The 70,826-nt window shown below is 45.2% G+C and overlaps 2 protein-coding genes across 3 annotated transcripts; one reads left to right on the top strand and one right to left on the bottom strand.

Annotated features, from left to right (window-relative positions):
* Positions 1 to 9,378: 9,378 nt before the first annotated feature.
* On the top strand, positions 9,379 to 30,661 carry MORF4L1 (mortality factor 4 like 1). 2 transcript variants are annotated; one of them, XM_068991542.1, is made up of 13 exons: positions 9,379 to 9,499; positions 13,607 to 13,653; positions 15,427 to 15,494; positions 20,721 to 20,840; positions 22,066 to 22,152; positions 22,516 to 22,596; positions 24,085 to 24,110; positions 24,538 to 24,626; positions 26,560 to 26,661; positions 27,733 to 27,821; positions 28,292 to 28,464; positions 28,743 to 28,827; positions 29,933 to 30,661. In XM_068991542.1, the coding sequence occupies exons 1-13, from the start codon at positions 9,460 to 9,462 to the stop codon at positions 30,015 to 30,017; spliced, it is 1,092 nt and encodes a 363-aa protein (XP_068847643.1). In that variant the 5' UTR covers positions 9,379 to 9,459; the 3' UTR covers positions 30,018 to 30,661. The 2 variants fall into 2 exon arrangements, with proteins under 2 accessions (XP_068847643.1, XP_068847644.1); XM_068991543.1 differs by lacking the exon at positions 20,721 to 20,840.
* Positions 30,662 to 37,851: 7,190 nt separating this feature from the next.
* CTSH (cathepsin H) lies at positions 37,852 to 59,596 on the bottom strand. Its single transcript, XM_068991137.1, has 12 exons — positions 59,474 to 59,596; positions 55,091 to 55,122; positions 54,338 to 54,443; positions 53,023 to 53,093; positions 52,271 to 52,375; positions 49,805 to 49,891; positions 48,959 to 49,014; positions 46,971 to 47,052; positions 45,514 to 45,582; positions 40,994 to 41,100; positions 39,000 to 39,125; positions 37,852 to 38,284 (listed from the first exon to the last, which is right to left on the bottom strand). Exons 1-12 carry the CDS (start codon positions 59,562 to 59,564, stop codon positions 38,209 to 38,211), a joined length of 1,008 nt encoding a protein of 335 aa, XP_068847238.1. The 5' UTR covers positions 59,565 to 59,596; the 3' UTR covers positions 37,852 to 38,208.
* Positions 59,597 to 70,826: the final 11,230 nt, after the last annotated feature.

The raw sequence follows: 70,826 nt of genomic DNA on the forward strand, positions 1-70,826 counted from the left end.
GCATATGTATTTCATATCCTTGAATTCCTCTAAGGTAAATCAATTTACTTTATGCCTTTGGGAAGGGATAGTGACTATTATAGGCTGTTTAAATCACTGTGAGATTATTTCATTGTTTCAGTGATTAACCAGGGACCTATTAAGAGCAGACACAGGGCTTTCTTAATTCTTTTTTTCCCCTAAGTTTTTAACCCAAACTGAACATATTTTCAGCAGCAATACTAGAGTCTCAAAGCATATCTCATTCAATATCCTGTGATGAACCATAATGGAAAAAACATAAGAAAGAATATATATATATATGTATAACTGGATTGCTGTAGAGCAGAAATCAATACATTATAAATCAACTATGCAAATAGATGGGGAAGCATTGGAAATAGTGAGAAACTTTATTTTGGGGGGCTCCAAAATTACTGCAGATGGTGACTGCAGCCATGAAATTAAAAGACGCTTACTCTTTGGAAGGAAAGTTAGGACCAACCTAGACAGCATATCAAAAAGCAGAAACATTACTTTGCCGACTAAGGTCCGTCTAGTCAAGGCTATGGTTTTTCCAGTAGTCATGTATGGATGTGAGAGTTGGACTGTGAAGAAGGCTGAGTGCCGAAGAATTGATGCTTTTGAAGTGTGGTGTTGGAGAAGACTCTTGAGAGTCCCTTGGACTGCAAGCAGATCCAATCAGTCCATCCTAAAGGAGATCAGTCCTGGGTGTTCACTGGAAGGACTGATGTTAAAGCTGAAACTCCAATACTTTGGCCACCTGATGTGAAGAGCTGACTCATTTGAAAAGACCCTGATGCTGGGAAAGATTGAGGGCAGAAGGAGAAGGGGATGACAGAGGATGAGATGGTTGGATGGCATCACCGACTCAATGGACATGAGTTTGGGTAGGCTCCGGGAGTTGGTGTTGGACAGGGAAGCCTGCTGCTGCTGCTAAGTCACTTCAGTTGTGTTCGACTCTGTGCGACCCCACAGACAGCAGCCCACCAGGCTCCCCTGACAGTGGGATTCTCCAGGCAAGAACACTGGAGTCGGTTGCCATTTCCTTCTCCAATGCATGAAAGTGAAAAGTGAAAGTGAAGTTGCTCAGTCATGTCCAGCTCTTAGCCACCCCATGGACTGCAGCCAACCAGGCTCCTCTGTCCATGGGATTTTCCAGGCAAGAGTCCTGGAGTAGGGTGCCATCGCCTTCTCCAGCCTGGTGTGCTGTGATTCATGGGGTTGCAAAGACATAACTGAGCAACTGAACTGAACTGAATTGAGACTTCAATTGAAAAAAAAAAACCCAACATATCTCAAAACATGCTTCCCAGGTGTCTCAGTGGTAAAGAATCTGTCTGCCAATGCAAGAGACCGAAGAGACTTGGGTATTATTCCTGGTTTTATGTTCAGAACTATAAATCCTTTTCTTATCTGAAATATTTTCTGTCATTCCCAGTAATTATCAAACATTCTCCACAATTATCATGTTATTATCAGAAGTTCAAGATACAATTTTAGACTTTGAAAGAAACACATGGGAAAATTTGCAGTTGAAAATGAAGATCCCTAAATACTTCTATTATTACAAAAGAATCCTTCATCTCTAGGTGATGGGAAGTAAGTACAATTTTTCAAAAGGCAAACTGTGTCAGAGAAAAAGCAAACTGGTAAACTGATGAGAAGTCAATGACTATAATATATTACTTTTAAATATACATCTATTTTAAATTGAAGATCAGTGATATGGGTTGAATTTGTGTTCTCCTGATATTCATTCATTGAAGTCCTAACGCCTAATATTTCAGAATGTGACCTCATTTGGCAATAGAGTTGTTGCAGATGTAATAAGATGAAGGCATATCAGAGTAGAATGTACACTTAATCCAATATGACTAGTGTCTTTATAAAAGAGGGGAATGACACAGAAATGCACACTTGGACACACAGGAGAGCGCCATATGAAATGAAGGCAGAGATCAGGGTGATGAGTTTACAAACCAAGACATGATAAAGATTGTTAACAAAAAACCACAAAAGCTGGAACTTCCCTGGTGGCCCAGTAGCTAAGACTTCGAGTTCCCAACTCAGGGGGCCCGGGGTTCCATTCCTGGCTGGGCAACTAAATGCCAAATGCTGCAACTAAGGATTCTTCAAGCCACAACTAAGATCCAGCACAACAAAAATAACTAAATAAATATTTTTTTTAAATAAAAAAGCTGAGGGAAAATGCTGGAACAGAGTCTTCCTCAGGGCCTCCTGAAAGAAGCAACCCTACCAACACCTGGCTCTTGAACTCCTATCCTCCAGAACTGTGAGACAATACATGTGTTGTTTAAGCCATCCAGCGTGTGGTATTTTGTTACGGTAGCCCCAGCAAGAAAATGCAGTCAGTGTTCTACTGGGGAGGTGATTTTTATTTTAAATTCTTTTAGGCTACCTTACATTAAGTAGTTGTCATCAACTTCAGCTTCCCAGGTGGCTCAGTGATAAAGAATTCACCTGCCAAGCAGGAGACTCTGGTTCCATCCCTGGGTCAGGAAGTTCCCCTGGAAGAGGAAAAGGCAACCCACGCCAGTATTCTTGCCTGCAAAATTGCATGGATAGAGGAGCCTGGAGGGCTATAGGGGTTGAAAAGAATTGAACAGGACTCAGTATGCACAGGCAAGATCTAATAACTTTAGTAATTTCAAAACAATGGTGATGGTAAATAATATCTCTGAAACATATGCAAGAACTAAAGTGATAATGAGAAAACCTTATTTTTATTGTGATAAAACCACAGGTGCTGCTGATTTTATCATGGTTTGTTACCTTTATTTATAATGAAAGGAAATGTTAAATTTCACCTTGAATTTGATGACAATAAAATGTAATTTTTTTTCCCATCCAAGTTCATGGAACTTTTGATGGTATCCATGACTCCTACATGAAGAACTTCCTGTCTAGATTAAAAGGTTTAAGAAATTTAACAGCCAAATTCAATACATTGTCATTTAATAGATCCTGTTTTGAAAAAAAAAAACAACAAGCAAAGAAACATAAAAATTTTTAGGAACAGGTGAGGAAATGTGAAAGAGGAATTACCTAATTTTAGGAAATTATGGTTAATTGGGTTGGGTGTAATAATGGTATTGTGGTATGCAGGAGAATGCCTTTCTATTTCAGAAGTACACACTGCAGAAATCAGGCATAATAGGTCCTGATGTCTTTATACACACACACACACACACACACACACACACACACACACATATAAAGCAAATATGGGAAATATGCGCAGTTGTTGAATTAAAATGATATGTAATATCTTGTTCTATTTTTCTGTATGTTTGACATTTTCATAATAAAATCTAAAATAAGGTGATTCTTTAAGGTATTTTTATGGTATAAGATAGGTGTGGTTTTCCTCTATTTCTTTGCATTGATCGCTGAGGAAGGCTTTCTTATCTCTCCTTGCTATTCTTTGGAACTCTGCATTCAGATGCTTATATCTTTCCTTTTCTCCTTTGCTTTCACTTGTCTTTTTTTCACAGCTATTTGTAAGGCCTCCCCAGACAGTCATTTTGCTTTTTTGCATTTCTTTTTCTTGGGGATGGTCTTGATTCCTGTCTCCTGTACAATGTCAGGAACTTCCGTCCATAGTTCATCAGGTGCTCTGTCTATCAGATCTAGGCCCTTAAATCTATTTCTCACTTCTACTGTACAGTCATAAGCAATTTGACTTAGGTCATACCTGAATGGTCTAGTGGTTTTCCCCATTTTCTTCAATTTAAGTCTGAATTTGGCAATAAGCAGTTCATGATCTGAGCCACAGTCAGCTCCTGGTCTTGTTTTTGTTGACTGTATAGAGCTTCTCCATCTTTGGCTGCAAAGAATATAATCAATCTGAATTTGGTGTTGACCATCTGGTGATGTCCATGTGTAGAGTCTTCTCTTGTGTTGTTGGAAGAGGTTGTTTGCTATGACCAGTGCGTTCTCTTGGCGGAACTCTATTAGCCTCTGCCCTGCTTCATTCTGTACTCCAAGGCCAAATTTGCGTGTTACTCCAGGTGTTTCTTGACTTCCTACTTTTGCATTCCAGTCCCTTATAATGAAAAGGACATCTTTTGGGGGTGTTAGTTCTAGAAGGTCTTGTAGGTCTTAATAGAACTGTTCAACTTCAGCTTCTTCAGCATTACTGGTTGGGGCATAGATTTGGATTACTGTGATATTGAATAGTTTGCCTTGGAAACAGAGATCATTCTGTTGTTTTTGAGATTGCAACCAAGTACTGCATTTCGGACTCTTTTGTTGACTGCAATGGCTACTCCATTTCTTCTAAGGGATTCCTGCCCACAGTAGTAGATATAATGGTCATCTGAGTTAAATTCACCCATTCCAGTCCATTTTAGTTCACTGATTCCTAGAATGTCGACGTTCACTCTTGCCATCTCCTGTTTGACCACTTCCAATTTGCCTTGATTCAAGGACCTGACATTCCAGGTTCCTATGCAAGGCAATATTGCTCTTTACAACACTGAACCTTGCTTCTATCACCAGTCCCATCCACAACTGGCTTTGGCTCTATCCCTTCATTCTTTCTGGAGTTATTTCTCCATTGATCTCCAGCAGCATATTGGGCACCTACCGACCTGGGGAGTTCATCTTCCAGTGTCTTATCTTTTTGCCTTTTCATATGGTTCATGAGGTTCTCAAGGCAAGAATACTGAAGTGGTTTGCCATTCCCTTCTCCAGTGGACAACATTATGTCACATACCAAGGGAATATTTCATGCAAAGATGGGCTCAATAAAGGACAGAAATGGTATGGACTTAACAGAAGCAGAAGATATTAAGAAGAGGTGGCAAGAATACACAGAAGAACTGTACAGAAAAGATCTTCATGACCCAGATCATCACAATGGTGTGATCACTCATACTGCCCTAGAGCCAGACATCCTGGAATGTGAAGTCAAGAGGGCCTTAGAAGCATCACTACAAACAAAACTAGTGGAGGTGATGGAATTCCAGTTGAGCTATTTCAAATCCTGAAAGATGATGCTGTGAAAGTGCTGCACTCAATATGCCAGCACATTTGGAAAACTCAGCAGTGGCCACAGGACTGGAAAAGGTCAGTTTTCATTCCAATCCCAAAGAAAGGCAATGCCAAAGAATGCTCAAACTATTGCACAATTGCACTCATTTCACACGCTAGTAAAGTAATGCTCAAAATTCTCCAAGTCAGGCTTCAGCAATATGTGAACCATGAACTTCCTGATGTTCAAGCTGGTTTTAGAAAAGGCAGAGGAACCAGAGATCAAACTGCCAACATCCACTGGATTCTGGAAAAAGCAAGAGAGTTCCAGAAAAACATCTATTTCTGCTTTATTGACTATGCCAAAGCCTTTGACTGTGTGGATCACAATAAACTGTGGAAAATTCTGAGAGAGATGGGAATACCAGACCACCTGACCTGCCTCTTGAGAAATCTGTATGCAGGTCAGGAAGCAACAGTTAGAACTGGACATGGAACAACAGACTGGTTCCAAATAGGAAAAGGAGTACGTCAAGGCTGTCTATTGTCACCCTGCTTATTTAACTTATATGCAGAGTACATCATGAGAAATGCTGGGCTGGAGGAAGCACAAGCTGGAATCAAGATTGCCAAGAGAAATATCAATAACCTCAGATATGCAGATGACACCATCCTTATGGCAGAAAGTGAAGAGGAACTAAAGAGCCTCTTAATGAAAGTGAAAGAGGAAATAAAGAAAAAAAGAAAGTGAAAAAGGAGAGTAAAATAGTTGGCTTAAAGCTCAACATTCAGAAAATTAAGATCATGGCATCTGGTCCTATCACTTCATGGTAAATAGATGAGGAAACAGTGGAAACAGTGGCTGGCTTTTTTTGGGGGGCTCCAAAATCACTGCAGATGGTGATTGCAGCCATGAAATTAAAAGATGTTTACTCCTTTGAAGGAAAGTTATGACCAACCTAGACAGCATATTAAAATGCAGAAACATATGGTTTTTCCTGTGGTCATATATGGATGTGAGAGTTGGACCATAAAGAAAGCTGAGCGCCGATGAATTGATGCTTTTGAACTGTGGTGTTGGAGAAGACTCTTGAGAGTCTCTTGGACTGAAAGGAAATCCAACCAGTCCATCCTAAAGGAGATCAGTCCTGGGTATACATTGGAAGGACTGATTTTGAAGCTGAAACTCCAATACTTTGGCCACCTGATGTGAAGAGCTGACTCATTTGAAAAGACCCTGATGCTGGGAAAGATTGAGTCAGAAGGAGAAGGGGATGACAGAGGATGAGATGGTTGGATGGCATCGCCAACTCAATGGACATGGGTTTGGGTGAACTCTGGGAGTTGGTGATCGACATGGAGGCCTGGCGTACTGCGGTTCACGGGGTTGCAAAGAGACATGACTGAGCGACCAAAGTGAACTGATAGGTGTGGTATTACTCAGTAGCGCATTACTAGTGAGTGTACAACTTGAAAAATTTTACATGTGTGAACACCCATGGAACCACACCCGATTAAGGTCATAGAACATTTCTAGCACCCTGAAGTTCCCTGATGCTCCTTTCTAGTCAGTTCCCCCTTCCAAGCCAGCTAACCACTATCCAGACTTCTAACACCATCACTGAAGTATATTGTCTTTGATGTCTGGCTCCCTGTGCACATGACTTCCTCTTATATTAAAACAAGTTTTGAGAGACAGATAATACCATGTTTGGCAAGGATGTGGGGAATCAGGTCCTCTCTTAAATTGTTGTTTGAAATGTAAGTTGATGAAGACTTTGACAAGTTTAAATTATTTTTTATTATTTATTCATTAAATTTAAGTTTAGAACCCTACATCTAGGGTCCTGAAAGTGTAAAAATAACACGTACAAAGATTTAGGTTGAAAGGCATACATTTCTAACAGTGAAAAAACTAAAAGCAACAGAACCAAGGTTGGATAAATATGGTCTACTTATACTACATCACAATTAAAAATGTGAGATGGATACATGCAATTTCAGTAACTTCTTAGCCATATTATGAAGTTTAAAAAGAAGCAGACAGAGAACTATATATACAGTCCATTTATGGTAAAGAGGAAAAAAAACAGAGAGAAAAATGTCCTTGCAAAATGATGGGGAGGAAAATGAGAAAAAATAAAAGGTTCCTCAAATTTTGCCCTGTATTTTGTCTCTGAATTGTTGCATCGTGAGAGACTCAAATGGTAAATATTATTTGTATAATTAAACATAAACATAAAGGCAAAAAAATTAACTTTAAAAAATATGGAGAAAGAAGGCAATGAGGGTGCTAGGATACTAAAGAACTTTTAATAGCTGTACCTTTGTTGGAGGTAGGAACAGATGAGGGACTGAGGTGGGAAAGTGTCTTTTTTCTGTCTTCACTTTATTTTTTTTAAAGCTTCAAGCATAGTACCTGATTTTTAAGCCAATGAGGTATATTTTGCAGATAAGTAAAGAACATAGGGCTTTCCTGGTGGCTCAGATGGTAAAGAATCTACCTGTAATACAGGAAACTTCAGTTCAGTCCCTGCAAGAGGTAGATCCCTTGGAGCATGGAAGGGCACCCCACTCCAGTATTCCTACCTGGAGAATTCCACGAACAGAAGACCCCGGAGCCTAGAACAATAGCTGACCAGTCCAAAGCCTTGTTTTGTTTTTCTGCTTTTTGTTTGTTTGTTTTTTGGTTACCTAGGGTGGCTTGCAGGATCTTATTTCCTTGACTAGAGATGCAGCCTGGGTCCCTTGTACTGGAAGCAGAAACCCAGGACAAGTCTCACTGTCCTCATTTTTATATTAAACGTGTTTTAAATGTTTGAATAATTAAAAAATATTTTGTATTCGAAACGTTAAAACAAGACGTGTACTTCAGTTTTGGTGTGGTGGTGGGGTCGCCAGGAGGCCCATGCCCCTTTCTTCGATATTTGCAGGAGCAGTGCACAGCAGATGCTATACAGACAAAGAGTGAGGGTTCTTCGTGGGTTTCTGCGGTTAGAGAAGGGGCTGTATTAAGGGAAGGTTGAAGGAGAAACCGGAGTCAGATAAATGGAAAGGGGTCTGGAACTCATGGGGTGCACGTCTGTTCACGCGGGGGGGGGGGGACGGGGCGGGGCGGGGCAGAATTTAGAAAGGCATGGGGACAAGTATAAAGCCTGGAGGGACGGTTGGGGGCTGTTTGCCAAGGTAAGGACTTTGGGATGTATCCTCCTTAACTGTATGTTGAGCACCAGTTCACCATTCACCCTGTCTGTGCAATTCTCACAGGAAACCCATGGGAAGGTGGTCTTATTCTCCCCATTTTGCAGCTAAGCACGCGACAGACTTTTTGAATAGGTGAACCACGGGAGAAAATTCCTTTAAATCCTGTGTATATTCAATAGTTAGTGCTCAATCTCTGTCTTTGGGACCCCATGGTCTGGAGCCTACCAGGCTCCTCTGTCCGTGGAATTCTCCAGGCAAGAATACTGGGGTGGGTTGCTACTTCCTTCTCCAGGGGATCTTCCCGACTCAGGGATCGAACCTGCGCCTTCCGCGTCTCCTGCATTGCAGGCGGACTCGTGTATATTCAGTAACAGCAACTAACTGTGCCCTAACAACAACTAGGTGACAAAAAATTGCACAAGTAGGGCAGGTGCAGAACCCCGACGTCGGTACGGTGTAGGTGTAGTGTTATTCACGGTCGCCTCTTTCGGCGGCAAGCCGAGCTCCAGCATCTCTAAAAGCCAGAGGTCGACCCCTCAGCCTGCCCAGTGTCGCCTGCTTCGTGCCGTTTCCGCAGGTCTCGGGTGGGGAAGGGGAGGCCCAGGACCCAGCTTGCTGAACGAGGAAACATCCAGACGCAGACTCCATGAACTACCCCGTTTCTGGCCAAGATTGCTGGCCGTGAAGCTTCCCTGTGCAGAAACTGCTCAACATGCTACTGAAAAGGGGCTTCAGAGGCCGCCATTTCTCTCTGGCCATTCCCAAGCCCGTATCGTTGCGGCCCTATATTGCCCATGGATCTCCGCAACTGAGTCTTTCCCCTTCTTTTGAGTGGGTTAGGCAAAGCCTTGCTGTCCCTCACTCCAACAACAACTTAAAATCAAATCTAGGAAGTAAAAACGCCGCCACCCCCGGGGATGGGGGTGGGGCAGGGGGTTAGGGGTGGGGGAGGGGAGGAGGCCACCGCCCCGCCCCCGCCCCTCAGCTCCTCCAACGCCTCGGAACTACCAATCCCGGCGTGCCCCGGGGCGGCGCGGGCGCAGGGGCGCGTGCGCGGCGGGCAGCCGTTGGCTGGAGCAGCAGTTGGGCCGGTCCCGGCGCTGGGCGGTCTGCGGGCGCTGGCAAATCGGGCCCAGGATGTAGAGTTGGCGGTGCCTGACGGCGCGTCTGACGCGGAGCTGGGTGGGGTAGAGAGTAGGGGGCGGTAGTCAGGGGTGGTGGGAGAAGGAGGAGGCGGCGGCGGTGAATCTTTTATAAATGGCGCCGAAGCAGGACCCGAAGCCTAAATTCCAGGAGGGTGAGTTTGATCCCCTGGGGACAAAGCATCTAACGGCCCGGAGAGGGAGGCGGTCTCGGGACGGTTGAGATTTGGGGACTGGGGATGGCGAGGGCCGTGCCCCCAAGGCGGCGGCGGGCAGGGCTTTGTGCGGAGAAAGCGCATTGCGACGAGGTTTTTCTGTGCTTCGTGAGGATAAAAACACTTTGGGAGGCGAAAGCGTTAGGCGGGCGTTAGAAGGCGAGAGGGAGCCGTTGCCTCGTGGCACAGCCTTGGTGCTGTGTTTGTTGTCGTTGAGAGGAAGAGGGCGCGGAGAAAGTAGCCTATTGTAGGGAGGCGGCCGGCGCGCCATGGCGGCCGTTAGGGGAAGTGATGTGGCGTGGGGGAGGGGAGGCGGCGGCGGCCGTTTCGGGCTCCCGTCCGCGTGGGCGTCCGAGGGTTGGCGCTCCGCGGCGACCTCCAGCCGCGAGCGGGTAGCTCGCGGTGTAGCCGCGGAGCCGCGGCTGGAGGGGGTTGGCTTCGCGTCTCGGGGCGGGAGAACTGCGTTGTAAGATGGCCGCTGCAAGATGGCGGGGCCATCATGGCCGCCGGCGCCTGGATCCACGGCTCGCGGCCGCAGACGCCGCTTTAGGGCAGAGGAGCGCCCCCTTCTTCCCCCGCCGCCGATCGGGAACCGGTTTTTCGGCGCTGGCCCCGGGGAGGTGGGTGGGGACAGGAGGGAAAAGCGCGAGCGTTCACTCGGCTTTGTGTCGCCCGAAGGCATCCCTTTGCTCTCGGAAGAGCGGAGTGTCGGTGTCCTATGGGAACGTGAACGCGCTCTGGCTGCGCGGTGGCTTGTAAAGCAATAATGAAAAACTGCATTAATGCAGTGTTACGACCTCATTTATGTAAAGTCCCGTTGTCTTGATGTCAGCCTTTTAAGTACGGCAGTGGTTTGGTTAATTGCAATAATTGATTAACAGTGATTTGAAAGTTTTTTTATTGTCTCTGATCAACGTGAAGGCTGACTGTAGAGAGCCTGATTTCCAGAGGAAGACAGCTCTGTAATTTTCACTATTACTGCATCTGTTAATTTATATAGTGGAGGTTTAACAGTAAACTAAAGTGGATATAAAATTATGTAAGGCAAGCAAGAACACTTTAAAATCCTCATTCACATTATTGTGGTTGTACGTGTTAGATACCACGGATGTCGAGACGTCTGCAAAAAATTGTAGGGATGTTCAAACTTTGATGTGCGTTAGAATTACTTTGAGTCATACACACAAAACCCAAGCATATTGTAACAGAATGGAATATTTAAAAGATTGCCGCGGGTGTTTTCCCTGTAACTGGCTCTTAATACCTGCTTTCTCTCACTTTGAGAAGCTACGTGACGACTACTGTGGATTGCTTGGATTGCTTTTTTAAAATCAGATGTTCTAGAGCAAGGATTCTTGATCTAGGGTGTTTATAATTCAGAACACCCCTTGTACTTGGACAGGAAAAAGTGTTTTTCTATTTTCTAACTAAAATTAAATCTACAGTTATGACTGTAGATTTCCTCCCCCACAGAAAAGCAAAACAAGACCCTCCCACAGTAGTATTAGCTGTAATGTTTTCACATCCCAGCATTAAAGTTGTAGAAGATACATTCAGATGTATGCTTTTCGTTGTTTCAGAATTGTGGTAGTTTCCTGGATTAGCAGCTAAATGTTTATTGTATCAATTAAGGAGCTCATATAATACCATAACACATGATGTTTTAAGTGTTTTTATAACTGTCTCAATATAGTTCGTTTCTTTTGTAGTACGGTTTTACATGTTTGTAGAAACATTCTGAGAAAAGGCCCAAAGACTTAACCAGACTGAAGGGTCCACTGCACAAAAAAATTAATCCTCACTGTAGGACATCAAAGGAAAACGACACAGACTTGGAACAGTTAAGGATGGCTTTCTGGAGGAAGTGCTTTAGTTCTAAACTGAAAAGGATGGTAGAGTGAGGGAGGATCCATATGCTGCTGTAGCAGTGAATTGGAGAAGAGGGCGGCAGAGGATGAGTTGGTTAGATAGCATCACAGACGTTAAGTGGACATGAATTTGCGCAAACTCTGGGAGATAGTGAGATAGTGAAGAACAGGGAAGCCTGACGGTGCTGCAGTCCATGGGGTCGCAAAGAGTCAGACACGACCGAGCGACTGAACAGCAAAAGGAGCCGATGTAGCGCTATGGTTTTGAAAACTACCTGAGTCTTTGCACTTTGCAGACGTGTTTTCTACTCCTGTGTCAAAGTTGGTTTGTATAACCATCTTTTAAGAAATTACTATTTTGGGGATTCCCAGGTGACCCTAGTGATAGAGAATCCATCTGCCAGTGGAGGAGAAGGGGAGAGCTGAGGGTTCTCTGCGTGGGTAGAGATGCTCCCCTGGAGAAGGAAAGGCTCCACTCCAGTGTTTTTGTCCGTGGAAAATCTCCATGGACAGAGGAGCCTGGTGGGTTACAGTCCATGGGATTGCAAAGAGTTGGACAGGACTGAGTTATTTAGAAGAGAATATTTTGTAAGGAGAAAGGAATATTCTGTAGGAACTAGCAGAATTATATTAAAACACGGCAGAATAATTGAGCTAATGTGATGGTAAAAATACGAATGATGGGAAAGTTTTTTTCCGATTCTCTTTTAAACTTGAAAATTTCTGTTGTTAAATAATGGTGCAGCATATGTTACAAGCATTTTTTCAGCACAGTGACTGTTGTGCACTGCACTTGGTTCTTCCACTTGAAGTGTTAAAGCAAAAAGTAAACTATTGGGCATCTAACCCATGTGGTGGGGGGGTAGGGTGGGGAGGGGAAGACCTTTTGGCTTGTCAGGAAGGTGGCTGATGCTGGAATTTGAGTAGTGTTCCTAGTAAGAAAACCAATGAGAGGATGAGGAATTGGAATCTCATCACTGTTGAATTTGACAGCATTGGGCAGAATTAGCTTTACATTTTGAATACTATTAAGGATTAAGGATGGAAAAGTTCAGAAAAAGTGAGACAATGGTTTGCTCCTTCCCCAATTAACAGTCTTTCCACTTCCAGGAGAAATTAGGCCCTTGTTTTGCTGGGTCATATTCCTCAACTTAATGTATATTTTTTTCAGCAAGATATTAGGGATAGGTAGCTAGAATGGAGGTCAAAGGGCCTTAGCCTCAGTGTGGTTGTCTTTGGTGGCAGCAACCAAAAGGAGGGAGACACTGGTAAGGCTGTTGTCAGGGTGCCTTTAAAGAAAGACTAAAATTAGGCGCACCGGTCTCCTATCTTTGGTGCTTCGGAGTAGGCTCTATACCTTCTTCCTCTGTCCGTGTGGTCTTATTCTTGTCCACAGTATTCAGCAGTGGCTTTCTCTTGAGCTTTAGATATGTGTACTCAACTGCTTACTAGATGGCTCCAGTTTGGGTGTTCTGTAGCTACTGTAACTTATTCCAGAATTGATCTGAAACCCCCTCTCCATTTCCTTTTCTGGATAATACTTCCACCATGCTGGAAGTCAAGTTTAAACTGTTTATACTTCGGCTTAGTTGTCCTTCTCACGGTCTTTGATTCATACCTATTTCTGTTCTTATTCCTGACTTTGAGAGAAGTCTCTGGTTTCCCTGTTTCTAGTCTCCACTTAAGTTCGGCATAGAGTTAGCATCAGGCAGTGGTTCGTCACAGTGGACCACTGCACAAGAATTTGTTTCATCTGTGCTTTTGTATTAATTGTTTTCCTCAGTTGGGCCCTCTCTTTCTTTGCTGGGTTGGAAGCATAGAATAGGTAGAGCAGAAGGTTCTAAACTTAAAATTTCTTTAAATCTCAGATGTACACTGAAAAATAAATCAACCCTGCCAGTAGATAGCTATAGTAGATTTTACTTGCCTAGCAGGTGATAGATGATTTGATGATTTAAATAGATATATTAATTGTTGTTTCCATCAAATGCTGAGGTGTTTTTTGTCTTGAAATTTGATCTGAAGCGTTGATGTATACATTCCCTTATCCACTTGCTTATTAGTTTTTTGAGGAACACCATAGTACAAGGGTGACGGCTCTCCTAGATGTGAATATTCTTATATATGAAGAGAAATCACAACTAACGCAGTGCTTTTCCCCCGTTTTTTCCTTTTACAGGTGAGAGAGTGCTGTGCTTTCATGGGCCTCTTCTTTATGAAGCAAAGGTACAAAACCCGTTTTATTTAAGAAGTTAGTTGAAACTACTGGTTTGATAGTTGAAACTACTGGTGTGATAATTAGATTTCAGTGATAGGTAGCTTTAGTGAGAGCTACCTTTTTCATAGATTTTCAGGTTCATAGTTTCTCATCTTTTTTATCGTCTCACTGCTTGCTCGGTTCACATAAAGCACCCCAGCATTCGTGTTACCCATCTGCTAAAGGCAAGTAGTTGGAAAATGAACGGAAATGTAGAGGTTTGACTATGGAAGCAAAATAGCATTGTTAGGTAATGACTTATGAGAAAATAATGCCAAAGTCAATTTTATTGGCAAATATAATATGCTGAGTAAGCACTGAGTAAAATTACGTTGAGGGTAAAGCTAACATTTCAAATGAGTACATTTAACTTTTATTTGTTGGATTGGCAAAGTTTGAATCCTGGGGCATTTTCTGTGTATCAGTGTTGCGCGGAAGTTATAAAGACTGATTTTACATTTAACCAAAGATAAATTGGATAATGCATAAATGTTTTTAGTGTTTTGTTTCTGTTAACTTTTAGCACAAATATTTAAGCCATGTCAACTATTTTGACAATTGTTTTTAAGAAAACAAACGGTAAAGGCAATTTCTATATATGTTCTTGGTGAATACTTTTGGTCTGTGAAAAAGTCTTAACAGTTGTGAAGTGTCAGTGTTGCTAACCATTTTACTTATTTTGAATACATAATGGGGTGTATGTTTTCAAAGTTCTAAAATGACTAAAAGTGGATTTATGGGATGGTCAAGAACTACATGTATGTGTACATATATCTTAATGGTATAATACCAATACAGTTTATGAATGCATTTTATGTCCCAGTGATCATTTCTGTCATTGAATGTTGTTTCTGTTGTTAACTAGCTTCTAGCAGGCTCTTCTAAACTGGCAACTTTTTCTGCTCTGGCAGCAGAAACACACTAGTGTACGATTTCAAATGGCAATTGGAGTAACTTAAACTATTGTGGTTCTCTTGGTTTGCCTCTGATAAAAATTTTTAAAATCCAAAACCAGATAGTCATCACTTTTTCATGGTTAATGACTTCACTAATCAGTTTTAATGTGTTTGGCTGCTTTTAAGAAGAACACGGGGCTTCCCAGGTACGACTAGTAGTAAAGAAGCTGCCTGCCAATGCAGGAGACATAAGAGATACAGGTTTGATCCCTGGGTTGAGAAGACCCCCTGGAGAAGGGCATGACAACCCACTCCAGTATTCCTCCATGGAGAATCCCATAGACAGAGGAGCCTGGTGGGCTATGATCCCCAGGGTTTGGTTTTTATCTGTCACTTTGTAAGTTGCTGATAATCAGCAGAATAGCTTATTGCCTTATGTAAACTAGTGAGCTTTTAAAATAATGTGGTGTAAATATTTTTCTTGAGCTTAATTTGTTTCTCCAAATGTAGTTTTTGACTAGCTGGACTTGGAGAAAGCACAACTACAACGTTCATTAGCTGTTCTTGGATAGCTATCTAGCCCACTGATTTAAGGTTTAGGGTAACCTCCAGTGCTTATGGTTGTTTAGATTTGTTGGACTAACTCCCAACAAATGACTTTATGACTGTTTGGCAGTATAACTTTGAATACTAGCCTAAAGGCTTAAATAGTGTTCTTTTCAAGAGTTTCATTAGGTTTATTTTGGCCACCAAAGAGCTTCAGTGTTGGATAGTTCAAAATTACCCAGATAGTCTTTTTCATTTCCTTCATTATTTCTGAATAAATTTTTTTCTTTTTTGTTTCAGTGTGTAAAAGTTGCCATAAAGGATAAACAAGTCAAGTACTTCATCCATTACAGTGGTTGGAATAAAAAGTGAGTATTAGATTTTTTTTTAAGCAATTCTTATTTGTAATTAACAAGTTGGCTTTGTGTCATAAACTGATAGAAGCCTGTGCTTTTAAATTCTTGTACAGTTTTACTGTAAGTACATACTGGGGCAGAGGTGAACTTTGTAGTATGTTGAAATATAATAGAAATTAGGGTTTACTGCCATTTTGTTTTACATTCTGTGGCCTATTTCTTGTGTTCTGGTATAACGTCTAATAGTTATTAGCCTGATTATTTTCTAGTTTTGGTACATTTTAGTACAGCTTGAGTTTTTTTTTTTATTAACAGACTTAGTGACTACAAATGATATTTCAAGCAGTTACACTCTAAACTAATTGGGGTTTTTCTACTAAGGAAGGGGAAAAGATTTAAAAATTGCTTTATTTGGTTGGATGTATTGACCAAATCACGTTTTGAACTTTGAAAGCATAATTAAATACTAACAGTGAATTCATGTGATTCACTTTTAGCATATGGTTTAACACAGGTACAGAAATGTAATTACAGAATCTAGTTTTCCACTCTGAAGAGCTTTTTTTTTTTTTTTTTTCACAAAAAGTGATATATTGATGTTGCTGGGAATGGACAGTGGTTGTAGACTGAAACACATTCTAGAATATTCAGCTTGTGGAGCTCTGTAAGTGATGGATCTTTCTTCTTGGAGCTCGCAAATAGCACATCTGACAATTGACTCATTTTTGGTGCTTGTAATTGAATCAGTTCGGTTCAGTCGCTCAGTCGTGTCTGACTCTTTGTGACCCCATGAATCGCAGAATGCCAGGCCTCCCTGTCCACTACCAACTCCCGGAGTTCACTCAGACTCACGTTTATCGAGTCAGTGATACGATCCAGCCATCTCATCCTCTGTCGTCCCCTTCTCCTCCTGCCCCCAATCCCTCCCAGCATCAGAGTCTTTTCCAATGAGTCAACTCTTCTCATGAGGTGGCCAAAATACTGGAGCTTCAGCTTTAGCATCATTCCTTCCAAAGAAATCCCAAGGCTGATCTTCAGAATGGACTGGTTGGATCTCCTTGCAGTCCAAGGGACTCTCAAGAGTCTTCTCCAACACCACAGTTCAAAAGCATCAATTCTTCAGCGTTCAGCCCTCTTCACAGTCCAACTCTTCACATCCAGACATGACCACTGGAAAAACCTTGACTAGACAGACCTTTGTTGGCAAAGTCATGTCTCTGCTTTTGAATGCTATCTAGGTTGGTCATAACTTTTCTTCCAAAGAGTAAGCGTCTTTTAATTTCATGGCTGCAGTCACCATCTGCAGTGATTCTGGAGCCCCCCAAAATGAAGTGTGACACTGTTTCCACTGTTTCCCCATCTATTTCCCATGAAGTGTTGGGACCAGATGCCATGATCTTAATTTTCTGAATGTTGGGCTTTAAGCCAACATTCCTCTTTCATTTTCATCAAGAGGCTCTTTAGTTCCTCTTCACATTCTGCCATAAGGGTGGTGTCATCTGCATATCTGAGGTTTTTGATATTTCTCCCAGCAATCTTGATTCCAGGCTTGTGCTTCATCCAGCCCGGCATTTCACATGATGTACTCTGCATATAAGTTAAATAAGCAGGGTGACAATAGACAGCCTTGACGTAGTCCTTTTCCTATTTGGAACCAGTCTGTTGTTCCATGTCCAGTTCTAACTGTTGCTTCCTGACCTGCATACAGATTTCTCAAGAGGCAGGTCAGGTGGTCTGGTATTCCCATCTCTCTCAGAATTTTCCACAGTTTATTGTGATCCACACAGTCAAAGGCTTTGGCATAGTCAATAAAGCAGAAATAGATGTTTTTCTGGAACTCTCTTGCTTTTTCCATGATCCAGTGGATGTTGGCAGTTTGATCTCTGGTTCCTCTGCTGTTTCTAAAACCAGCTTGAACATCAGGAAGTTCACAGTTCATGTATTGCTGAAGCCTGACTTGGAGAATTTTGAGCATTACTTCACTAGCATGTGAGATGAGTGCAATTGTGCAGTAGTTTGAGCATTCTTTGGCATTGCCTTTCTTTGGGATTGGAATGAAAACTGACCTTTTCCAGTCCTGTGGCCACTGCTGAGTTTTCCAAATGTGCTGGCATATTGAGTGCAGCACTTTCACAGCATCATCTTTTGGATTTGAAATAGCTCCACTGGAATTCCATCACCTCCACTAGCTTTGTTTGTAATGCTTTCTAAGGCCCACTTGACTTCACATTCCAAGATGTCTGGCTCTAGGTGAGTGATCACACCATCATGATTATCTGGGTCTTGAAGATCTTTTTTGTATAGTTCTTCTGTGTATTCTTGCCACCTTGTCTTAATATCTTCTGCTTCTGTTAGGTCTGTACTATTTCTGTCCTTTATCGAGCCCATCTTTGCATGAAATGTTCCCTTGGCATCTCTAATTTACTTGAAGAGATCTCTAGTCTTTCCCATTCTGTTCTTTTCCTCTATTTCTTTGCATTGATCACTGAGGAAGGCTTTCTTATGTTTTCTTGCTGTTCTTTGGAACTCTACATTCAGATGCTTATATCTTTCCTTTTCTCCTTTGCTTTTCGCCTCTCTTCTCTTCAGTTATTTGTAAGGCCTCCCCAGGCAGCCATTTTGATTTCTTTCATTTCTTTTCCATGGGGGTGGTTTTGATCCCTGTCTCCTGTACAGTGTCACGAACCTCATTCCATAGTTTGTCAGGCACTCTGTCTATCAGATCTAGTCCCTTAAATCTATTTCTCACTTCCACTGTATAATCATAAGGGATTTGATTTAGGTCATACCTGAATGGTCTAGTGGTGTTCCCTACTTTCTTCAATTTAAGTCTGAATTTGGCAATAAGGAGTTCATGATCTGAGCCACAGTCAGCTCCCGGTCTTGTTTTTGTTGACTGTATAGAGCTTCTCCATCTTTGGCTGCAAAGAATATAATCAATTTGATTTTGGTGTTGACCATCTGGTGATGTCCATGTGTAGAGTCTTCTCTTGTGTTGGAAGAGGTTGTTTGCTATGACCAGTGCATTTTCTTGGCAAAGCTCTATTAGTCTTTGCCCTGCTTCATTCTGCATTCCAAGGCCAAATTTGCCTGTTACTCCAGGTGTTTCTTGACTTCCTACTTTTGCATTCCAGTCCCCTATAATGAAAAGGACATCTTTTTTGGGTGTTAGTTCTAAAAGGTCTTGTAGGTCTTCATAGACCCGTTCAACTTCAGCTTCTTCAGCGTTACTGGTTGGGGCATAGACTTGGATTACTGTGGTATTGAATGGGTTTGCCTTGGAAACGAACAGAGATCATTCTGTCATTTTTGAGATTGCATCCAAGTACTGCATTTCGGATTCTTTTGTTGACCATGATGGCTACTCCATTTCTTCTGAGGGATTCCTGCCTGCAGTAGTAGAAATAATGGTCATCTGAAATTGAATAGCTTGTAATATTTACTCTGAGAACCTTTTAATTTTGCTGATGGTGTTTTGTCCTTCGAGGATAGCACTGCCAAAAAGAGTAGTTCTTGAGGGTTTTTTTTAAACTTTACGTCAGCTCAGCCATGCCATCTGATTTGATGTATACTCTTGTTTTGGAAGGTTTTTTTACATTTACTGACTCTGTTTCTGTGATCTTTCACACAGTCCCTTAGCTAGTGACCAACTCAAGTTAATTTTATTAGTTAGAAGATTTTTTCACAAGATAGTTCTAGCTAAGAAATAGTATCAGATTTTTTTGTCTTTTCTTCCATTCGTATAATTGTAGAAAAGTGAAAATCTAAAATGTATAGAAGCCCATTCAATAAGTTGGTTTTTCTTCCAGTTAATAATTAAAATATTCCTCATAATGATAGTAATATAGTAACTTAAAGTGACTCTGAGCTTTTAATCCCTTTGGTCTTACAGAAGTAAACTTGTCTCTGATTTTAAATGGAATTTTAGGATTAATACTAAATTGATTAAAATATCCAGGAACATTTATCTTCTGGAGCTCCATTATTTTACAGTTTGCTCTTCCTTTTAACAAAAATGTTAAAATTGTGTCTTTCATTACACTTATGTTTTATATAAAAATACTCTGGTAAAATTGAGAGTGTATTAGATATCATGAAAATCTTAATTCTGTATAGGAAAGCAAATATTTATGCACGTCATGAATGGGAACTTGAAAGGAAATAAAAGAAAAACAAATAGCAGATTCATGGACTAGGTCTGTGCCCCATCCCCAGGTATTTTTAATCCTAAAAGTAATTTAGGATTACATCTTAATAGCTGTGAACACAACTTTTGTGCTTAACTCTTTCACGTATAGTATTTTCTGTTAAATTCCACGTAGATGTGTACAACTTCAAGACTGGGTTTTAAGTGACATTACCAGCTTATATTGTGGAAGTACATAAAAAGCTTGTATTTTTTGATAGTATTGCCTGAAAATGTTTTTTCCTGTTATAGTATCTAGTAACACAAATAAATGATAGACTGCATAGTTTTTTGTATTTTTGTAGAGGATGTGTTTTTTGTAGTTGTCTTGGTATGTAGATCAATATATGGGATTTGTTATATTGATCCTTAATAACTATTTAGAGGTTGCCTTTAAATCTGTACAGAATGCTTTTATTTAGTGCTGTGTAAGTTAATGCCATGGATCATTGTGACTTTGGGAATTAATGACAAGCTACCTTTAGAAAGTTCTGAAATTCTCTTGTTTGAGCTGTATGGAAAAATTTTTGGATGTTTGGCCTTCAGTTACTACCCCAATAGTGATGTTCCTCAGAGCAAAAGACATCATTTCATTTTCCTGTGGGTCAGCAACTGTTTTCAGCGCCTGGCATTTAAAAGAAACTCTGAAATGGACTTTGGTTTTTAGATCAATGTCCTTATTTAGATGCATTTTTTATGAGAAGAAAGGAATTTTCAAGGTTCTCCTGTGGAACTTCCTCGTAAATAAAAGTTTGCTAACTCCCTTTAGAGAGAATTGGAACAGATATAAGTAGTAGTAGGAATAAGATCCTCATTTTGAAAATGGCTTATAAGATACCATACTTTTAGAAAAGACTACAATGGAAGCCCAGTCTTCAAATTGGAATTTTCTTAAACTTCAGTAAATATATCCTTCTTCAAGACCACAGTAGATACTCGATTTGTTGACACAGACATTTAAATATTCCATTTGTAAATAAATCTTAATAAAGCATAAGCAGAATTCTACACCTAGTTACTGAGATTACTTTGTACTATGCTGTCTGTATCAGAAGTGCTGTGAGGCCCAGGCGCTCTGAAAAAACTTTGAAGACACGTGAGGATATTGTAGCCCTTTTTCCTGTTCCTGAAGGAGCTCCCTCAGTACACCACCACCCCTTCCTGACCTCTAGGTAAATGCATGTTTTAAAGTTTTCTCTAGGAAATCATGTTGAGGGTTGCTTTTTATTATTTATTATTCTTTTGGCTACCTTACATAAGAGGTCAAAGGTGGGAAATCATTAAATAAAGACTTTGAGGATACAGCCTAATTGTGTCACTAAAGGAGCTCCATCAGCAGGAGGAAAAAAATTACTTTGCACAAAAAGTTCAGCACTGCCTAGGAAATACCCTGTCTTTTTCTCTTTGGGGAAAAAAGCCACATCAGAAGTATTGTTTTAAACAAGATCCTACTGTATAGCACAGGGAACTATATTCAGTATCTCATGATAAACCATAATGGGAAAGATTATGAAAGGAGTGTATGTGTATAATCTATTATAGAATCAGTTTGCTGTATAGTAATTAACACAATATAAGTCAGTTTAATATCAAAATAAATTTCTTGAATCTTGTTTTGAAGCTTTTCTGACTGCCAGAATGCTTTAGCAACTAGATATTTTTTAAGAGAGTGGTTGGTACTACCTTTTGATGTTTAGAAGGCCAAGAAGGTTTTGCCTTGGACATTGGTAAATTATTTGTGAGTGAGTGATAACCATTGTAACACTTTAGTCTTAAGTGAGTTGATGTAGGTGGTATTGAGTTTTGTAGACCTCCTAGTATGTTTCTCATGGAGCTTGAGTGTTTATCTTCTATGCGTCAAAACTCTCAAGTGTTTTATATCTATTATTTAATTCTCTTAACAGTCCTGTGAGATAATGTTTATCCCCATTATACATGTGAAACTGAGGCACAGTGAGTTCTGAAATTTTGTATTGGAGATAACCAGCTGGTTTTAGTTCTTTAAGAAGTCATCTTATGGATCCCTGTGCTTTTTTTAAAAAAGTTTTTCAGGTGCCTTTATTCTGCAAGGATAATTACTTAGGGGCTCTTAGGTTATGTGCTATTTTAATATCCTGTACTCTTATGCCATTTTAAACAAACGATTTGGATAATCCTTTGGACTCTGGCACTTTGGATTTGGGGTATTGCTTCTGACAATGTTTATATTACCATTTTATAAAACATTTTCTCTAGACTTTCAGTCTAGTTGAGAATGGATTTGTAATGCCAGTTCATCACCTTAGTTCAGAGAAGTCCAAACTCTTGCCTCTTGGATTTAAAAGAAAAAATTGTAGAACAGAGTCTGAATACTAATGAAATATTTTTGAATGATATTTTAACTTTTCTCTTTTTCAGTTGGGATGAATGGGTTCCAGAAAGCAGAGTACTCAAGTATGTGGATACCAATTTGCAGAAACAGAGAGAACTTCAGAAAGCCAATCAGTAAGTTTGTTTGCAACATGAATAGGAGACATGCCTGTAAGTAAGTTTATGGAAATGGAATCCACAACAGAAATCATATTGGCTGCCTGCTTTTAAAATGATTCATGATATTTGTCAGCTGCTGTTACGATTTTGATCTCAAGTGATCAGAGAGGCCTTTTGTAGCCTTTTTACTCTTCCTTTCTTAAATTGATTTTTGTAAATGTGTTCTCTCTTTGTCCAACTTGTTAATAAAAATTTTGTACCAGAATATGTATAGTCTTGGAACTTCAATTTGAATATAAATTTCAAAATGGAATCAAGGTATCAATTTATTCTATATAAATATTTTATGATGATACATCTTTGAAATTATTTTTGAAGGGAGCAGTATGCAGAGGGGAAGATGCGAGGGGCTGCCCCTGGAAAGAAGACTGCTGGGCTACAACAGAAAAACGTTGAAGTGTAAGAAGCTCTTTGTTTTGATTTTACACACTGTGAAATTCAAGCTTGATACACTTAGAATTTATTGAAAGTGGCAACTGGAACATTGTTGTGATTTGAAAAATGCCAATGAGAACCTCATTGGCATTGGGTTATTGAAACTATGTATTGATTACATATTGATTCCTTAATTTTCCTTAGAAATTTTTTTTTTGCCACTTAACTCATTTTTAAGTGTACAGTTGGGTGGCATTAAGTACATACACAACCCCTCCTTTGTTTAATCTTTACTTTTTTGGCCATACTGGGTGGCAAAACTCCTGTCTTGTGCAGTTGAAGTGCAGAGTCTTAACAACTGAACCACCAGGGAATTCCCTTACAGTCATTCAAGTTAGAACAAACTTGTGCCTATAATGTGTTTTTCTTTTACAAGCATTAGCATTGGATTCTCAAGACACAAGTTTTGAGATTTGAGGGTTAGATTTGCTTTTTCAGTATCTTTTTCCTTGAGATTAGATTCTATTGCTTTTAGACCTTAACTAGTGTGACTTTACTACCTAAAAATTAAAGACGGTATTGAAGATACCTATGCATTTTGAAATGTTTGCAGTTTTATTTTTGGGGGTAAGAAGATAATTAGGCAAGGATTAATGGATTTGGTAAGATAATTGATTTGGTTAAGATGATTGATTGATTTGGCAAGGATTACTATTTGAGATTGATTCATAGCTTTATTTGTTAATAAGTAGTAATATATTTCCATGATGTTGATCTTTGGAAAACTTAGAGTAAACACAGGTAATTAACATTTATAAATATTAAAACTGTAGAAAAGCAAACACATTCAGGTGTATCCCTCCAGGCATAATCTATAATCATGGCTTTATAAACTTTTTTCCTTGTGTTCCAGAAATAATTAGATATTATGTCAGTATTAGTAATTCACTGTCGGTGCATACATAAATAGCCATGAGATAAATTACTGTTAGACATAATAGTCTAGACACAGGCTTTGTTCTGTGGATGAGCAGAGTGTTTAGTGTTGTAAAGAAAGGAATGTAGTTCCGAGAAGAAATAAAGTGAAACAGTTTGACCAGTGAGAGTGGAATAATGCATTGGTGTGAAACATAATAAGTCTAACGTCAAATTATGCTGGTTCCAAAGTAATTGGGGAAAATATTTTAATCTTTGGAGTTTTTTTGTGTTTGTTGAACTAATAGTCTTATGAAGCAGGTTCTTTACATAAATAATAAAACCTTGGGAGAAGATCTTATGATATGGTTTTGATTTTTCTGCTGTCTAGAGGGAGATGTGGTTTGAGCCAACTATCAGTAAAAAAGTCCTTGAGTCTTGAGTAGTAAATAAGAATATGCAAGAAATAAGATCAGGCAAAGATCGCTGCCTGATCTTACCATTAAGGCAGTATTTCTCTATGGACTCAATCTGGTAGAAGGGAATTTAAACTAGAGACAATAGTGATAATTAGCTTTTTTTCTTTTTTCCCTTCAGCAAGACAAAAAAGAACAAACAGAAGAGTAAGTATATTAACTGTCTGAATTAATTAATCTGCCTTTGTAACATTTGCATTTTGAATTCATTGTTAAATTTTAAGTCACGAAGTTTTAGAGTAAGCATATGTTGATGGTCTCATGAGTCAGCAGTGTTACAGAGTTAGGTACATAGCCATAGAGAACTGACATTCTTTCTACTGTGGAAAAACATGAGCATTTATTCTATTTGTGTTTTTTAATGACTGACCCTGAGATAACTATATTTTAAAAATAGATGGTAATATTAAATATTGCTTTGTACTAGATGAACTGTTCATAAGAGGTATATTTTTGGTAGGAATCTGATTCTTCAGTGTAGATTTAAGTAACATCTATGTAATGGAAGGGTCAAGGAGTAAAGAGTTACTCATTAAGCCAACAATTTCCCTTCTGTACCCCCAAAATTTTACAGCACCTGGAAATGGAGATGGTGGCAGCACTAGTGAGACACCTCAGCCTCCTCGCAAGAAAAGGGCTCGAGTAGACCCTACTGTTGAAAATGTGAGTCTTTCCTTATATTAATAATTGCATGTTAGAATTTTTAGTCTGTCCTATTACGGTACGGATAAAATAGTCATAGAACTTTGACTCAGAAGCATTGCTATCAGTTCAGTTCAGTCGCTCAGTCGTGTCCGACTCTTTGTGACCCCATGAATTGCAGCACGCCAGGCCTCCCTGTCCATCACCAACTCCCGGAGTTCACTCAGACTCACGTCCATTGAGTCCGTGATGCCATCCAGCCATCTCATCCTCTGTCGTCCCCTTCTTCTCCTGCCCCCAATCCCTCCCAGCATCAGTCTTTTCCAGTTAGTCAACTCTTCGCATGAGGTGGTCAAAGTACTGGAGCTTCAGCTTTAGCATCATTCCTTCCAAAGAACACCCAGGGCTGATCTCCTTCAGAATGGACTGGTTGGATCTCCTTGCAGTCCAAGGGACTCTCAAGAGTCTTCTCCAACACCACAGTTCAAAACCATCAATTCTTCGGCGCTCAGCCTTCTTCACAGTCCAATTCTCACATCCGTACATGACCAATGGAAAAACCATAGCCTTGACTAGATGGACCTTAGTTGGCAAAGTAATATCTCTGCTTTTGAATATACTATCTAGGTTGGTCATAATTTTTCTTCCAAGGAGTAAGTGTCTTTTAATTTCATGGCTGCAGTCACCATCTGTAGTGATTTTGGAGCCCCCCAAAATAAAGTCTGACATTGTTTTCACTGTTTCCCCGTCTATTTCCCATGAAGTGATGGGACCGGATGCCATGATCTTCATTTTCTGAATGCTGAGCTTTAAGCCAACTTTTTCACTCTCCTCTTTCACTTTCATCAAGAGGCTTTTGAGTTCCTCTTCACATTCTGCCATAAGGGTGGTGTCATCTGCATAGCTGAGGTTATTGATATCTCTCCCGGCAATCTTGATTCCAGCTTGTGCTTCTTCCAGTCCATCGTTTCCCATGATGTACTCTGCATATAAGTTAAATAAGCAGGGTGACAATATACAGCCTTGACGTACTCCTTTTCCTATTTGGAACCAGTCTGTTGTTCCATGTCCAGTTCTAACGGTTGCTTCCTGACCTGCATACAGATTTCTTTTAATTACTGAAGTGAAAATATTATTTTTTAGATAAAGGATATATTTGTATACATCTTTATTTCATGTGTTGCACTAGATGTATTCCTTCCAGGTTTTATCCCTAACTCATCACATGTTTGTTTTAAGCCCTGTGTTCTTGTATAAGACTAAATAGTTCTTTGGTATTAAGATTGAATTGACTTACTAGGTCACATTAAATTGATTTACTGATTGAAGAAACCCACAGAAAAATGCCGAGAAAGCCTATCAGTTACACGTGTATGTGTGTGGGTATAATAGTTTAGGATTTTTACATAAGTGAATTAAATGTCTAATTTATTATATTTATAATCTCGAGTTATGAATTTGAAAAGAAGTTTTAAAAGTATAACCGTTTACATTTCTGAAGCTGAGTTTAAAACACCCGTATGTTCTAAAAATTAGACATTTTTAGGCAGTTACTGACAAATTAGAAGATATATTTAATCTTATAAAGATGTAACTTTAAGAGAGTCATGTTTGGGCTTCAAGATGTGGCTATTTGAAATGAATAAGTTTTGAAAATACTAAGTTAAAATACATCAAGTTGGAGAGGTCATTTATAGAAGAAGGGAAATTTTGCTTTAAAAAAAAAAGCCTTCACATGAAAAAGCATCAAGTAGACTATCAAGATTCTTTTCTCCCAGGAGTTAGCTGTATGATCTTAATTCATTTTACTGTTTCCAAGTGACAGTTCAGTTGTCCGTTTGAGTAAAGAATTTATCCCAAGTGCCTCTAAAGGTTCAGAAAAGCTTTTAGAAAACTCTTAGAGTGGCTCTTCAGCTAGAAAGAACGGTGTTTAGTACTATTCCTTTTTGTTTAGGAAGAAACATTTATGAGCAGAGTTGAAGTTAAAGTCAAGATTCCTGAAGAACTGAAGCCATGGCTTGTTGATGACTGGGACTTAATTACCCGGCAAAAACAGGTAACTTGGTGTTAGATAGATTGTAATCTATATGATAATGGTCTTGCTAGTGTAAAATTTTTTTTCTAAAGGAAAAGGCTGTAGACTTGGACATCGAAGGTATGACGGGAATTTTAATTCAGGGACTAGGCTGAGCACTTTGATTATCAGAAAGGACTGGGAGAGGAATAAGCAAAGGTACGTGTACAAAAGGCTGTGCGTTTACAGTTACTTTTACAGAGGTTTAGATAACTGTTGGCAGTGGCTAGGACATGAATACATCATTCTGAAAATGGATTAAAAAAGAACCATATTATTTCTTGTTTAATATCATTGAAAGTGGGACATCGTCACATATAGTGCTGCGTGGAAATAGGAAGCACACAACTGCTTCTGCAGGTATTTGTGATTTCGAAAAGAACCTGAATCTGATCAAGCTCCTAGGTTTTAATTACAAGTGTACAGGAAAGAGGGACGTTGTGAGGTATGTATGTAACATCACAACGGTACAGCCACCAAAGTCCAGAGTGAGGCACTCTGTAGGACAGAAGAATCAGTTTCTTAAATAGCACAACCAGGGGTAGGGGAGAAATGAGGACTGTGTGGGATAGGCATCAGTCATAGGCTGTGCAGTATGTGGACTCTGAGTCTTGATCTGACTCTGAACCTAAAGGTTTAGCTCTGTTCTCCCACTTACTGTGTTTGGCAGCTTTTTGTGTTTTAGTTTTGACGTTTAATGGAACACTGGGACCCAACCTTGATGTGAAGATAAAGAGTGTGTTAAGCTAAGTGTTACAGGCAGAATGATACATGGTGACTTGATAACACGTCAGAAGTGAACTTATGTGCAGGTGTACTCCACATATAGTGAGAGTGTATCTGTCCAGTGTGGCAGCCACTAGCTACATTTGGCTGTTGAATTAAATTAAATTTTTAGTTCCTCGGCCACATGATCCATGTTTTAAGTGCTGAACAGTGTCCTTTTCTTTTTGGTAATACTATTAGGTGATCTTTTATTGCATTAAAACTTTGCCAGTGTACTTTTTCTTTGAAAAAGAAGGTTAGTATTCAAGTGTATTTTTGTTTTCAAAGCTCTTCTATCTTCCTGCCAAGAAGAATGTGGATTCCATTCTAGAGGATTATGCAAATTACAAGAAATCTCGAGGAAACACAGATAATAAGTAAGAAAATACACATCTTTGAAGTATACGAAAGACATTTAAAACATTATTTCTGAATAAATTATCTGAAACATGTACTTAAAAACAATACCATCATAAACTAGCAAAATAGAATTTCATTGCTTAGACAAAAGGTTTAGCTGGTAGACATTTATTAAAGGGCCAAGTCAGTAAATGTTCCAGGTGACATTGAAGAAGCTAATCTACGTAACTGTGTGTATAACCATTTAAAACACAACTGTTTGAAAATGTGAAAACTAAAATCCATCCCTAACCTGTGTGTTGTAGTGTGCTCACCAGTGGTTTGTTTTTTCAGATTGATTTCTTACCTCTTATTAAATCTCTGTTTAGCAGAGGTTCATTGTCATTGGTTTAGCATTTAACTTCTTACCCTCATGTTTGTTGACTGAAGCTTCATCTCTCCATTCAGTGACCTGCTCTGAAGGTATACACTTTTGTTCCGTTGTCAGGGAGTATGCAGTCAATGAGGTTGTGGCCGGGATAAAGGAGTACTTCAATGTGATGCTGGGCACTCAACTGCTCTACAAATTTGAGAGGCCGCAGTACGCTGAGATCCTTGCAGACCACCCTGATGCACCCATGTCCCAGGTGTACGGGGCGCCACATCTCCTGAGACTGTTTGGTAATGATCCCTTTTAGAAAATAGTTCTACTTTTTCGGCTGGAGCCTTTGATATTTTTGTCTTTCCTGATTTACATTAAGGGGTAACATAAAATAACATTCTAAAAGACTGTTTAATTCCAATTTGAACTTCTGTTTCATATATATTAAAATCTAAAGTCAGTTTGTAAAATCATATGTCTTAAGGAAATTAGTGATGGTTGCATTTGCTCACATAATTAAAGTATACGCTCATAATGCTACCTTGGGTGTAACTTTGACTGCATTCTGTTTAAATAGTACGAATTGGAGCAATGTTGGCGTATACACCTCTGGATGAGAAGAGTCTTGCTTTATTACTGAATTATCTTCACGATTTCCTAAAGTAAGTCTAAAAATTAATGCTTGAAGTTAAAAACATTAATTTATTTTAGTGTGCTGCAAATTACTCTCGATAGATTGGCACTGTAGATACTATAATAGAAATAAAGTAAAACAATATATGTTTAGCATAGTTAAAATGTCTCGTTATTTTGGGGATGAACTAGGGATGGCTTATATTTTTGGGAAAGTGGAAAGTTCAATCCTGATTTTTACGGTTTTCTGGAGGGGACTTTGGTAATATATATAAACATTTTAAATGACCAGCAGTTAGGCTTCTGGGAACTTGTCCTATAGAAATACTTTATATGCACAAAGATCTCCAAGCATGTTTATTAAATTGCTATTTATGGATAAAGGTAGGTTTACATATACTGATAAGAAAGATGTCCAAGGTATGTCAATTTAAAAAAATTAGATTGCAATAGAGTTTGGTATGATCCTCTTTTTTGTAGAGAAACATTTTCAGTCTTTGGAAAAGATTTGGAAAAATAAGTATTATGCTTAACAGTGAGTTATTTCTTGGACATAGTATTGGGAGAAGTAAAGTTTTTTAATTTTCCTAAAATGGCGCCATGTATTGTATAATAATTTTAAAATCAGTGTGAACTTGGAAATTACCTAGCTTTTATAGTCTTTGCTCTACCAGTAATGAATATTCTCTCCCCCCAATTTCTTTATGAAATAAAAGTGCTCTACTACTTGATATTTTAGGGCCCTTTGATTTTTATGGTGTTACTTTCAAGTTGAGATTTACTTGTCAATTTCTGAATCTAATATAATGGGTTTCAAAGAGCTAAAGAAGACACCCTAGCTGTTAACTCTTTCAGGGTAATGATACCTGTTAAGGGTGGTCCCAAGCACTCAGGTTGGTATTCTAGTGACTCCTGTTTTTTGCTTCTTTGAAATAAGGGGAGTAATTCTAGACTTCTATCTTTGTTATGCATTGTTGTCTGGTATGTAACCATATTTATCTGAGTTGTAATTAAATGGTTGTGATATGTATTTTAAAGTGCTTTGTGTGGCTTCTGTATGTAATTGATAAGATCAAAATAGGATCAAAATACAATTCTTTTTCATACTTGTAATGAATAACATTTCATTTTTAGATACCTGGCAAAGAACTCTGCAACTTTGTTTAGTGCCAGTGATTATGAAGTGGCTCCCCCTGAGTACCATCGGAAAGCTGTGTGAGGCGCGTGCACCCACCCACATTTGATCTCTGTAAACACCTGTTTGTTTCTTAGTCCTTCTCTTGTACAATGTACTTTGGAAATGTTCATGTATAACAAAATTGATGTTTGTTTTCTGTTTGATTTTAAACAGAGAAAATAAAAGGAGTTACAGCTCCTTTTTTCTTTCCTTTTTTTCATTTCAAAGTTGCTACCAGTGTATTCAGTGATGGACAACAGAGAGACATACTGTAGAGCGTTTTATTGCTTAGTTGACAAAGCTGCTTTTGAACGCTGGTGGTTTCTATTCCTTTGACACTACGCACTTTTATAATATGTGTTAATGCTATATGACAGAATGCTCTGATTACTAGTGCCAAAGGTTCAATTCAGTGTATATAACTGAACACTCATACATTTGTGCTCCCCCCTTTTTTTTTATGGTGCTTAAAGTAAAGATCCCATCCTTTGCGAGTCATCCATCCATGTTGTTCCTTAGGCATTTTATCTTTGCTCAGATTGTTGAAGAACGGTGGCTTGTTTCATGGTTTTTGTATTTGTGTCTAATGCACGTTTTAACATGATAGACGCAATGCATTGTGTAGCTACAGTTTTCTGGAAAAGTTAATCTTTTAGAAATTGTTTTTCAGATCTTCAATAAATTTTTTCTTTAAATTTCAAGGAGCAGTGTACTTGTGTGGATGCATTACAGAACCTTTGTGTATTGTGTGTGTCTTCTCATGTTCAGACAGTGATTTTTCTTTGAGGTGAGTGATTGTCTTGTTTTCTGTGGGATGAGAAGTTTGGCTTCCTGATCTGTCTTCAGTATCTGCCTTCATCTGCCAGAGCAGCTTTGGTTGTCTGCTCTCTTGAGTTCTGGCTGAAAAGTTAGAAGTTTGTATGACTATTTTTCTACTTTTCATGGAATGTAAATGTTGAGCATTGAGGGAGTTTTAGCTGTTTGACAGCTGCTGCTGCTGCTGTTGCTAAGTCGCTTCAGTCGTGTCTGACTCTGTGCGACCCCAGAGACGGCAGCCCACCAGGCTCCCCCGTCCCTGGGATTCTCCAGGCAGGAACACTGGAGTGGGTTGCCATTTTCTTCTCCAATGCATGAAAGTGAAAAGTGAAAGGGAAGTCGCTCAGTTGTGTCCGACTCTTGGCGACCTCATGGACTGCAGCCTACAGGCTCCTCCGTCCATGGGATTTTCCAGGCAAGAGTACTGGAGTGGGGTGCCATTGCCTTCTCTGTGTGACTGCTAGCCTTTTGCTAATTGTTTGAGGTGTGTACTAACATTCAGTGCCTAAAATTTGAGCTCCTTCCCCCAACTTAAATACAGACCTTGAGAGGGTTTGACTTGTGTTTCCTTGACCTCCCTCACCTTTGTTCTGTGGAAGTTCTTGAAATTAAAGTAGTCTCATCTCTGCTTCTAGGAGCATCCCATGATTTCCTTTCTGTTTCCCTGTACAGTCCTTCCTGCCTTAGTGCCCAGGTATTCCTGGGAATGGTTACAAACCATAGAATCTACTGGCCAGAAGCTGGGCTTATGCAGAGAGCTAGGCGCAGTGCTGTTTTTATTCTTTCCCAGCTGTGTGAACGTCACTCACTGTCTGAGGCTCAGTCTGTTTTTGTCTGAGAGATGAGGTTAAAACAACATACCAGACGGTGGTTATGTACTGTTGACAGGTGAGTTGTCATTGTGATGAAGGAGAATGCTGCATTTAGTTGATCACTCATGTTTGACTCTGTGACCTCATGGACTGTAGCCTGCCAAACTTCTCTGTCCATGGATTCTCCAGACAAGAACACTGGAAAGGGCTGCCATGCTCTCCTCGATGAAGAAGAATAGCTCTCGTTTTACCCTGGTTGTCCTGGGACAGAATCAGTCAGCTCTGGGATCTTTTTCCCTCTTTGTGGCTTGGCAAAGAGATGGCTCAGCAGATGTGACTTTGCTCAAAGGAAGAACAGGCTGAGACTGGAGGCTGAATTGCAGAGGTTCCCCCACTGCTGACAAGGCCACCTCGTCAGCCTGGAAGCACCACTGTCAACACAGACGCCTCGAGGTTCCCAGCGCCACCCCATCTACATGGACCCTCTCGGTGCTCACCCTCAGTGTCCCCTGTTGAGTCAGGAAACCTTAGAAGGTTGGCACCTTTGCTGGTTCAAGGTTTTCCTGTCACCTAAGCAGGTTAGAGGTGTGTGTGGGTGTCCAGAATGCCTCTGCTTGTGAGCTTTCAACAGTCACTTGCACAGTAACCTCATGTTTTCTTTTACTCATCGGAGACTTCATTATCCAGGGGAGCGGTGAGATTCTCTGCCAGCAGGCTCAGCGTGGGGTTCACACATCTGTCTTCAAAGTTTTCGCAACTTCTTCAAATTCAATCCCACAAGAAAGTTGCCAGAGTAGTAGATGAGTACTTCCTTGTGTGCTCTCCACCTCTCAGATTTACCTCTCGTGTCTTTGTCACATTTTTGTGCACACATGCACTCTCCACAGAAAATCACTTTATTTCTCTGAATGATTTGAAAGTAAAAATGATTGCATTTTTAAGTCTCAGTGCAAGATCCTGTGTGAGAAAAGCTGGACTGGAGATTTCATTATACACTAATTTATTGGAGGGGAGGAGATGGAGAGGGTTAACAATATTCTCTGTCCAGAAATAGGGCACTGTTAACTTTTGAAAAAGGTAGGCCAGATCAAGTTCACACTGATCTAGGAGCCACATACTAAACTAATTGGTTGAACTTGAGAGGGTTTTATTTATTTTCAAGAGGGTTTTAAATGGCTCATGTGGAGTGAAGAGTATTGGGGAGCCTCCCTTCTCTATTTCTCTGGCAAACCCTCAGAATAAGGAGAGTGGAGCAGGACCTCTTCAGGTGGCTCACAGGAAGGGACAGATACATAGGTCATGTAGACTTCCTAAACAGCTTTGGAGAAAAAACACAAATACAATTCTAAGGGGAAGCTTTATCCATAGAATACTAAGAGGTGTTGCCAACTGGTATGATCCACTTGGGCAGTTTTGGGAAGGAGAACTGTGCCTCCCTCACCCCTTACTCCCCTGTGACACATGATCATGTCTTTCATATTTGTCTTGATTTGTCCAAAGTGGCAAGAAGGTCATGATTCCAGCTGGCTCCGGCCCTCTCCTAAACCCCTCCATCATGCTCAGGTAGCTCTGAAGTCCACCATGTGCCCTGACCTGCACGCCTGCGTTTGTAGTGCAGCCTGGGGGGAAGGCAGGTGGGTAAAGTGCCCCCTTCGCTGTGAGATCTAGCAATAAAGTAGATACTGTATCTTAGTCCCTACAATGCCTTTGCGTATTTCTTAGCTCAACACTGGAATTGGAGAGGGATGTAATTAACAGCCCCAGGATTTTAGTTACAAAGATGTATGTGCCTTGTTGAAGGAAAGTTGACCCAGATTAACGGTTTTGATTCTTCTTCACAATCATTCCAAGTTAAATGCTGTTAGCCACGTGGTGCAGGTCCTCCTGTATCTTTTCCTGTGTACAGACAGACACGTCTTGAGTTTCACTGGGGCCAGGGCCAAGGGGACAGATGAGCGCCGAGGGGCCCTGCTGTCCTGTGGTCTCGATAAGCCAGTTGTCAGAGGCCATGCAGAGGGGCTTGCCAGGCTGGGCTGGTCCCAGCACCCTCAGGAGAATCTGGTTTGGGAAAGGTGCAAAAAAACCAAACTGAAATAGTCTTAAGTATTGCTTTATTCATGTTGCAACACTTAAATGTTGAGAATAAATAGAAAAGTAGGAATCGAAAATGAGGAAGAAGGAAGATGGGTGGATGGTCTCAGAACAGATGGATGTGCTTTGTCACGCAGCCTTGGGGCAGACTGGAGGGCAGCCGAGCCTGGGGGGATGTCTCCTGCCCCTGGGAGGGGTTGGGGTGGAGGTGGGCCTCAGAGTGTTGGGTTTGGGAGTGATGGAGGTTAGACAAACCTGAGGGCTTGGTGTGTCCTTCATCTGATGTCCTCTAGCATGAAGTTATCCATGAGCTGAGCTGTAGCTCTGATCTGCACTTGTCTAGTGGGTCTGGCAGTGGTCACATTATGGTGGCATTGATATCCCCACCCCATCCCACCCCTTTGGTGAACATACACAGGAAAGACCACATGCTTGCCACCATGTGCACAGGTAGGAGACTACTCTGTGCTTTTATTCAGGGACCAGATCATCCTACCTTTCCTGGTGCCAGAGCTGGAGACACAAAGATGCCCCTTGGGGCGGGTTGGTCTGGTCCAATCAGAGGTTCCTGGTTGGACCTGTGTCACCAGCTTGGGACATGCTCTCATTTTTACTTTTCCAGTGATGCTCATGCCTTTATGTCCGTAAGTGATGAATCTTACATCAGTGCCTTCCTCTTTGATCACCCATCCCCTAAATTTCAAGAGAATTCCAAAGGTCAGTTTTTCCCAAGCTGGACTGGGACACCACACTAATTGTGGTGATCACAGTGTCGCTGACGAAAGTCCGTTGGCCTGCCTGCGCTTGGGACACATGCATAGGCTGCGGGGCACCCCGCTTTGGGCCCTGGAACTGCTCCCCGTGGCTGTCACTGTTCAGCCTTCCTTCCCTGGAGCAGGACATCTGCCAGGATCCTTGCAGGCTTCTGTCAGCTCTTCCCTTGAACCTTTTGATTCTTATCTGGGCCAGCCATCAGGGTCTCTGCCCTTCTGCGGGGGCAGAGCGGTGTCCCCTTCAGGGTCTTTCCTGCCATGTGCCTGCTTCAGGCCCATCCCAGACTACCCCCATGGCTGTCCCCAATTTCATCCTCTGGTTTCCTGTGCAGACTGGTCCACCCTGCCCCCTGGAATCCAGAGAGTGGCAGTCTTGGCTGAACCTCACAGTGTCTGTGGAACCTCACACAGTAAACCCCTTTCCCCACCTGGAATAGCTTGCTGCTCTTAATCTCAGATAGTCACAGCCAAGGGATTCTCCTGTAATAGTGAACATCCGTTCTCTGTCTCTAGCTTAGACTCAAATTCTCTATACCAAGAATCATAGAAAGTAAATGGTGCTACCCTTCAGATACCCCCTTGTATTAATACCAGCCAGCATCCCTGCACGAGAAAAGGGCCACTCGAGGGGTAATTGGAGGAGAGTTTACGAAAGGCTTGTCTGCCAAGGAGGGAGGAACTGAGTGGAGTTGGGTGACTGAAGCCCCAGCATGGAGCCTGGTGTGCAGCAGGTGCTTAATTACGAGGCACTGATGTGCACAGGTGGAACCTTCACAGTAGTTGGATGTGAGACCTGGCGGGGTGGTTCTTGGCTATCTTCAGAGGTGAAAAGGTGACTTGGTTCTGAATGTAGCTCCCAGACCTGACTTGCACGCTTGAGCAGAGATAACGCTCTTCTGAGCACTAAGGGCCAGATGTGACACTGGCTCCTACAAATGCCACCTGAGTCATCTCACGCACCAACAGACCTGTTCTTAGAGGGAGAGGCCTTGTTTACTTAATGTTGATGGTGGAAAGCGTGGGCCCTGGTGTTCCGCAGTTCACTTGTCTTGACGTTTCTAGGTCTTGAGTACACACAGACATATTTGTCTGAACATAGCCTACTGCATTCATCAGGGTGGTTTTAGTTGGAAATGATAGTTGTAACTCAGAACTAGCTCAGAGTTCATTGGCTTATGTAACTGAGAACTCTGTGGAAAGGCTTCAGGCATTGATTCAGATGCTTAAACTGTGTTCTCTGGAATGCTTCATCTCTTGACTCTGCTTTCCTCTATTTTGGCTTCATTTTCAATTTTGGCATTTTCACATTTCAGCAGAGTGGCCAAACAGGAAGCTGTAAGTTATATCTTAGTAACTTGGTCACCCAGGGAAGAAGCCCCACTCTGCCCTGCCCTCCTTTTTTGGCTTAAAGCACCACACACACACACATTCATTATTGACAGTTTGGGAGATCACTCTCACTGAAACTAAAATCAGTTTTCAGCAGGCTGCATTCATTCTGGCGGCTCTACGGAAGAATCCACTTCTAAACCCTCTTGTTTTTTAACTTGAAGTGTAATCGACCTGTATTAGACCAACACTGTGTTAGTTCCAGATGTACAGCAGGCTGCTGTAATATTTTTATATGATACAAAGTGATCACCAGAAGAGCCTTTTTGATGCTTTCCACAAAATCCCACGTTCACTGCTTCTGACTCACCCATCTTGAGCCCTGTGCGGCTCCCTGGACCAGTCACCATGGCTGGGAGGGTGAAGCCTGTCATTCACAGGCCTAGGTCACATGGTCCTGGGGAGGGGCCGTGGGTGAAGGTAAGTATCCTTCCAGTAAAACCTCAGGGACTCGGGTACAGGAGGGCGTACAGGAGCCTGTCACTGTCCGGGTTTTCCAGATTCACTGGTGTGTTTCCCTCCTCTTACCTCCCAGACTTGACTCCTGCCATATACAGGCCTCCACACAGCTGTGCCGCCGTGCTCTCTGCCCCTACTGAGCCCTTGACATCTTCTGCCCTTTACATGGAATGCCTTCACTGTTCCTCATTAAAAAAACCCATTCAGCTCAGCGCAGAACTCTTATCTCTGAAGGGCCTGGTTTCTTGGGTGCAGAGCCAGTGCCTAGCTACATGGGTAGCCGCCTGTGGAAATCCCACCAACACACAACCCTAGACAGGCTTTTCTTAAGGAACAATTCAGGGACTTCCTTGGTGGTCCAGTGGTTAGAACTCTGCACTTCCACTGCAGGGGGCACTGGTTTAATCCCTGGTTGGGGAACTAAGATCCCACATTCCACTTGGTGCAGCCAAAAAAAAAAAAATAATTTACATTCCATAAAATTCACCCTGTAAAAGTATAAAACTCAGTGCATTTAAGTATATTCACTGGGTTGTGCAAGCCACCACTGTCGATAACTGCAGAATATTTTCAAGGCCCCCAAAAGCAAGCCCAGACCCATAAGCAGTGTCTCCGTCTTCCTCCTCCCCAGCTGTCGGCAGTCACCAGTCTGCCTTCTGATTCTGTGGATTTTCCAGCTTTGGACATCGTGGGTGAATGGAATCACACAACCTGTGGTCTTTCACTGACACACTGTAGTGTTTCTGAAGTTTATCCCTGTGGTAGCCTATATCAGAACTTCCTTCCCTTTTATGTCTGAACAACATTCTGTCATACGCATAGACCACATTTTCTTCATTTCTGTCAGATGATGAATGTGGTTATTTTGACATTTGGGTAATTATGAATACAGCTGCTGTAAATGACATGAAAGTTTTTTTTTTTTTTTTTTTTTTTGCTCTCCAGGCAGCATGTGGGATCTTTGTTCCCCCACCAGGGTTTGAACCCATGACCCTGCAATGGGAGTGCAGTCTTAACCACTGAACTGCCAGGGAAGTCTGGAAAGCTTTTCTCATTAGGAAAGTGTGACCTGTAGGAAAAACAGCACCAACTCATGCTGCAGACCCTGCTCCCCAGGGGCCAGAGGCTCCACAGCTACACATTGGGATGGTGGATGTGGCAGGAGGGTCAGGGGAAGGGGCTGGTAAGGGAGACATAGGGGCCATCCCAAGGGGTAGGGCAGGTGAGCCGGGAGCAGGAAGCTGAGCATGGGTAAGCCACGTGGAGAGTAAGGCTTCCTAACCGATGCTGTGGGTTGATGTCACTCTCTGCCAGAGCCTGGTGTATTTCCTCCTCCCTCCCCACATGCTCAAAACATCAAGCAAAATCTGCTCTTTCATCCAGGGTCCTCCACCTGGGAGACAGCTGCACCAGCACCCTTGCATGCCATCCTTCCAGCCAGAGAGCCAGCCACCCCTGGGTGCCTCCCGCTTAGGAGACGGCCTGGAGACAGACCTAGACCCCAGCCCACAGCACAGACCTGGCTCAGGAGGTGCCCACTGCAGGTTTATTAAAGACCACAGAAGAGACAGTGGAGCTTCTCCCCAATGTGAAGTGCAGCCCTTCTGGGAAGAAAGAATATTCCTTGTCCACAAGGGGTTGATCAGTGAGAAACCATGTGTGAGGCACGCGGCTGGTGGTGACCTCTGCAGCAGAAGACGTGGGCAGGCTTGTTGCTCCATGGGATTCACCTCCCAGTTTTTTCTGGGTTTCCAGGCTTGGTGTGGGGGTGAGGTACAAAGTGCAGGCCCACGGGTTAGGGGTGGTCTCCCAACATGTCCTCCAGGGCAGGATCTTGGGCCCCCGACTGCCTGGTCCTCGCTTTCTCCACTGACCTGTCATTGCCGCCGGGGCTCACACCAGGGGGATAGGGAAGGAGGCACAGGCCGCAAGGCCGCACATGTTCTTCCCGCGCTCGATGAGGAAGTACCTGGGCAGAGGGAGGGGCTGAGCCCTGGCCAAGATCTGACTCCAGGGGCTAGGCCCTCCCATTTATTCACAAAAGAGTAGCACTGGGTTTACTGGTCTCCAGGAAACCTCCGACTTGGCCACCACATGAACTCTCTCCCATTATTCTGTCCCTGCTTCACTTCTCTCCAGAATCTCCTGAGGGCCCCCTTCTCAGTCTTGCCTAGTTGGCCTCATGTTGGGGACCCCTCCTCAGATGAGGACATCAAGTCTGAGACTTGGAGAGACACAAAGTCACATTAAGATATGTCCCCAGGCCACCTGACTGCAGCCCCTTCTAGAAGGAGGGGCTGTCCACCATCCGTAAACTTGTTCCTTTGGTTTCTCTCCCTCAGGGCCTCCCAGACATGGCTGAATCCCAGCTGGGCCCTGTGTTGTGGACTGTCTCCTAGCGGTGGTCACAGAACCCACTGAACCAAACGGACTCCTGTGCCTGGATACACAGTCATTATAATCTGGGGTCTGAGATGAGAGAGGGGCTGCTGGAGGGTTCTTGAGGGGTGTGAAGGTTACATCCTCAAATTCCCCTTTCTGGCCTGGGCTCAGGCTCAGTTGAGCAGCCCCTTCTCGGAAGCCACATTGAGGCAGAGGAGACACACACCCTCCCTCCCACCGAGGGCCCCCCAGACCTGGGCAATCACGCCTCCCTCAGCATTCGGGACCTAGAAGCTGCTTACCCCTTCATTCCCCAGTGGGGACCCCAAGAGTTCTTCACGATCCAGTAGGGTATCCCTTTCTCTTCTCCGTACCCAACAGCCAGCACCGCATGGTTTACTTTATCCGGAGTCTTATGACAGGAAGTACTGGAAAAGGAAAATAAATAAAGGCTTGAAAATATGGAAAGGGTGGGATTTCTCTGGTAGTCCAGTGGTTGAGATGCTGTGCTTCCAACGCAAGGGGTGTGGGTTTGATCGCTGATCGGGAACCTAAGATCCCACATGCCACGTGGCCAAAAAAAGGATGAAAGGATAACATGATTCAGTCACACCCAGCAAGTGATTTAGAGCAATGTTTTCCAGAGCGGGGACTGGGAGGCACTGAAGGTGGTGAGTTAACGTTGGTGTAGTCACAGGGCAGGAGAAGTGTTCTCTTCAGCCCCTTGGGTTCTGTTGACCCAAAGGAGTGAGACGTAGCATGGAGCTGGCTGGGCCCTGACACCTGATGCTTTCCCATACTGCTCACATTACAAGGAAGGAGCAGCCCCCGACTGCGCCTTCTGAGGGCAGCACTGTCCGGCTAGAGCTTCACATGACACTGCTTTGGTGCCACTGTATTTAATTTTCACGATTACCCTGTATTTAGGGCAATTATATAGGCTTCTCATTTAAGACTGTGAACTAGTTCTCATGAGGAAATTCTGAGAATTTCAAGTGGACGAGCTGCAGTGGCCGTGCGATCATTCAACCGATGTGTAACTGAGCTGTTGGCACGTGTCAGGCCTGGGGCAAGGTGTGGGATACCAGCAGCATGCCCAGCTGTGCTCCTGGATTTAGGAAGCTCCCTTTGGCAGGAAGCAGGCAGGCAAAGAGGCTGGTTCTATACAGTGACAACTAGGGGGCTGACAAGAGCCCAAGGGAAGTGGACCCGACCAAGTGGGAACAGAATGGGCAGGGTGTGGGGGCAAGGAAGGCTTCCCTGGGAAGGTGGGTGCTCAGTGGAGTAGAAAATGGCACCCCGCTCTGGTATTCTTCCCTGGGAAATTCCATGGGCAGAGGAGCAGGGTGGAACAAGGAGGATGTGGGTGGCTTTGATGGGATTTGAACTTGGAGAAAGAAGGACAGATGATAGAGGCTCCCCAAGCCAAGCTAAGACGTGGGACAATGGGGTGTGTGTGTGTGTGTGTGCAGAAGTGGTGTGGTGAGAAGGGTGTTCAGAAGCTGACTGGCTCCAGGTGGAGGATGGACCATTAGTCAGGGCACAGGAACAAAGCAGTAAGGAGGCGATGGTGAGGAGAGGACATGTTTCTGAGCAGCAATCATGGGGCAGCATCTGATAACGGGGAGGAGACAGGCAGGATCTGAGGTCCCTGCGGGCCATCCAGCTTCATGTGGTGGGGAGGCCCTTGCCTCTCAGGGTCTACTGCTCAAGAGGCCTGCTGGCAGAAGCGGGCCTGGAGAGTCAGCAAACAGTTGGCCGTGGAGTTCAAGACATATGGGAGAAGAGGGCAGAGGAGAAAGTCCTGGAACACGCTCGCATTTAGGGCTGGCCAGACTGCAATCGAGGCCATTGAGGAGATGCTGGGCAGCGACCAGAAGTGGCTGCACTCACTCTCATTGTAAAATAGGCAAGAGGAATGAATGAGAGGAAGCCCATGCCAGAGAACTCGATGACCCTTCAGCACGGGATTCTGGCATCTGGGAGCAGCTGTTTTCCCTTCCCTGTTTCATATCTTCACAGCTTTGAACACGGGTGTTCACCACCAGAGGCAGCTCTTCTGCTGAGCGAGGGGGAGCTCTGGGCTCAAACAGGGGCCCCTGACCTGCTGTGTGACTCTTCTCCTCCTCCCCAACTCGGGGACTGGGGATCCTGACCCTCAGGGCTGCAGGGTGATGTAACAGGCCAGCAAACGTGGCATGGGTGGAGAAATGGTCAGACCCGGAGTGAGACCCGGGCCCGGCCATGGGGAGCCCACCTGCCCCTCCTCCCCTGAGGATGCTGGGGTCCTGCTCACCTGGAGTAGATGCCCTTTCTGTACATCATAAAGTCAGCAGTCACCTCAAAGGCGAAGCTCACGGGGTTGTATAGGGCCACGGCCTCTACCATTGCCTCCTCGTCGTTCTGTGGACAGAGGGGCGGACACGTGGACACGCTGGCCTCTGCCACTTCCCCACCCCATGCGAGAAATGTGGCCCTTTGTTCCAAAGTAGGTAACAGAGGCACAGAGGAGGGAAGAGAAAGGTGTTTTAGACCAAAAAGCTGCCACCAAAGGGGAACTTCCCTTCCTTGTAAGCAGAGCCTGCCCTGGACGCTGGGGGCTGGTGTGGGGTCCCCTGCCAGGTGGTGCAGTGGTAAAAAACCTGCCTGCCAATGCAGGGGATGAAAGAGACATGGGTTTGATCTGAGTTGGGAAGATTCCCTGGAGGAGGAATTGGCAACCCACACCAGTACTCTCGTCTGGAAAATCCCATGGACAGAGGAGCCTGGTGGGCTATAGCCCATATGCTTGCAAAGAGTCAGACACGACAGTGATTAAGCACAGCACAGCCCTCTTGTGAGTGAATGGCCAGGATCCTTTGTGTTTTCTATTTGCTTACGGCCCCTTCCCCAAAACCCTGGCTCCCCTATGACCTCCCTGGACCTTGCTGGGCCTCCCCTGCTTTGCTCCAAGAGAATCTGCACCCTTTGGTTTTGAGCCCAGGGTGCAGTGGAGACTCATTCACACTCTCACTCACAACCACATGCCACGGCCCTCCCGTGAGGCAGGGTCTCCCGGGGGTGCAGAGGTGAGTGGGACTCCCCTGTTCCCATCCCCAGGACCCCTGCACCCACAAATCTAGTCTAAGGAGCTTTCATTGTTTTTGGTAGAACACCGGGGTTAGAAGTCCGTGAGCAGACAAGGCTCAGATGGTGGTAGAGACAAGACCTGGCAAAGGACTGTGTGCCTGAGAAGGACTCAGCCCCGTCAGCTTGGGGTCGGGGTGGGGCAGTGGGAGGAAGTCCAGGGCTTCCTAGGGGCTGCAGCTTTGAAATGGAGCTGCAGACAGCAGCGGCTGGAACCAGCTGTGCTTGTGCTGTCTCAGTCGTGTCGGACTCTGTGCGACCCCATGGACTGTAACCCATGCTGGTGTGGGTAACCATTTCCTCCTCCTCCAGGGGATCTTCCCAACCCAAGGATCGAAACCGAGTCTCCCGCACTGGCAGGGGAATTCTTCACCACTGCACTATCTGGGAAGCCCCTAGAATTACCTGGGGGGCTTTTAAAAAAATCCCAATGGCCAAGCTGCACCCCAGACAATAATGTTAGCATTTCTGGGGTGGGTCCAAGGCAGGAGGATTTCTTAAAGCATCTGTGCTGGGAATCACTGGGTTACCATGAGCTGAGGAGGCCATTCCCTTGGCTAGAGACCTTGGGGAGTTGAAGCAAGGAAGAGCTGAGGCCAGAGCTCTGCTGAAGGAGGGGCAGGCTGAAGAGGTCAGGGCACCAGCCTTCCTCAGTCCTCTCTCCCTGGAGAAGGGGCAGAGACCTGGCTGCAAAGGGCAAATGACTGCCTGGAAAGCAAGCTGCTTCCTTCCCTGTGCTCAGCAAAGGCCTTGTCAGGGCCGGTGAGACCAGGAAGGCCTGCCCACCAAGAGGTGGTGGGTGTCATGGGGCTGGCCATTCCCACGGCCAAGGAGGGCTGGATGCCCATGCTGGCCTGCTCGTCAGGGCCTGCACGTGTCACAGACAAGTTTCTCTTGGGCACCAGGCAAAAGGGATTGGATTGACCCCCAGTGCACCTCTTCAGTTCAGTCGCTCAGTCATGTCCGACTCTTTGCGACCCCATAAATCGCAGCACGCCAGGCCTCCCTGTCCATCACCAACTCCCGGAGTTTACTCACACTCACGTCCATCGAGTCCATGATGCCATCCAGGCATCTCATCCTCTGTCGTCCCCTTCTCCTCCTGCCCCCAATCCCTCCCAGCATCAGAGTCTTTTCCAATGAGTCAACTCTTTGCATGAGGTGGCCAAAGTACTGGAGTTTCAGCTTTAGCATCATTCCTTCCAAAGAAATCCCAGGGCTGATCTCCTTCAGAATGGATTGGTTGGATCTCCTTGCAGTCCAAGGGACTCTCAAGAGGCTTCTCCAACACCACACTTCAAAAGCATCAATTCTTCGGCGCTCAGCCTTCTTCACAGTCCAACTCTCACATCCATACATGACCACAGGAAAAACCATAGCCTTGACTAGATGGACCTTAGTCGGCAAAGTAATGTCTCTGCTTTTGAATATACTATCTAGGTTGATCATAACTTTTCTTCCAAGGAGTAAGCGTCTTTTAATTTCATGGCTGCAATCACCATCTGCAGTGATTTTGGAGCCCCCCCAAAATAAAGTCTGACACTGTTTCCCCATCTATTTCCCATGAAGTGATAGGACCGGATCCCATGATCTTCGTTTTCTGAATGTTGAGCTTTAAGCCAACTTTTTCACTCTTTAGTTTCACTTTCATCAAGAGGCTTTTTAGTTCCTCTTCACTTTCTGCCATAAGGGTGGTGTCATCTGCATATCTGAGGTTATTGATATTTCTCCAGGCAAATGGGCCAGAGTGGGTCAGCCCCTGGTGAGTGTGTCTAAGAGAAACCGGCTGTTTTCTCAAGATAAATGTATCATAGTCAGAAACATCCCAATTAAAGGTTCTGGAATGCCATGATCTCTGTTTCAATCCAGCTTACACTTCTAGTTCTGCAGCCCTGATCAGGTTACTTAACCACTCTGAACCTTTCTTCATCTATAAAATGAAGGCAATAATGAAGGCAAAATCTCCTAAGATTGTCTTGAGTTTAAAGGAGATAACACAAGTTAAGTGGTTAGTACACTCCTTATGGCAGAAAGCAAAGAGGAACTAAAGAGCATCTTGATAAAAGTGAAAGAGGAGACTGAAAAAGCTGGCTTAAAACTCAACATTCAGAAAGTGAAGCTCATTGCATCTGGTCCCATCACTTCATGGCAAATAGATGGGGAAACAGTGGAAACAAGTGACAGGTTTTATTTTCTTGGACTCCAAAGTCACCACAGATGGTGACTACAGCCATGAAATTAAAAGACACTTGCTCTTTGGAAAAAAAGCTATGACCAATTTGGACAGCATATTCAAAACCAGAGACATTAATTTGTCAACAAAGGTCCATCTAGTCAAAGCTGTGGTTTTTCCAGTAGTCATGTAGGGATGTGAGAGTTGGACTATAAAGAAAGCTGATCGCTGAAGAATTGATGCTTTTGAACTGTGGTGTTGGAGAAGCCTCTTGAGAGTCCCTTGGACTGCAAGGAGATCAAACCAGTCAATCCTAAAGGAAATCAACTCTAAATATCCATTGGAAGGACTGATGCTGAGGCTGAAACTCCAATACTTTGGCCACCTGATGTGAAGAATTGACTCACTAGCAAAGACCCTGATGCTGGGAAAGATTGAGGGCAGGAGGAGAAGGGGACAACAGGATGAGATGGCTGGATGGCATCATTGATTCGAAGGATGTGAGTTTAAGCAAGCTCCAGGAGTTGGTGATGGACAGGGAAGCCTGGTGTGCTGTAGTCCATGGGGTCGTAGAGTCATACATGACTGAGCGACTGAACTGAACTGTTGGGACTTCCCTAGTGGCCCAGTGGTTAATCTACCTGCCAGTGCAGGGGACATGGGTTCAATCTCTGGTTCAGGAAGATACCACATGCGATGGAGCAATTAAGCCCAACGCACCACAACTACTGAGTTTGTGTGCCGCAACTACTGACGCTCACGCACCTAGAGCCTGTGCTCCACACCGAGAGAAGCCACTGCAATGAAGAGCCCGTGCACCACAACGAAGAGTAGCCCCCCTCGCTGAAACTGGAGAAAGCCCGCGCAGAGCAATGAAGATGCAGCGCAGCCAAACAAATGAATTTGAAAAAAAAAAGTGAACCAAACTCATAGCCACAGATTCATGTGTATCATTTCACTGTTAAGCAAAGTAATCTTTGCGTTACTGTAATTTAAAGTGTTTAATATTGGGACTTCCTTGGTCATCCAGTAGTTAAGAATCCGCCTTCTAACACAGGGGATACAAGTTCAATCCATGGTCCCAGTGCCATGGAGCAACTAAAACTAAGCCCGAGCACCACAACTGCTGAGCCCACATGTTGCAACTGCTGAAGCCCATGCTCTGCAATAAGAGAAGCCACTGCAACGAGAATCCCACACACTGCAACTAGAGAAAGCCAGTGTGCAGCAATGAAGACCCAGTGCAGCCAAAAATTAAAAACAAGAAAGAATGAACACTTGTGCAGACTTGGGCCAGGACCAGAGCACCTGACCGCTGACCCCTGCTCTATCCCTTCCATCTTACACCCTGCTGCCATCATGGTGACTGACATTCATTAATAATCAAAACCTTTTCAGTCAAAGGGATGTGCTGCCCAGAAAGGCTGCCATGCCATAACCCTTGGCCATCCGATGGCAGTGGAGGCTGCCTCCTGATCAAAACGTGTTCCCCATTGCAGAGAAGGGTTGGTACTCACCAGTGTGATGTTGGCTACATCCTTGACAAAAGCAATGGCCTTACTGGGCTGGTACTTGCAGTCGCCATCCTGTTCAGGGGGCAAAGGTCATGGGATACAGGTTGGGGATGCTTACCCTGCCCTCGCCACCCCGTGCAATTTGATAACATTGATAAAGCAAAAGCTACAGGTACCAGGACTTGGGTGAGGGGGATCACTTAGGAGAGAATCAGAGGCATCCTTGTCCCTGAGGATGTTACAGTTCAGTGGGAGGAGACCATGCTGGCTTTGGCAGAGGTGGGCTCAAGTAGCCCCTGGTGGGAGCACGAGGATGGGGCCTGACCCAGTCCAAGGAGGCTTGCTGAGAAAAGGAACCCGGTAAGAGCCTGCATGGCAGGGGAGGGAGGGCCAGTCTCAGTCCAGGGAAGATGACCAACAAGAGGCAGGACACGTGCAGGGAAGAGCAAGCCCCTCTGAGATGGAGAGACAGTCAAGATGACAACACAGGACCTGAAGTTTAGGAAGCAGCAAGCGGTTGGGCAGGAGCGGAAGGTTTCCAAGGGGAGAGTTAAGTCAAAGACAAGACTGGGCAGACAGATTCGGGCAGAGGGACTTGGAAGGCAGGCCAGAGAGTCTGAAGTTTATCTTGCAAGCCCTGGGGAGCCTCTGAAGAGTTCTGAACTGAGTGTACTCAGAGCTTGGTCTGAGAGGCCACTCTGGCAGCCCCTGGGGGAGGGTGGCCCAGGACAGACCACCCTCAGAGATCCAGGATGAAGGGGGACCAAGGGCTGAGTGGGGGAAGGGACACAGGACAGACCAAGGAGCAGAAGCAAGAAGGTCTCTGTAGGGGGAGGGTCTGGGCAGGGGGATTGCCCTGAGAAAGGGACACAAGTAGCCAAGAGGTTTTTGGGAAAGGTGGTGCCTCCCATGGCTGGGAGGGGCAACACTGGAGGAGAGTCCTGGGTTTGGGGGAAAGTCAGGGTGCCCAGCCGTGCACAGGTGGGGCTGAGGTGAGAGCAGGGGACGCCCTGGGCCCAGGAGCACTGTCTGCATGGACACGGAGTGTAGAAGCCACAGATGGCATTCTGGTGCACCCTCGGCAGGAGGTGCGGGCCAGGCCGTGAGCAGAGACGGTGCTGCCATGGACAGGGCGTAGAGGCCCCAGGACAGCTGAGCACTGGGGCTCAGACAAACAGAGGAGGCCAAAGAGTGAACATGAAGAGACAACACAGAATTCAGGAGGGAGTAGGAGTCCTCAAGAGGGTGCAGGGGAGGGGTGTGTCCTGAGGCTGGGAGAAGAACAGAAATGGGGGCCCTGCAGGCTGAGAAGATGGAGCCCAGGAGGGGAGCACAAAGATGGGGGGAGCCCAGGGGTGCCCTGCGACCAAGAAGATGGAGCCCAGGCAGGGAGAAAAGAGATAGGGGGCTCTGGGGGGCCCTGCAGACCAAGAAGACGGAGCCCAGGCTGCCCGAGTTACCTGGCCCCTGTAGGGGTAGGTGTCTTCACCCATGATGCCCTTGTTGTACCGGATGTACTCGAAGGCCTGGCTGGGGAGACCCCTGCAAGAAGCACACACAGCTGTGCCCACCTGGGACCGGCCCCGATAGAGGTAGGGCCTGCGGAGGCTGGGGCATGCCAGACGTCTGCCCTGGCGGGGCTGTGGGGCTGTGGTAGTGACTTCAACCCTGAGTCCTAGGACAAGCCTGAGCGTGGTTCCCTGCAGGAGACTCCTGTGCTGGCTGCCGCTGAAGCAGGACTCGCCCGGGAGAGGGCTGGGCCGCTGGGAAGGGGCGGGAGGTAAGGGTGGGAGCGTGCTCTGGGGGAACACAAGGGGCCTGGCTTTATACCTGTGTACACAGGAAAGGTCTTAGAGCACTGCACGTGAGGAGGAGATGAGGGCTGGAGACACTGGGAACCATGAGTCAATCCCTAACAACCTGTTTGAAGAATAGGCCAGGAGGTAGGTAGACAGACTGGGAGTTTGGGGTTAGCAGATGCAAACTGGTATATCTAGGATGGATAAACAACAAGGTCCTACTGTATAACACAGGGAACTATATTCAATATCCTGTGATAAACCATAATGGAAAAGAATATGAAAAAGAATGTATATATGTGTATATAACTGTCGCTGTTCAGTCGCTAAGTCATATTTGACTCTGACCCCATGGATTGCAGCATGCTAGGCTACCCTGTCCTTCACTATTTCTCGGAGTTTGTTCAAACTCATGTCCATTGAGTCAATGATGCTATCCAACCATCTCATCCTCTGCTGCCCTCTTCTCCTCCTGCCTTCCGTTTTTTCCAGCATCAGTGTTTTTTTCCAATGAATCAGCTCTTCGCATCAGGTGGCTAGAGTATTGGAGTTTCAGCTTTAGCATCAGTCCTTCCAATGAGTATTTTGGGTTGATTTCCTTTAGGATTGACTGCTTTGATTGCCTTGCTGTCCAAGGAACTCTCAAGAGTCTTTCCCAGCACCACAGTTCAAAGGCATCAATTCTTTGGTGCTAAGCCTTCTTTATGGTCCCACTCTCACATTGGTACATGACTACTGGAAAACTATAGCTTTGGCTATACGGACGTTTGTCAGCAAAGTGATGTCTCTGCTTTTTAATATGTGTATAACTATGGGGTTGCAAAGAGTCGGACACGACTTACCGACTGAACAACAATGATGTGTATAACTGAGTCACTTTGCTGTACGGCAGTAATTAACACAACACTGTAGTTCAACTAGACCTCAATAAACAAATAAATGGGCCAGGAGAGCAGGCCCGGCAAAATACAGTGTTTCCGCCTGAATGTGGCACCTCATCTATAGAAAAGCTCCTTCACACAGCCTGCCGAGCTGGGGCAGCCAAAGCTTTAGAGTAGGGGACCCCAGTCTCTCGGCCACAGACCAGTACCTCCTGTCATCATCAACATTAGATTAGAAATAAAAGCACAATAAATGTACTGTACTTGAATCATCCTGAAACCATCCCCACTCCATCTCCGCCCGCCCCCCACACCCCCAATCCATGGGAAAATCGTCTTCCATGAAACCAGCTCCTGGTGCCAAAAAGGCTGGGGACTGCTGCCCTAGAGAATTCGCAGACAGCCGACCAGACACCTGTGTGTGGATCTTGCTTCTGCAGGACAATGTGCTTCTCATTCTGTGAATTCTTTTGGCCACTCACCCAGAGGCCTGGGTGGTGGATGAGGCCAAATGTGCTGAGGGGTGACAGCCAGGTGACAACAGGGAAAGAGGACAGATTCTGGGAGCAGACAGGCCTGGGCCTGGCTTATAGGTCTGCCCACTCCAGCTGATGGACCTCGGGTATGTGGGGTGACCATCCTCCTCTTTAAGTGGGGCCAATTTTGCTCCCACCCAGGACAGAGTCTCAGCCCATCCTAGACCCAACAGAAGTAACCCCGGGAAATGAGAAGGGGCTCCAGGTCTCCCTACCCCGGTCTGGGACGTACCCTTGGCAGCCATGGTTGTTAAAGTTCTGGGCGCAGTCCACCAGCTGCTGCTCAGCCTGGAGAAGGAACACATACCTGGTGAGCTAGGTGTTCACCGGGAGAGCCCCCAGCTCAGGAGCCCCTGAGCCGACCACACCTGTGGCCCCACCAGCTCTGGGTCAGGAGGATCAGGTTATACTTCCCCAGGGCAAGGTCCATCTCTGTGTCCAAGCGGCCAGCCCAGAGCCAGCACCTTTTGGGGAAGAGCTCAGTGATGACCTGGCAGCCAAGCCTCCCATGTGGGAGGGTGAGGAGGGGCTGGAAGGGTGCACGTAGGTGGGCCCCCATGGTGGCATGTGGGAGGGAGGGGACAGGCCTTCCCTACTTCTGGGCCCTGGTGGCCCTTGCCAGTTTAGCCCTCTCTTCCCCCGCTTCCCTATGCAGGATGCCGTGGTCCGACAGTCACCCCTTGCTCTGGGGGCTCTGGGGGTGAATACACAGGTCCCTGCTCTCCCCTGCAGGAAGACGACCAGCCTGGGAGGGGGTGCAGCTCCTACAGGACTGCCTCCCAGGCAGGCTCTGCTCCCTGAAGGCCCTGGGTTCCCAGACCGAGGAACACCCAGACCCACTCAGGAATGAGCCTCAGTCCTTCCAAACCGTCAGGGAAGGTTTGCATGCCAAATATCCATGAGACTGGGACACAAAGTCCAGCTGACATGGCCACTGTCTTCTAATGCCCTGAAGAAGCCTGAAGGCCTGGCCTGCCCCACCAAGTCAGGGCTCGGAGCCAAGCTGTGACCCCTGCAGGAGGAGACCCTGACCCCACGCTACCCCACATCCCACCCCGCCTCGTGGCTGGTCACTCACCAGGAAGGGCAACTTCCCTGTTGCTATAGCGACAGCAGACTCCAGGGCCCCGGTGGTGGAGAAGGTCCAGCAACTGCCGCAGCTGCCCTGGAGGCCAGAGTGGAGAAGCGGAGTCAGAACCTGGGCCCCTCAGGCTCCTGAGAACCTCACTGGACCAAGCCCCAACTCACATCTGTCCGTGCTGATCCTCACAAGCCCCAAGTGGCTGGCATCCTTCTCCCCATGTTACAGATGAGAAGACTGAGGCTTGTAAAAAAGGGGCAGCAGCAGCTGTGCACTCCCCATCTGGCCCCTCGCTGACCAACCCCCACTGTCCTGCAAGGGCTGGAGTTCCTCCCGACTCCATTCTGTGCTGTTCTACATGTCCTTCTACTTTTTTTCTTTCCTTGCTGCACCACGAGGCACAGGGGATCTTAATTCCCCAAGCAGGCATCGACCCATGAAGTTGAGTCTTAACCACTGGACTGCCTGGGAAGTCCCTCTACTTCTGAATCTCCTGCTGGCTTCTTTTCTTCCTACTGCTCTCAACAGAAGGACTCACCAAAGTCCTATTTCCAGAACCTTCTCTCTCACCTTTCCCCCTCCAATATCACCCACAGTCCTGTCAAACTAACAACTTCCCAGACCCCACTTCAGCCCTGACCTCTGCCCAGACCCAGACTACCTGCCTCCCAGAGGACCCCACCTGTATACACCCCAGACACCATAGACCCTGGGTGTCCTGCCCCAGCCATCCATCTCCCCGTCCTCTACCATGATCACGGCCACTGACCAGTCTCCTGACACCTCACTGAGGCCAGGTGTCGGGTGCTGGAGCCTGCCTGCCCACTTCAGATCACAGTCCTGCCTCCACCCACCATGTGAGCTGGGCAAGGGGTGTCTCCTCATCCCCCAGTCTCATCACTTGTAAAACAGGAACCACCATGCTTGCCCCACAGAACTGTCAGAAGCACAGATAAGATCCTGCCAGTCATGCAGTTACCCCACGGGTTCAGCAACACCAGCTGCTGTTAGCATCTTTCTCTCATCCCCATCGTTGTCTCTCTTCCACCCTTCGTTGGCTCAACCGTCCACAGACTACTTCTGAAACGTCTCCTCAGATCCTTTCCTCACTGTTCTTGTCTACTCCTCCTCACTTGTCTCCTGGAAAGAGCCTTCACCCTCCCCCCATCCCCAGTCTCTTCTTCTCAAATCCTCCCCTTGGCAGCGGGAGGGGAGGGCCTGATCAGAGTATCTCTGGTCAAGGAGGTGGGCTTGGCCACTGAGGAAAGAGACAGAGCAGGCCTTGAGCAGAGACCTGCTTGCTTTGCACCTTCAGCCCTTGAGGCTGCTGAGCTAATGTCAGATCCTGTCGTCAGACCTGTAACCATATGGTGGCTATAGTGAGAGCCCATATACACCCACAGGGGTGACCACCTTGTTCCGGCCCCTCTGCTCAGGGGTCTCTCTCCTGCCTGATAGCTAGCTAACAAGAGGACCCAGAACATCCTTGGCAGACCTCTGCTTCTTCCTTGCCCAGAGGGTGGGGGGGTTCAGGCTTCCACATTGAATACTTGTTGGGCTTTGAACTGTTCTGGGATTCTCAGATGGTTAAAAGCCACCTTGGGGTCTTAGGGGAGGGGACTGACTTCACCCTACCCCTCTGCTGGAGCGGAGGCTCGTTTTGGCTTCTGGGTTCTGGCTGAACGGTCTAGTTCACTAGGCGGGCTCTGGGAATCCAGTGAGCCTGGGGGCATCATGGCTGCGTCATGTGGATTTCAGGAAAAGGAGAAAATGTTTCTCATGGCGAGTTTCAGTGGAAAGCCAAGTGCTACCAGGAGGGGAACCTTCACCCTGTGTTTCCTGGGAGCAAGGGGTGGGGATGCTTCTGAAGATGGCCACTGCACTGTCGCTTCCGGGGACAGCAGGGCCCAGGCTCCCAGCAGTGTGTGGGGCCCTCCAGCCAGCCACTCGTCCTTAGCCCTCAGTGCAGGGACCTGCCACCACCTTTCTTGCCTGGCACGCAGTGTTCTGCAGGAGGTGCTCTTCAGAGCACGTCTGCAAAGCTGCGTTCCTTGACCACTTGCAGCTCCCTTGAGGGAGGCAGAGGGCCAGGGAGGGGCTGGGCCTGGTGCCTTGTGGAGTAGATGGAGGACAGGAAGAAAAGACGTGTAGGAATGGGGTCCTGTATCCAGTTACAGAAGGGCACGGATGTTTAGGGTGACTGTAGGAGAGACCTAGGGCCAGCGGGGAGCTTTAGACAGGGCAGTGGGGCAGGAGGGAAGGGGTACACTTCAGCCCAGAGAGGAACTACATCCATAAAAACAATGACCTTCTGGCCTTTTGGAGGAAGGCAGCTGGAAAAATAATGAATGGAGTTGGGGGTATTACTCTTTGTGTTTTGGGATTCGCTTGAGTTTTTCTTCCTAGCATACTGTCTGAGAATGTTGCTGTTTTGGAGGAAAAACTGGGGACCATCATGCATACCTGATTTTTCACTGGTGTGACAAAATTTCCTTTTTTGCGCCAGTCCATGGAGGGTGGGTAGGGACCAGTACCTCGAAGGTAGTTACTTTTGGTGGCTGAGCAATTCTGAAATGACAAATTACAAGTTTTTCAGGGGAAAAAACCCGCATTTCTGATGGAAAAGTATGTAATTAAAATAGTCACCACAGGAGAATGAGAAAGATTATGGTTGTCTGAACCATCCTATTGTACTCTATTAGTTCCAAATGCTAAATGACAGGTCCTTTGGGGGGCTCAGGTTGGGGCAGTTAGGACAGGGAGGGCAGATTTAGCAAACAAAAATACAGTTCACCCAGTTAAAGTTGAATTTTAGATCAATGATGAAAAGGTTGTAGTGTACATCCCATGGAATACTTTGGATATTACTTATGCTAAAATATTATTTGCTGGGACTTCTCTGGTGATCCAGTGGTCAAGAATCTGCCTGCCAATGCAGGGAACCCAGGTTTGATCCCTGTTCCAGGAAGATCCCACATGCTCTGGAGCAACTAAGCCCAAGTGCCACAACTACTGAAGCCCGCGTACCTTAGAGCCTGCAACAAGAGAAGCCACTGCAAGGAGAAGGCTGTGAACCACAGCCAGAGAGCAGCACCCACTCAGCCCACTCACTGCAACTTAAGACAGTCCTGTCAGCAAACAAAGACCCAGCGCAGCGGGAAAAAAAAAAGCCAAACAGAAAAGACTCAGATTTGGTCCCAGTGAATAATACCCACCTGAGGCTCTGACCAAAGATACTTGCGTTTTAATTCAGCAAAGCTCATGTCTGAAAATTGATTCAGTCCCACTGAAAAAAGAGAAGGCAGAAGAGGAAACAGTCAAACAAAAAACAAAACAAAACAGAGGTGTTCAGGAGATCACTAATAAAGAAACAGAAAAAATAATGAAATCTCACATTCCCTCGGGTCCTATTTACAGGCCCTCAACTTCGCTGCTTTGAATTTTTAAACGGAATGGACACAGTTGAACTGTTTCAAAACAAAATTTTAAATTTATTTTTTACTGAGGTATAGTTGACCTTTGAACAACGTGGTTTGAACTGGGCAGATCCACTTACATGTGGATTTTTTTCCAATAGTGAATACTACAGTGCAACATGATCCCGGGTTGGTGTAATCACGGGATGCAGAACCGTGGATACAGAGACAGTACACATATGGAGGAAATGCATACATGGAGGGCAGACAATCAGCTATACTCAGATTCTCAACTGTGCAGACAGTTGGTGCCTCTGGCCCCACACTGTTCAAGGGTCAACTATAATTTACTACACCAAGGTCACCCTGACTGTGCTTCGAAATTCCCTGGGGAACTTTGCAACAGTACCAGTGTCTGGGCTGCACCCCAGAGATGCGGACGTAGTGCGCCTGGGCACTCATTTTTTAGATGCCCCGTTAGTAGGTTTGGTGGACGTCCGGGTACAGAACCACCACACCTGCGCCAAGTGCCTGCCACCTGTTACCTCCTTCAGTCTTCATAGTCTGGCGGGGGGAGCGTTATGATCTCCACTTGACAGTCAAGTGAAACTTCAGAGCTGTCAATGCCCCCCAGGGTTGACACAGCCAATATTGGGCAGAAATAAGGGTCAAGCTGAGGTTTCCTTCCACTTCACGCTTCTGCCCATGTTACTCACTTAGTCGACAGTGCCGTCACTTCTGAGTCCTCAGTGTATGTAGCGAGTGTTTCTAGTGAAATGAACCCAGACTGAAGGCAGATGTCCTAAGGAGCTGCTCGTGAGTCCAGAAGCACTGCTCCCCTCGGCAGCCCAGGGGCTCAGCATCTGGGCTGGACCCTCAGAAGGCAGGAACACCACAACCCTTCGGAGGGACACCCTAAAGTTACAACCCCTTGAATCTCAGAGAACAATAGCAGAGCTGGAATGTGAGGTTGGCCCAGCCTAGCTTCAGAGACTTGGTGGCTGCTCTCCCCCTGCCCCGCTCCCAAGCCCAGTGGACCCTGTAATCATTCCAGATCTGAGCTGCTCCCTTCTCCCAGGGATGAGCAGCCTGGAGGCAAGGTGTCCCCACGTACTTTTAAATGTGTGGTTCCTGGCGTTGTGGGCGTTGATCTCCCTCAAGTTGCTGGCAAACACCTGCAGCCTGTGGTGGTACTCCTCTGAGCTGTATTTCTTTTGATGCTGAAACACATTAGCAATAAGTCACGGAAACAGGACGCTGCTCCCCAGAGGGTAACGGTTTTGTCTTCTAAGAGGAGGAATGGAGGTTTTCTTCCTGCCATGATTCTCAGGCCAAAACTGTATTTAGAGGTGGGATACTGCCCTGGGTCTCTGCAGAGCATGGGGAAGCTTATATAGGAACCCCTCTGCCTCCAGGGGCCTGTGGCCGGAACGAAGGCTATGCAGCTGCCGTAGAGTCAGTCAAGAGACAGAGAAGGCCTGTCACGTTTAGGTCAGCCCTAGATGCTACAACTGGCACTAGGTCAAGTTCATGGCAGAAATCAACATTTTTCAAAAATATGCACACCAGTGTTTTTCAATTGATTTTGTAGCCAGTTACACAATGTGATTTGAATACAAAAAATGTAAATGAATCTGAAGGTTTCCAAGGCTGCTAGCCAACTTCACCACTGGGGACCAGACCACTGTTTGGAAGGAACTCACTTAACGAAATCTTTTTGCAGTGTTTGACTCGTCCCCTTGTGGGAAAGACACAGGGGAAAGGGGCTGGAAATTCCTCATTCATCGTCTCAAATCTAGGACAGTTTGTTCTAATAACAGGAAACAGTGAAGTGAGAAACTTCAGAAAGAAGAAGTTGGACACTGACCTGCACCATCCATGACTGAAAGTGAAACTTCTCTGCAAAAAGGAAAAAAAAAAAAATTAAGTCTGGGTGCCTTGTGGTCATGTCTATAGCCAAGTGGGGCACAAGAGAACTGATTTGGATTTTAATAAACTGGGTTAAACTTAAAGCACCAAAAATGGTGGTATACAATACAGAATTTGAAAAGGAACTAAATTCTTACTGCTTTTGTGCTCCAAATTAATTTTGAAAAAGTACATGCCATTAACCTATAGTATTAAAAATCAGGATAATGGTAATACTTAGTGTGGAGTCAAAGGGGGCTTCTGGGGTGCTGGTAATGTTCTGTGGCTTCATCTGGGTGCCAGTTTCACGAGTATGCTTAGATGATGAAAATTCACTGAAATGCATATTTAATGATTTGTGTTCTCTTCTGTGTCATATTTTAAGAAGTTAATTTAAAAACCTAAATGCCAGGACTTCCCTATTGATCCAGTGGTTAACACTGTAGTTCCAGTGCAGGGGGTTTGATCCCTGATTGGGGAACTAACCCCATATGCTGCATGGAGAGGCCAAAAATAAATACATAAAATTTAAAAAAAAGTATTGAATTTAACAGAGAGCTTGTTATTCATGATAACACAAATAAATACTTTAAAAACCCTTATATACCCTGTGTCAGCAATTTTTAAAAAAGGGACAGATGAAAAATATCCTAGACTTTGCAATCTCTACAGTCTGTTACAACTACTCAACTCTACCCTCGCATGTGAAAATGAAGGGGTGTGACTGTTTCAATAAAACTTTATTTACAAAAACGGGCTGCCTAGTTGTTTGTAGACTCTTACTATATCCACCCTTGTACATTTTAAAATGTAAAACTGCATTTCAAATTTAAATAGCTGCAAAGGATGTACACCAGTTTATTGCAATTAATGACATTTAAAAATACGACTGTTCCATCATCTTCAAAGGATGCTAGCCAAAGAATTCCATATACCATCACGATGTGATACCCACCATCAATAACATGAACAAGCCCTTCTATAAGAGCTGAATAGTTCATATAGTTTCTTTTTCTCCTTGAACCCCCATCTCCAACCACATCTCACAGAATTTTATCCTAAGGGAGCATCTGTTTAATTTATTTTGGGGGGCCACATTGCAGGGCATGTAGGACCTAGTTCCTTGACCAGGGATCAAACCCATGCCACCTGCATTGGAAGTGCAGAGTCTTAACCACTAGACCACAATGGAAGTCCCAGGGAGTATCTGTTTATACTTCATTGCTCTAGTATCCTTTTATGCAATGACAAGCATGGAAAGTATAAATTTAAATTACTGTTACTCCTGGTGACCCATATACCTCTGGATATTATAGAAGTTCATTCTGGATTAAGTCATCATCATTATTAAGACTCCAACTGATTAAAAACATGTCAAATATATTATACCTAATGAAAAGCAATTGTTAAACATAAAAAGTAAACTTGCATTGGAGAGGCATCTCTTAATGAGGTAAATAAAACTTAATTAATGCTCTCCTCATGGATTTATATATTCATGAGTAATTATTACCTGTTTTTCTGAATGGGTTAGCATTAATTCTGATCTTTGTCTCAGCCCTTTGAAAGGGCTGAGAAATTCTGCTCAGATAAGCAGGATTGCTTATTGCTTCTGGGAACAGAAGGCAAGTTTTAGAGCAAAGTCACTCAATTCCTCATACTCCTTTGTACACCCCCACATCACATGGCACTCTATTGCTAAACATTGTTTCTAGGACCCTTGGAAGTAAAGGGTGTGGAAATGGATTTACTGTCTGTACTGGTATCACTTGGTACTTTTCTGTGTTCCTCCACTGGTCCACGGGCTTCCCAGGTAGCGCAGTGGTAAAGAATCCGTCTGCCAATGCAGGAGACACAGGCTTGATCCCTGGGTCAGAAAGATCCCTTGGAGGAGGAAATGGCAGCCCACTCCGGTATTCTTGCCTGGAGAATCCCATGGACAGAGGAGCCAGGTGGGCTATCATCCATGGGGTCACAAAGAATTGGACACAACTGACCACACACATGTGTGCCACCAATCCACATCCTGCAGCTGGAAGATCACAGTTGTATGGAATTTAGCTCTCCCCTTGTGGGTCATAGATCTATTCCAGAAACCAAGTGACAGCCATTTTTCCTGAGAAAGAAATGCACATTTCTCCAGGATATCCCCTGCGTGCGGTTTGCTGCTGCTGCTGCTGCTAAGTCGCTTTAGTCGTGTCCGACTCTATGCAACCCCATAGATGGCAGCCCACCAGGCTCCCCCATCCCTGGGATTCTCCAGGCAAGAATACTGGAGTGGGTTGCCATTTCCTTCTCCAATGCATGAAAGTGAAAAGTGAAGTCACTCAGTCGTGTCTGACTCTTAGCGACCCCATGGACTGCAGCCCACCAGGCTCCTCTGTCCATGGGGTTTTCCAGGCAAGAGTGCTGGAGTGGGTTGCCCTTGGAGGACTGCAAATCTTGGTTAGCCATTATAGCTGATGGCTTCAGAAGTGAAAAAGTGAAGTGAAAGTTGCTCAGTTGTGTCTGACTCTTTGCGACCCCATGCACTGCAGCCTGCCAGGCTCCTGTGTCCATGGATTTCCCAGGCAAGAATACTGGAGTAGGTTGCCATTCCCTTCTCCAGGGGATCTTCCCAACCTGGGGATCAAATCCAGGTCTCTTGTATTAGCAAGCAGACTCTTTACCATCTGAGCCACCAGGGAAGCCTGATGGCTTTAGAGGAAGACAGATCTCAGCATAGGACCAGGGCTTGAGGCAGATGGAGTTTAGGATAACTGACCAATGTTTGCCTGCAGAGGTTTCAAAAGCTACAAGCAGGCGTGAAAATCCAGCACTACTTCTCATTCGTTGGAGGTCAGAGGGAGAAAAAGCCAGAGGTGATCTTGGGGTGGGACCAGAAGGACATCTGGTGACCCTTGCACACTAATCTCAGACCCATTTCAGTCCATTGTGACTTTTGGAAGAAAGCACACATCCTTTCTTTATGTGCTGTTTCGGGGAGCACATGGTACTATCTAGAACAGGGGTTAGCAACTCTGACTTGCCACTTGTTTTTGTACGGCCCACGAGCTAAGAATGTTCATGTTTAAAAATGTTTTTTTTGAAAACCACATTGTGTAGCACTTTAAAATCATCTGAATTCAAACTTCAGTGTGTCCAAATAAAAGTTTCTGGGAGCACAACTGGCTCATTCATTTACATACCGCCTTTGGCTGCTTTCAGCACAGAATTAAGTAGCTGATACGGAGACTGTGTGGTCCACAAATAGCCTAAAGTATTTACTATCTGGCCATTCACAGGAGAAGCATGCCAAACCCTACTCTGGAAGAACGGCTTCCAGCACCAGCCCTCCTCCCCGACGCAGGCCACACGGCCCTGGCTTGCCAGCAGCTGGGTTTCTTCAGGTTGGGACTGAGCTGAGCTGGGCGTAGTCCCAGGTCTGCAAGACTGGGGGGCTTCTTTGTATCATTGGGTCGGGAGTAATGAGGCAAGATTCTAGTGGAAAAGATTCCTCCTCAGGGATCTTTGTCCTATCCCCAGGCTACTCTTTGGCTAAAATTCTTTGTCCTCAGGGTGAGGAGGCAGGTGGTCTTGGGAGGTCAGAGCCTGTGGGCGGTGGGTTGAGGCTGAGGGTGGTGGGCAGGGGGCAAGGCAGGAGGACCTTTGGGAGAGCCTTTAGCTTGGGTAGGTGGCTGGATTTGCAGCAAGAGAACTAGGGTAAGAGCAGCAGGAAGCTGGACCACTCAGCTTCCTGAGTGGAAGCCTTGGGGCGTACAGGGGAGCCCTGGCGCTTGACCTTACACCCTGGGTCCTTGGAACAAACAGCCTCAGTTTTCAGGGGCTAAATCTGCTATGGCTCCGCACAGTCACTCCTTGAAAGGGCAGGTCCAACCCATTCACAGGCTCTCAAGGCACCCCTGGGGACGTTCCCTATGCCCAGTTCCTGGGAGCTGCCAGAAAAGGCTGGGAAGTTCCTGCTAGCCTCTGGCAGGGGGAGATCCGGATCCTCTGAGTCTCCAGGTACGGGGTGGAGAGCAGAAGGGGCCGCTGGGGCGTTTCCTGTCAGCGCCCCTGAGCAAGGGGGACCCCCGGGCACCTATCCATCCGCTCCTCGGGTCCCGCAAGACCCTCACCCTCCAAACCTCCCCCTTCTCTAGCCCACACCCCACACCATCACACAGGCTACCCTTCCTGGACTCCGGTCCCGATCCGCAGAGCCCCAGGGCCTCGGGCCTGTGACGTGCGCTGCCCGGCTCCTCCCAAGCGCGGAGTCCGGACCAGCCCAAGTTCTCAAGAGTCTCCGACCTGCCGGCTCCTCTCCGGGAGCGCCCCGTCCCCGTCCCCGGAGTCCCCGTACCTAAAGAGTTCACGGCCAGTTCGGCGGCGCCGCAAGCGGGGGCGCCCAGGAGCCAGGCTCCCGCGCAGAGCAGCGGCAGGACGGCCCACATCGCGGCGGCTGTGACGGCTCGGCCGGCGCACTGGCTTGGAGGGCTGCGGGGCAGGCTGCCAAAATGTGCACGGGACAGCAGGAGGGGCGGGGCCGGGCGGCGGGCGGGGCGGGGGATGGGAGGAGGAGAGGAAGCGGGGGAGGAGGAGGGGGAAGAGGTGGAGGGAGCAAAACAACCCGGGGAGCCCTTGCGACTGAGAGACGGTGGCCTTCGACTTCCCTCGGTCTCAGTCGCCTCCTTCTTACCCTCTTCTCATCTTTCACCTCTCCTCCGGGGACATCACTCCCCTTCTCCTCTGCAAGGAAAGGCGAGTTGGACCACTCAGTCTGCAGGGGTCCTGCCCATCTGCTTATCTGCCAGACCTGGCCGGATGGGCCAGGGTGGTGCCTGTCCTCAGCCCAGATTCCCCATTTCCCGACCTCTCCTCACGCCAGGGTTCCCATCTCCCACCCTCATTATTCACCTTACCCTGATGGGCCCTTCAGACTTGGGATGAACTCAAACTAGAGCAGTTAGATCGCTGTTTTTATGATGTTGTTCCATCCCTGCAAGCACCTCCCCCAAGGACGTTTAGTCTTTCCGTCGAGAGAGTCATATTAGCAGCTGTAGGGCCATTTTCTCTATTTTGCAAATCTAAGAAAAAAAAAACAAAACAGAATAGGATGTGTAAGAGTCCGGGTGTGAGATAAATAGAACAGGGAACATTTTCAACTAAGGCAGTGTGCTCAGGGATTGCTTCAAGGGAGAGGAGAGGGCAGTTAGACCTGCCTGCAATAACCTGTCAAGCACCCAGTGGGGCCGAGTTGTTCTCTTACATCATCACCTTGCCAAGGGGCAGGTTGTTGCTCTTCCATTTTACAGATGGGGAAACTGAGGCTCCAAGCACTGATGCTAACGTTCCCAGCAAGTGTGCTTCCCAGTACCAAGATTGCTCACTCTGCTCTTCTGGAGTCCTAAGCATTTGGTGTGTCAGAGCCTGTTGGCACTGGCCCATCAGACCTGAGCCCTCTCCCTCCCTCAGACAGGAGGAAACCTCCATCTCTGCCTGACTCTGCCTGTGCGGAGCCCCCAGGGGAGCAGATTCCTGGATTTGACCTGTATGGGTACAGCTTGTGAATTTGCACTTACAGAGCCTCACGGTGGTAGCTCAGTGCTGGTGGGTGGACACTGAATCTGCATGAGCATTAGCAGTGCCATAGGACACTGTCTTTTCAGATAAAGCAGATCTTTATCAATTTATAAATCAGCCCTTGTCTGGATGCCCCTTGGGTACGCTTTGAGGCAACTGTCTGAGGAATGACCCTGCATGGTTGCTGCTACTTGGAAATTTAAGCCCCTGGCTTTGGGATAAACCTGGCCAGCCTCTGCAATGTTCTATCCTTCAGGTGTGCAGGAACCGCTCCTCTTTCTGCCCATCCAAGCCACCCAGAGAGTGGCAGGACTGAGGGCCTTTACATTAGACCTCAGACCCCAAAGTTGTTCTCTGTGCTGGGTCCCCAGTGACCCTCTTTGGTGGATCATTCAGGAAGGTCCGAAACACGAACGGCACTGGCCTGATCAGTTTTAGAGTAATGTTTGGTTCTGGTCCTGTCACACATTCACTGTATGACCTAAGCTGGTAGTTCTCTCACATGGGGTTTCAGATTCCTCATCTGTGAAATGGGGGTAGGTGCACTGCCTTCCACAGTGATTAAATACAGGTTTACATTTTATGTGTGTGTTAAGTCACTAAGTCATGTCTAATTCTTTGCAACCCCGTGGACTGCAGCATACCAGGCTTCCCTGTCCTTCACTCCTCCTGGAGTTTGCTGAAACTCTTGTCCATTGAGTGGGTGATGTCATCTAACCATCTTATCCTCTGTCGCCCTCATCTCCTCCTGCCCTCAGTCTTTCCCGACATCAGGGTCTTTTCCAATGAGTTGGCTCTTTGCATCAGGTAGCCAAAGTACTGGAGTTTCAGCTTCAGCATCAGTCCTTCCAGTGAATATCAGGGTTATCTCCTTGCTGTTCAAGGGATTCTCAAGAGTCTTCTCTAGCACCACAGTTCGAAAGCATCAATTCTTCAGCGCTCAGCCTTTTTACGGACCAACTGTCACATCCGTACACTTTAGTTATAGGTGAAACACTGGTCCCAAGTGTGGCACTGTTATAGTGATTCACGCAGATGTGGGCTCAGTTTTGGGTTCTGTCTGTCCTTCACTGACTGCACCCGCTTGCATGGTGAGTTCATTGGCTCCTCTGGCATCACTTCTGCAAGTGCTTCTCTGCAGTCCTGGTCCTCTGTGCTCCTACAGAGGGTGGTTGAGGACTGGTGCTGGCAACAGAGCCCTGAGCCAGGGATGGCAGGCAGAATTCTAGTTTCCATGCTTTGGTTGTTTGATCAAACATGATCTACACAGAGCTGGGAAGGGACTTTGCAGGTGGAATGAAGGCTTCCAATAAGCTGACTTTGAAAGATTATCCTGGATTAGCTGAACAGCCCTGATGTAATCACAGGGGTCCTTCCAAGCAGCAGAAGAAAGCAGAAGGGTCAGAGGAAGGAGGCAGGGGGAGGTTAGAGAACTTTGAACCATGAAAAAGACTCTACTGTGACAAGCTAGAGGAGTGGGAAGGAAGGGGTGGGAGGTAGGAGAGAGGTTCAAGATGGAGGGGACATACACATACCTATGACTAATTCATGTGGATGTATGGCAGAAGCCAACACAATATTGTAAAGCAATTATCCTCGCATTAAAAATAAATAAATTTAAATTAAATTATAAAAAAAAGAAAGAAAGAAAGAAAGACTGTCCCTGCCATTGCTGACTTTGATGGGGGCCATGAGCCAATGAAGGTGATTGGCCTCTAGGAGCTGAGAATGACCCCAATGCACAACCAGTAAGGAAATGGAGACCTTGGTCCAGCAATCACATGGAGCTGAATTCTGCCAATGACCTGAATAAACTTGGAAGCAGATTCATCTCCACCACCTCCACTGGAAAAGAAGGCAGCCGCACTGACCTGTTGCTTTCAACTGTGTGAGACCTGGAGAGCAACTGGCCAAAGTCACGTGGTTGACTTAAAAAAAAAAGCACAATATGAAAATTGTGAGTTAAGTCTAATTGGGGTCTGGGAGTCAGCACCTCAGATAGCTCCCAGAAACTGTTCCAAAGAGGCAGCGGGGGGAAGGTCAGTATAGACATGATTTTGGGGAAGGGGGAGTATGTGCAATCAAGCATATATTTTTTTGCAGAAGGTTTCTGCTAGTCATGGGAAGCAGATATCACCATGAAGGAATTTACTGCTTTTCTAGATATGAGGAGACACATGAATTGAGCTTATCAAAATGGCTCCTGAAAATATTTAACTTTCTAAAGACCTGTCCTGCCAGTTTCCACCCTCCATGCCCAAGTACATTTCTTCGTGCCTCGTTTCTGCTCTCCACCCTGAATGCCTTTCCAGGGGTGTGGAAGGTCAGCAGCTGTAGAAACACATGATTTAATCCTTGTAGAGGTGGATGGCAAGCGCAAATTTGTAGTTGACAACGTGGACTTCTCTACATGTGAGGTCATAAATTTGCATTGTTTTAAGTGCCTACATTTGTGGTGATCTCGTGCACAGCAACTGGAAACTAGTACAGCAGGTGACATGCCCAGGCTGACTGGTGCCTCTGGGGACAGAGGGCTGGGCGTGTGTGGTCTCAGGCTCCGGTGCCAACTTGCTGCATTTCTGGAGTCTGGGCAGGCTGAGAGGGGACAGCCGGTCTCATCCTCCACACCCAGGAGTCATTACCTTGAGAAAGGAAATATTTCCTGCCTTATCAGTAAACAAAGGATATCACAGTCTGGTGTAAGCTGGTGAGCCTTGGGAAGCTCAGGAAGGAAAGAACATGTGCCATCTCGAAGCCAACAGACTGCAGCCCTGGGAAACTTAGGATGTTCAAACACAGGATGCTGGCCCTAGACAGCTGGGGTGCACAGCAAAGGACGACTTCCGTGAGCCCAGACTCTTGCATCTCCCCGTACATGGAAACTGCTCAATTCCTTAACTTGGGATATCTGGCTTTTCTTTCCTTCTGACTTCTGATTATCTGCCCTTTGTGGAAAAACTTCTGGCTCCCTCCCTGCCTCCTTGGAGCAGTTTCTCGGAAATCTGAGGTGCTCTCTCAGGCTGCAGTCCTCATTTTACCCAAATAAAGCTTAACTTCCAACTCTCATGTCACGTACATTTTTTTCAACAACCTCCTCTAGGGATGTGTTAGACTCAGTGTGTGTACTCTACGTGAATAAACTTTCTTAATTCTCTCTGTTTCCCCTCCCAATATAGAGATGAGGTGACAGAGACGCTTAAGTAGCTATGGCCCCACAGCTAATACCTAAGAGTGCTGGGGTTTGAACTCCTGGCCAGCTGAGTCCAGAGTTCTCCACAAAGTGGGCATCTGGGGCTTCCCAGGTGGCTCAGTGGTAAAGAATCTGCCTGCCGTGGCAGGGGACATGGGTTCAATCCCTAATCAGGGGACTAAGATCCCACATGTCTCATGGTGGGGCCAAAAAAAAAAAAAAGGTTGCCTCCTGTTTACTGTTCTAGGGATCACTGCTCAGCCCACCTTCATTTGTCCTTTTTCTTTAAACCAAATCTGCTGGTCACTCCTCTCATCCCCTCAGAATTTTATCCCTTCCATAATTGTTGCTTATGGCTTTAACTGGTTTTCCAGATCACTTGTCAGAGTGAATGTCTTGGCTGGAAAACTGGGCCCCTCACCAGATTTCTTTCTTTCTGTCTCTAGCATCTTATGATAATAATAATTGCCATAATAATATAATAACTACCATGTACATGGATCTTGTTCTTTCATGCTCATAACAACACTATGAAGTTTCTTTGAGAAGACACACACCCACTTTCTAGATGAAGAAATTAGATTTGAAGAGTTAAGTAGGTGTGCTGGTAAGTGATGAGGCTCTTTTCACACCCACATGCTGATTTTGCATAGTAGGTAAGCAGAGGGTTGATTAAGTGGTTTGGGTGGATGATGGTCTATAAGTGTTAGTCGCTCAGTCGTGCCAGACTCTTCGCGACCACATGGACTGCAGGGCACCAGGCTCCTGTGTCCATGAGATTTTCCAGGCAAGGATACTGGAGTGGGTTGCCATCTCCTTCTCCAGGTGGTCTATAGGGATGCATAAATGGATGAAAGGATAGATGGATGGATATATAGGGAAATGGTTTTATGGTTGAATGACTAAATGGATGCTTGGTTAGAAACAAGGATTAATGGATGGATGGGTGGATGAATGGATGGATGGATGGGTGGGTAGATGGATGGAGGAGTAGAAGGATGGATCAGCGGATATAGAGATGAGTGACCAGAGAATTTGTAGAGTGAGAAAGGTAATGAATGCAGGAAGTGTATAATTCTGCATCAAAGAGCAACTTCAATTGGATTGTAATATGAACTTGCACCTCTTGCTATTTCCATTGGTTTTTTAAAAAAATTTTTATTGAATGTAGATAGTGTTATGCCCAAGTTGAGAAATCTCCCAATGACTACCAGGAAGCCAATATCCGATGCAAAAGCAAGAGAGTTTTTATTACCAAGCTCGAGCTGGGGCTCCCACCATTACTGATGCAGCGGCTAAGGAGACAAGCCCCGAACTCTGGGTTACATTGCTTATATAGGGTATTCTCGCGCGAAAAATTCGATAAACGGGAGTTTCTGGATTGGGAGACGTCTAATTGGTTACCTTTTGTGGAAGGGTTAGGTGTTGGGTTCTGATTGGTTTTCATTTCCACGGTAAATCATTACTTCCAAGGTAAATCACAAATGTAACTCTTTACTTCCAAGGTAAATCACAAAGGTAAATCACAAATTCTTGAACTTAAAGTCAAGAGGTTTAACCTAAGGGCTGATTGGCTCGCGCACAGTGGGGCAAGTGTAGGCAATATCCAAAGTCTAAGTCTGTTTGCCCGGTACCTTTACAAAATGGAGTTCTTTTACAAGATGGAATAGCTTAGGCTCTTCAATAGTTGATTTACAATATGGTGTTAATTTCTGCAGTACAGCAAAGTGATTCACTTAATGAAAGTGAAAGTCATTCAGTTGTGTCTGACTCTTTGCGACCCCATGGACTATACAGTCCATGGAATTCTCCAGGTCAGAATACTAGAGTGGGTAGCCTTTCCCTTCTCTAGGGGATCTTCCGAACCCAGGGATCAAACCCAGGTCTCCTGCATTGCAGGCAGATTCTTTACCAGCTGAGCCACAAGGGAAGCCCAAGAATACTGGAGTGGGTAGCCTATCCCTTCTCCAGTGGATCTTCCCGACTGGGGAATCAAACCAGGGTCTCCTGCAGTGCAGGCGGATTCTTTACCAACTGAGCTATCAGGGAAGCCTGAGTGATTCACTTACACACACTTATACACATATACATTCTTTTTCATGTTTTTTCCCATTATGGCTTATCACAGTGTATTGAATATGATTCCCTGCGCTCTAGAGTAGGACCTTGTTGTTTATCCATCCTACATATAATAGTTTGCCTCTAAATTTTTATTAATTTTTTTAAATTAATCTTTATTGGCGTATAGTTGTTTTACAATGTTGTTAGTTTCTACTGTATAGCAAAGAGAATTAGCTACACACACACACACACACACACACACACACACATATCCCTGGGCTTCCCTGGTAGCTCAGAGGGAAAAGAATCTGCCTGCAATGGCGGAGACCTGGGTTCAATCTCTGGAGAAGGGCATGGCAACCCATTCCAGTATTCTTTTCTGGAGAAGCCCATGGGCAGAGGAGCCTGGCCAGCTACAGTCCATGGGGTCACAAAGAGTCAGACATGACTGAACAAGACTGAGCACTTTCACTTTCACACAAACATATATCCCAGGTTCCATTGTTGACAAGGAGACATCCTGTTTAACCCTCTTGGTTATTTCCCTTGCCCTAAGTCAGAGAAGTGGGCCTGAAAATGTCCTCCAGCTGCTTGAGAAGGCATTGTTTGTCCCCTAAGAAGTCAGGGAACACAGGAACCACCACTGGCTTGGTGAAGTCCTAAAGATGCTGCATTCACATCCAAGAAAGTGCTGGTAGAGAAGTCCCAAAGCTGTAAGTCATTATGGCCAGGATTTGGGAGAATACAGTAAGGCTATGCTGAACGAGTACAGGGTTTGATCCTGTCATTGTTTTCTTTATTAACATGTGATGTTACTCATCAACGATTTTTGCATTAATTTCTGTTATTTTATAATATTGCATTAAAATATTATGTATCTTGATGACTGAGTTTTCTGACATTCCCTTAAAATTTGTGGGCTTCCCCGCTTGTTCAGTGGAAAAGAATCTGCTTGCCAGTGCAAGAGATGCAGGTTCAATCCTCGGGTCGGGAAGATCCCCTGGAGGAGGAAATGGCTACCCACTCCAGTATTCTTGCCTGGAGAATCCCATGGACAGAGGAGCCTGGTAGGCTCCAGTCCATGGGATTCTAAGAATCAGACAAGAGTTAATGACTGAGCACGCACATCCTAAATTTTGCATCTGGGGTGTATGTCTCACTTCTTTCGCCCTTGTCCTGGCCCTGTGAGGGAGCACATTTCTGGACTTTTCTGTAAGCCACTCCTGTGTGGTGGACACTTATCCTTGTTCAGTTGGCTTCACTCCTGCCCCTGGAGTGCAGTGGAGCTGGACACTGCAAGTAGAATAGGGATATATCAAAGAAAGCACTTGGGGGCTGGAGCCCAGAGCATGTCAAATTGTCATGGTCTGCACTCCTTTGTTTTCCGTTAAGTCTTTCTTTGATATATCCCTATTCTGCTTGCAGTGTCCAGCTCCACTGCACTCCTCACACCAGTCCATAGCTGAGCTTCTTGTCCTGCCTCAGCCCAACCTCCAACCCCTTCCTCTCGCCTGTGCATGAACTTCCTCTTCCCCAGCTCCTGAATTCATCATCTGTATCCACAATGTGATGCTTTAGCCTGTACGACTTTGGAGGGTGCCCTGCAGAACTGGTTGATTTTCAGCCAGTTTGCACCCTCTTGGCCGTTAGTCTTGGTGGTCAGTACTCATGCCATAACTCATGGCAGTTAAATATTTTGAAAATCAGGTTTCCTGTGTCTTGTCCTCCTCTGTGAAATGGAGGTTTAAAACACCCAGGAGTTCTTGCTCAGAAACAGAGCCAGACGCACTGCAGGCTGGACAGAGGTGGCAGCAGCAGTAGTCATTGTTATTTATTCTGAGTCAGATGATAAAACGCTGGTGGCATTAATGGTGGTGTTTGAGGGGCTTCAGGTCCTGGCTGAGAGAGGCTTGGAGGTTCTATGCTCCTCTCCTGATGAGGCTTTCAGCGGCCGTGAGAGACATTGTTGTTCAGTCTCTCAGTCGTGTCCGACTCCCTGTGACACCATGGACTGTGCACGCCAGGCTTCCCAGTCCTTCACTATCTCCCGGAGTTTGCTCAAACTCGTATCCATTGAGTCGGTAATGCCATCCAACCATTTGATCCTCTGCGCCCCCTTCTCTTCCTGCCTTTAATCTTTCTCAGTATTGGGTCTTTTCCAGTGAATCGGCTCTTTGCATCAGAAGGCCAAAGTAATCGAGCTTCAGCTTCAGCATCAGTCCTTCCAATGACTATTCAGGATTGATTTCCTTTAGGATTGTTGTGTCAGGCCCCTGGGGAATAACAAGAATGGGTGTAGGGAGTTTATGGGTGGGCATGAAGCTTGGAGGTGCCTCTGGGAGGCTCTAGATGTGGAACAGGAGGAGCCGGTTTGCCTGGACTCCGTCCTGTGCGAGCAGGATTTACTTCCCCTTCCAGCAAACAGAAGTGGACCCTGACTGTTCCTGGGCTGGGAGTCACTTGATCTGAGTTTGGGCAATAATTGCACAGTAAACATACGTTACGGCATATGTGTGATAAGTGCTGATAATGGGCTGATGGACTTAAAATAGAATCAGGCTGGGCCACTTCACCATCAGGCCCTGCATGACTCCCCGGCCAGCTGCTCAGGGACGCCGGCAGGCCCCCCACCTGCCCCCTGCCCTCTCCCTGGACATCTCACCAGACCTGTTCAGCCATCACTCAGGCTGTCCCTCATCAGAGACACTCAGGACCCTCTCTTCTCTCAGCCAGAAAACTTGGGGTTTCTAGTTCTTCAAGGCCCAGTTTGGGACACTTGGGAGAAGTGAGAAGCTCTCTCTGACCAGCCCCATTCCCTGTTTTATTTCTTACTGTTTTTTTTTTTTCAAATGAAGTGAAATCTATGTAGTATCTATAATTCACCATTTTAAAGCATACAATTCAGAGTTCTCCCATTAACTGATATAACTTCTGAGACAATAACTGATATAATTTCACATCAGGGGTACTTTTTAGTGAGCACTGAACTTGGGCAAATTCTGGGAGATGGTGAAGGGCAGGGAGGCCTGGTGTGCTGCAGTCCGTGGAGTCGCAGAGTCGGACACGACTGAGAAACTACAGTCAGTTCTTCCTCTGTCTCTTTCTGAGGTACATTTCACATAACATGAATTGATTGTTTTATTTATTTTTATTTTTTGGTTGCACTGCACAGCATGTAGGATCTTAGTTCTATGAACAGGGATCGAACCCATGCTCCATGCAGTAGAAGCATGGAGTCTTAATCACTGGATAGCCAGGGAAGTGCCATGAATTAACCATTTTAAAGTATAGAATTCAACAGCATTTAGTGCCTTCACAACATTGTGCAAGCACTACCTCTCTCTAGTTTAAAAACTTTTAAAAACCCTCTGTCAAAGAACAGCCCATGTCCTTTAAGTAACCACACTCCTTCCCTCCATCCCCAACCCCTTGGCAACCATTAATCACTTCCTGTCTTTATGAATTTGCCTGTTCTGAACATTTTATATGAAACAAATCATGCACTTTGTGATCATTTGCGTCTGGATTCTATAATGTAACATAATGTTTTCAAGGTTCATCCAACTTATGGAATGCACCAGCATTTTGCTCCTTTTAAAAGTTGAATAATATTCCATGGTATGTGTACCATGTTTTGTTTATCCATTTAGTTGTTGATGGGTATTTGGATTGTTTTTACCTTTTGGCTATTTTGAATAATGCTGCTGTAAACATTCACTTACAAATTTCTGAGTGAACATACATTTTTATTTCTCTTGGGTATACACTAGGAGTGAAATTAGTGGATTATATTGTAATTCTATGTTTTACTTTTTGAGGAAATGCCAGACTATTTTCCATAGTGACTGAGTGGCTGCACCATTTTACATCCCACCAACAATGTAAGAAGATTCCTATTTCTCTTTCGGAGAACTGTTATTTTCTGTTTTGTCTTTGTTTTGTTTTTTATCATCACCATCTTCATGGGTGTGAAACAGTATCTCACTGTGGTTTGGATTTGCATCTCTTGAATGACCAATGTGGGCTTCCCTTGTGGCTCAGCTGGTAAAGAATCTACCTGCAATGTGGGAGACCTGGGTTTGATCCCTGGGTTGGGAATATCCCCTGGAGAAGGGAAAGGCTACCCACTACAGTATTCTGGCCTGGTGAATTCCATGGACTATATAGTCCATGGGGTCGCAAAGAGTCAGACACAACTGAGCGACTTTCACTCACTCACTCACTCACTCAATGACCAATGTATATTTTTCCTCTTCTCCTTTGCCTTTTGCATTGCTTCTTTTCTCAGCTATTTGTAAGGCCTCCTCAGACAACCATTTTGCCTTTTGGCATATGTTTTTCTTGGGGACGCTCTTGATAACTGCCTTCTGTACAATGTCATGAACTTCCATCCATAGTTCTTCAAGTACTCTGTGTATCAGATCTAATCCTGTGAATCTATCTGTCACTTCCACTGTATAATCATAAGGGATTTGATTTAGGTCATACCTGAATGGTCTAGTGGTTTTCCTACTTTTTTCAATTTAAGTCTGAATTTGGCAATAAGGAGTTCATAATCTGAGCTACAGTCAGCTCCCGGTCTTGTTTTTGCTGACTGTATAGAGCTTCTCCATCTTTGGCTGAAAAGAATATAATCCATCTGATGTCGGTATTGACCATCTGGTGACGTCCATGTGTAGAGTCTTCTCTTGTGTTGTTGGAAGAGGGTGTTTGCTATGACCAGTGCATTCTCTTGGCAAAACTCTGTTAGCCTTTGCCCTACTTCAATGTGTACTCTAAGGCCAAATTTGCTTGATACTTCAGGTATCTCTTGACTTCCTACTTTTACATTTCAGTCCCCTATAGTGAAAAGGACATATTTTTTGGTTGTTAGTTCTAGAAG

The sequence above is a fragment of the Capricornis sumatraensis genome, chromosome 19 (assembly GCF_032405125.1).
Source record: "Capricornis sumatraensis isolate serow.1 chromosome 19, serow.2, whole genome shotgun sequence".
In the NCBI taxonomy this organism is placed as follows: Eukaryota; Metazoa; Chordata; class Mammalia; order Artiodactyla; family Bovidae; genus Capricornis; species Capricornis sumatraensis.

Bases quoted from the DNA above. Each gene is read 5' to 3' on its own strand.
- CTSH (XM_068991137.1), bottom strand. From the start codon at position 59,564: ATGTGGGCCGTCCTGCCGCTGCTCTGCGCGGGAGCCTGGCTCCTGGGC. The intron at 54,444-55,090 runs GTCAGTGTCCAA...AATGTGTTTCAG, and splicing joins TTCAGTCATGGATGGTGCAG to CATCAAAAGAAATACAGCTC. The intron at 47,053-48,958 runs GTACGTCCCAGA...TGCTTCTTGCAG, and splicing joins AACAACCATGGCTGCCAAGG to GGGTCTCCCCAGCCAGGCCT.
- MORF4L1 (XM_068991542.1), top strand. From the start codon at position 9,460: ATGGCGCCGAAGCAGGACCCGAAGCCTAAATTCCAGGAGG. The intron at 20,841-22,065 runs GTAAATGCATGT...TCTCTTTTTCAG, and splicing joins CACCCCTTCCTGACCTCTAG to TTGGGATGAATGGGTTCCAG. The intron at 28,465-28,742 runs GTAATGATCCCT...CTGTTTAAATAG, and splicing joins ACATCTCCTGAGACTGTTTG to TACGAATTGGAGCAATGTTG.